This window comes from Vipera berus (genome assembly GCF_964194415.1).
Source record: "Vipera berus genome assembly, chromosome: 4".
Classification (NCBI taxonomy): domain Eukaryota; kingdom Metazoa; phylum Chordata; class Lepidosauria; order Squamata; family Viperidae; genus Vipera; species Vipera berus.
In genome coordinates this window covers 82,304,104-82,365,051 of record NC_138206.1, presented here as the reverse complement: position 1 = coordinate 82,365,051, position 60,948 = coordinate 82,304,104, and the positions used below count along the sequence as shown (strand labels likewise).

Genomic DNA, 60,948 nt, shown 5'->3' with positions numbered 1-60,948 from the left:
GTCTATTCATACGATGCTTCCTCCACCTCCAAGAAAAAAAAAGATTTTGGCAAATTTAGCTTCAGTTTTCCTCTTGGTCTAGAAATCAACTAAGTGACCTGGTTTACACATTTTCCTAAACTGTAGTGTAATTGGTTTAAACGGTATGGTTTTAAATCATGGTTTATAGTTTTATTATGAAAACCCAACAATTGAATCCCAATTGAAGGAACCATTACTTAGCATAATATACTAATCTGATCAGACAATGGAAGCAAATTGCTGGAATAGTTCACTTACTTAAGTGATTTATTTGGTTTCAGCTCAGTGCAGATATTTAAACTTGGTCAATACACAAAAGTAATTTAAGCAAGCAAATTAACTGAAATATGTGAATCCAGTCATACAATCTCAGTTTAATCTGTTCAGTATTATAATTATTGCAAAGCTGCTTTAAAAATTGCAGGATGGTTACTAAATAAAAGGTAAGTAAGCAGCTTACAGATGTTGTCTTGTTTACTAGCCTGAGATTTACCAATCACAGCCAATAGTAGTATGGACACATTTATGCACTTCAAACTACAAGTTGATGAGCCAAGATTTTGCTCTAAATGTCAAAAGAGTTTATAGCCCTTCAGTTTTAACTTGCTCCTGCTTTCTGGGGTTCTGGATCCTTCCTCCCACAAATATAATATATAATTATATAGTATAATATAATTAAAAGGGGAAACTAATTAAGATAATTAAGGAGTATAATTAAGAAGGGGAAAGTAATTTTGTTGTCAAACCGGTATTTTTAATCATGTGCTTGCCTATCAGTTATAACTAGCCTGGAGACTGATGGGCATAGGATCAGCGTCTCATTCTCATGTTGCTTCAAATTCGCTTACTCCCCAAAACTGAGCAGGGACGCTCTTCATATTTCGCACTTCGCTAGTGAAAAAAGGGATAGGGACAGAGATTGCAAACGGCGGGTTCTACTTTCTTCACAGTTTGATGCACTTAGCAGAGTCACTTCTTCCTTGGTGTAAGAATTAATAACTTCCAAAGTTGAAATAGCGGCGCCAGAAATTGGTATTTTTCCCGGGCATCGTTGCAACAAGAATAACTCAACAACGCCTACAAAGGAGAGCAGGTCGGGCCTTTTCCAGTTGCTGTCCTCGGAGATTATCAGGAGTTTCGTCACCGCTGCAGCCCCGTCGCGGGTAAGTCACGGAAGGCCCGGGCAGCACGGAACTAAGGTGGCGCCCACTCTTTGCGCTTCCTCGTAGGCCATCTGTGACGTCGGCCGGGAGAAGAGCAGGCCTTCCTACTTTCCGGGATCCCGGGAAGGAAGGGGCTTCAAGGCTTTCTTTTCACGTATAGATTTAGGCTGGAGATTGATTGGGGATAGGACCGGCGTCCTATCCTCAATGTTACTTAAAATCCTTTTTCTCTCCAAAATTGAGCTGGGAGGATCTTCGTACTTGTATTTGTCGCTAGTGAAAAGAGTGACAGGGATTTGTGTGGCTTCCCACTCACGGAGAATGAAATCTTCAGATTAAAGAAGGCAGCATTTTGCCCCCATCACTTCGGGGAAGTGCTCTTTTTGCAGCGCGAAGAGATTTTTTTTTATCGCGCTCTCGATGCCTGTGCAATCGGCAAGCATCAACACGAGCATTCACCGCAGTGCAGAGAAATAAGTAAATTTATAACACTTCCTAATTCCCTGGAGCGGCTAAAGGGTAGACGTAATCCAATGTACATGTTTATTTGTAATGTTTGGGCTCCACGTTTTCTCTGCAGCCGGAGCGGATTGTCTGGCTACCATCGCTGGGCAAGAAAAGCCCCGTGTTTTAAGTACCTCTTTGCTATTACTGATCGTTCGGACTTCAGCGCGATAGGGTAACCCGAACCGATGGGTTTAATTTTTAGTAGCCATGGAAAACAATCCTGGTTTTTATTTGAACGCTCATATATCCTGTTTCCCATAATTCAAGTAGAATTGGGATTTCCTGTCTCTATATTTTTTTTCTTCCTGTTTTTTAGACTCTGCAAGGACTCATGCAGTTTTATTTTTAGGAGTGGTTTGCTGTTGGCTTCTTCCTAGGACGGAGAGAAAGTGACTGGATCAAGGTCACCCAGCTGGTTTTGTGCCTAATACGGTACTAGAAATCATGGTCTCCTGCTTTTTAGCATGGTGCCTTAATCCCTACACCAGAGTGTCTCTCATGTTTGCATTACATCTAGTCATAGTCATATCTTATTGAGTTCTAGGTTCTGTGACTGCATGACTGTCTGAACCATAACCTGATCCATAGATCAGGATTTCGGGACACACTGAACAACACTGTAATTGGCTAATACGTCGGTAAAGGTAAAGGTTCCCCTGCACATGCGTGCTAGTCGTTTCTGACTCTAGGGGCCGGTGCTCATCTCCATTTCAAAGCCGAAGAGCCAGCGCTTGTCCGAGGACATCTCTGTGGTCATGTGGCTGGCATGACTAGATGCCAAAGGCGCACGGAACGCTGTTACCTTCCCACCATAGTGGTCCCTATTTTTCTACTTGCATTTTTACGTGCTTTCAAACTGCTAGGTTGGCAGAAGCTGGGACAAGTAACAGGCGCTCACTCTGCTACGCGGCACTCGGGATTCGACCTGCCAAACTGCTGACCTTCTGATCGACAAGCTGAGCATCCTAACCCACTGAGCCACCCTATAATAGGTCTGTACAGAGGGCCAAAATAAAGCGCATTTTAGCTGTACTTTCCCTGAGCATCCTTGACTGGCCACAACAATTGATATGACCCCAGTAAAAGACACATTTGGGTTTAGGTCAGTGTTTCTCAACCTTGGGAACTTGGAGTGGTGTGGACTTCAACTCCCAAAATTCCCCATGCTCTCTGGGGAATTCTGCAAAGCTTAACGTTCCCAAGGTTGAGAAACACTGGTTTAGGTGGTCCCTGTAAGACACTACATGTGTACTCCAGTGTACTCAGAATAGTATTTTGCCCTTTGAATCTGCAAAAACCTGGCTCAGTGTTTTTTTTGCCAATAGCTACTTTCACATATGCTTGGCACGGTAAAGTTTTTACCTGCAATTTTTCTATGCCAAAATGTTATTGAGAAAGCACATTGAGCTTAATGAAATCATATAGCTAGTAGTATTATACATTAGCAGTACCAGTGGCCATTTTTTCAGGTGTAACATCTGCTGTCTCTTTCAAGTTATTTTTCATGCATTTGCACAGAACATTTCTACTGAACTAACGTCATAGCAATATACAATACTTTCTTTTTCTCTCTCTTCTCTGTAGCAAGCAAGCATTTTGAAAAGAATGCTGACCAAAGAACTTTTGAAGTTTGACCTACTTAGTATTTGCAGACCCACACATAAGCACAAAAAAACCCATATTCAGCAGGAACTTGGCAATGTTTAACTGTGAAGATAATAGCTGCCATTAAAGATTAGCAATACCAGCTGCTTTAAGTTTGGGGAGATTTTGGAAGTCAGGGTAAAGCAGAGGCAACTGATTGGGTAAACCTTTTGAATTGTACTAAACCATCAGATTAATGATTGAACTGAACAACCAAAGGTCTATAATTAGCTTCTATTGAAGTCTATAAGGATATCCAGTTTTGGCCAATTTCAGGTAACATTTGTGTTTATTCCTTGATTGCTTTTGGAGAAACAAGACACAATGTCATCTGTCAAAGTTGAATGTGTTGTGCCAGTTAACTGCGAGATTGGAGAATCGCCTTTGTGGGAGGAAAAAGACAATTCCCTTCTTTTTGTAGACATAACCAACCAAAAGGTCTATAGGTGGCATTCTCTCACTAAAGAAGTGGAAAGTATTTCTGTGGGTAAGTAAAACAGTTTCATTTTAATAAGCTAAATGTTTCCCTTTATTCTTGAACATCTAATGTTCTAAAGCTTAAGTGATAGAAGCATGTTAATAGTTGAATACCACTAAAAACCAGCATGGTGTCGTGGGTGGTGGATCAGGCTGGCTGTTGTGAAACACTACATGACAACTTTCAAAGGAAAGTTAGCAAAATTGTTAGGTGTACAGTTATTTTTTGTTACTACCATTTCTTCTTTCCTCCTAATCCCTTTAATGTGGTTTCCAGATGCCCCAGTGAGCACTGTATCACTTCGTAAATCTGGTGGCTACATTATTACACGGGGAACCCAGTTTGCAGCTCTGGACTGGGAAAAAAAGTCTGTTACCACCATTACTGGTGTGGAGAAGAATAAACCCAACAACCGATTCAATGATGGGAAAGTGGATCCTGCAGGAAGACTAGTTGCAGGTAACTAGGTCTTAATTCAATCTATAAAAAATTATTAATTTTTTTCTCCTCAAGAAATTGTATCTTTTGTAAGATGGTAGTTTCTAGTTCCATTCAGTAGAACCTTGATCTCTGCTGCTGCTTCCATAGGCAGGGCTGAGTTGCTGAGGAGAAAATGAGGTCCTACATTTACACTTCCATAGCATTAATCATACATATTATTTGAGGAATGGACTTGGCAAATGATGAAGAATGTATGACAATCTCTAAATCAAATGCTGTGGCTTATGTACTTGTATCACAGTATAAGACTCATCATATAATGGTAACATTTTTAGGATAATGTCATTGTGGGACATCCTTTTGGTGTCACTGTGGTTTGCTGCAAATTTCATTAACCATCACACTGATGATCAGGATATGTATCAGTTCTGCCCCTATTATAGTAACTTGCTGTGGTGTGTGCACATGATCCTATCTGCCTACTGAGTTCCAAGTGCTGGATATGTGTACATTTTTCTTTTCTCCATAAAAACCTATTTTTAACTGGGATAGTTTGTATTTTAATTTTGGAATCAATTGTTTTAATTTTAAAATCTTCCCAGTACATTTTTTCTCAAACTTAACCAGGGACTATTTCTATCAACACAGAAAATTTCAACAAGCAATATTTTTTTAGGTATTAAATTGTTAATTTACAAGGTACTTGTAATTTGTTTCACATGTAATCTACTTCTGCATAACAAACCCATCTTCTATTCTCCCCCCCTTACCCTGGTTTAAATCCTATAGTTTATCCAATCCAATCAATCAGAATATAGATGGAAGGGACCTTGGAGGTTTCTGTTCCAACCGTTGGCTCAAGTAGAATACCCTATATCATTTCAGATAGGTGACTGTCCAGTCTTTTCTTAAAAACCTCTAGTGATAAAGCCCCTACAACTTCTGAAGGCATCCGTTTCACTGGTTAATTGTCCTTACTTTTAGGAAGTTTCTCCTTAATTCCATGTTGCTTCTCTCCTTGATTACTTTCCATCCATTGTTTCTTGTCTTGCCTTCTGGTGCTTTGGAAAATAAGTTGACCCCCTCTTCTTTGTGGAAACCCCTCAAATACTGGAATACTGCTATCATGTCACCCCTGGCCAGTGACGGGATTCAGCCGGTTCATACCACTTCGGCAGAACTAGTAGCTAATTATTATTTTAAAACAAGTTTTCTTCATTTTTCAGTTAAAATCTACGTATTTAGAAAGCATCATGATGACTGGGTAATCAGAGATTCAGTAACAGAGTTTTCAGTACATAATTCAGGTTACATTATCAAAACATCCTTCTCAATTTCCCTTAACAATTCATACAACCAGTTTAAACTAATAAATTTCTAGAGATAGCATGGTCAGTTGAAAAATTTGTCAATTCAATTTCTTTGGGATATATCTATGTCCTGTTATTAAAGCTTACCTAATTTTAATTTTAATTATATTATTCAAACTTAGCCTTTAACATCCCAAATAATATTCACAACCCAAATTTCCCTTATTTCATTACAGCAAAAACTATAGCATCTAACTTGTACACAGTGTCTGAGTAGCTATGTTCTACCTAATAAACATTGTCTATTTCACATCCTAATACATCACACGTTACTGACAGGACCACAGCCTATGTTTATCAGTCTACAACTATTTATACACAACCAGATTCTGTTTTAAATTTTAGCTAATTCTTAATTTTTAGATAGAATAATCAAACGTCTTTTAACATCAAACGTGGGATCTATAAACCAAATTTTCATTATGTCAGTGCACAAATTATAATGTCTAAAATAAGCCTAATAGATACATAAACACATTCTAGTTCTATCTCATAAACATTTTCTATTTTAGATCCTGATAGATCACTGATTACTAAAAGGATATCCTTTAATGGTTCTCTAAGAACTCACTTTTTAAATCTAACTCTGGCTTTTTTTTGCCAGTCAGGTTTCCAGACCAAGGCCTTTGAATTGCCAGATAGATCTCCCTTCACTCCAATACATATTATTTGAATCAAAGGAGGCCATCTAGCCATCAGTGGTCCACAAAAACCAAACCATTTCTAATCATTATGTTGTTGCCCTGTTAGTTCTAGTCTCTGTATTTGCTCTAAAAACTTTATCTTCAGTTCGGTCTGGATTCCTCTTCCATCTGGGTTCATCTGCTTTAAGTAAAGAGTCTTATCCAATTTTGTAATTAATGCTTGGCTATCCAGGCTTTCAGGAAAGTGTCTTTGCTGATCTTCCACGTCCTCTATGTTAGCATCACTATCTTGCACATTACGTTGTCCGATAGTATGCTGTTGGTCCTTAAGGTTATTTGCCATAGTGATAGTTTCTTGTACTTTTAAAGTTGTCAGTTCTTTGGATAGTTGTTGCTTATATTCCTCTGTCTCAATAGTAATATCTTCCAATTTTGTTATATTCTGAAGTGTAAATTCTTTAGTTGCAGTCTGGGTTTCAATTTGTGACTTAGGTTTGGCATGTAAATTATTAAATCTGAAAGTAGACATCTCAGTGACTCTGTAGATTGTTTCAAGTATAAGGTTATAGTCAAGCGAGGCTTGTGGCTGATCCTTCTCCATTTTGTAATAATTATAAATAGTCCTTGGTGGAGGCTATTTTTCAAACAAAAATCAGTAATAGTCCACCTCCACAAGTCTAAGCCAAATTCATCTCCTGCTGCTTCAGGTTTTTATCTTAATGCCAAGGTCAGTCCAAAATGTAAGCAAGCTTGTTTGCCAATAGTATTCACTAGATATCCCCAGAGTACTTCAAATCCTTTTCAGACAGTATCTATTTATTTATTTCTTTTTTTGTCCCCTTTTTTAGACTAATAAGTAGAATAGTACATTTCTGTAAATATAGGAACTTTGGGCCAAAAGTAGAAAGGCAGTAAGTCCAATAAATCAGTATAATTTAGTAGAAGGCTTTTTCTTTTCTCTCCCAATGTAGACAAAGGCCGCTCTTAAGGAGGGTGGGAGAAAAGAAATCCTGTCCCTCTCTCCTCGCAGGGAGAAGCAAATTTGAGAAACTTTTGGCAGGGAAAGTAGACAATTAGGAAAACAAGAAGGCAATTCTCACCCAGTTTTCAAGTGCTTTCAAGTGCTTTGTTGTGCTTTTGGCTTCGGCAGGAAACAGCTAAATGATGGGCCATGGGAGTGGCCGATCCTTTCTTCTTCGGTTTGGAGAGTAGCTCCAAGCCGACAGGAGGGCCACTGCCCTTCTACTGCCAACTGGAGAGACCTCTCCCCCGCTCATTGCCCCTCCAGGGTGACTTTCGACTCCTTTACAGGGGGCCCCTGATGAAGAAATCCAGACAGCATGAGGAGTGATTCCCTCACGTGTCTGGGAGCACTGAAAGTCCGGAACCGGAAGCCTGAACTGGTAGCTAATTTTTTGTTGCCTATCCCAGAATGGACTTCCGGAAACAGCATCCACACAGAGTTGTTCACATATTTGAATTCCACCACTGCCCTTGGTCCTTCTTTTCTCTAGACTGGCCATATCCAACTCCTGCAACTGTTCTTCAGATGTTTTTGTCTCCAGGCCTTTAATCATCTTGGTTGCTTTTCTTTGCACTTTTTCCAAAGTCTCAATAACTTTTTTGTAATGTGGTGGCCAAAACTGAATGCAGTATTCCAGGTGTGATCTTACTAAGGCTTTATAAAGCGATACTAATACTTCATGTGACTGTTTCCTTATTATTTATATGTTGAAAGAAACCTTTTTAAAATTATATTTGACTTTTGTAGCAAGACTTTGTTTATTCGGAGCCTTTGCTTTCCTGACTTCATCTTTGCAGATTCTGGCTATCTGCTGATATTCTGCATTAGTTATGTTTCTTTCTTTCCATTTTTTGTACTTATCCTTTTTGTCTTTCAGTTTATCACAGATGTTTGTGCAACCATGCTGATTTCTTCTTAGATTTCTTGTTTTTCAGTAGTATTGTGTTGGACTAGGGTACTAGGCTTTTTTGATAATATTTTTCTGTGTTTTCCATGCTTCTTAAGTTGTTTTCCTTTTTAGGATTTTTATCCATGAAATTTTACTTAGGCTTTCTCTAAGTAAAGACAACCAGTTTAAGACACTGGTTGGATTACCGTATTTTCCGGCGTATAAGACGACTGGGCGTATAAGACGACCCCCAACTTTTGAGATGATTTTCAAGATTTTTCGTCTTATACGCCGGAAAATCAGCAAGTCCGGGAAGGCACGCCCTCCCCTCTCACTGTGGAGGAAGCAGGGCAGGCTGGCATCTGGCGGGAGCCGGCAGGGCAGTCCTGCGCACGCGTGCACTCCCCGGCTTCTAAGGAGTCCTCGGGGAGCCATGGGAGGCGCCTCACACTCTTCTCTCTTGAGGCAGCATCGGCGGAGCCGTCCGGCATCGGGCAGGAGCCGTCCGGCATCAGGCAGGAGCCGGCAGGGCAGTCCTGCGCACGCGCGCGCTCCCCGGCTGTTAAGGAGCACTCCTGCCCTGCTTCCTCCACAGTGAGAGGGGAGGGCGTGCCTTCCCGGGCTCGCTGACTTGCAGCCAAGCCGGAGCCGCTCCCGGGGTCTGGCATTTGCAAGGGGTAGGGGAAGGGGCTGAGAGGCTCTTGGGAAGGGAGAGTCACGTTGGAGGGGGGAATGGACTAAGGAGGCTTGAAGTTGCTTTGCAAGAACGGGGGTGCTCGATTGATTTATGTACTATTTTACGGCGTATAAGACGACGGCGTATAAGACAACCCCCCAACTTTTGAGATGATTTTCATGAGTTAAAAAGTCGTCTTATACGCTGGAAAATACGGTATATTCTATTGCTTGTGTTTGCATTATATTGAATTCCAATATGACGTCGTAACTGTCTCCCAAGGTTTTGGTAACATCAACTCTATCACTTCTTCTCTATTAGTAAGAATTAGGTCCAGTATAGTTTTTCTTCTAGTTCCTCATCTACCTTTTGGATGACACAGATGTCAGCTAAAGTTGGTTAGGAATCTGTTTGATCTCCCACTTGCTGCTGAGTTTGTCTCCCAGTTAATATCAGGATGGTTAAAGTCTCCCATTACTACTGTACTATGTTTCCTACATACATTTATTAATTGGTTAGTGAAGAGTTCATCTATTTCTTCTGCTTGGTTGGGCGGCCTGTAGTATACTCCTATGGTAATGCCATTTCCCCCCCTTTTATATTGACCATATGGATTTTAGGAGGTTTTCATCCTTGGTTCTGTGTATTTCTGTAGAGTTGGAGTGATCTTTTACATATAATGCAACTCCACCACCTCTTTTGTTAGGTCTCTTTCTTTTGAATAGTTTGTATCCTTCCATCAGCACATTCCAGTTGTGAGTTTCATCCCACCAAGTTTCAGTAATGGCAATTATATCATATCTGCCTTCATGTACTAATACTTCACCCTGTTTGTTCCCTAAACTTTGAGCGTTAGTGTATAGGCAAGTGAGTCCTTTATTGGTCTTGGGTATATTTCTTATATCTCCTACTTTGTAACTGGGTTTTACATCCTTTCCATCACTCTCTATTTCATTATGTTTTTCTTTTTTCTCTTTACTCTCTTCCTCTTTATGTGATTGATTATCTAGTCCAGGGCTTTTCACCCTTTTCACCGATTGTACCACTTTTAGGATATGACAATATCCGAGTACCACCAGTCACCTAGCAAGGTGTCAAAAACTTGATGACCAAAAAAAGGAAAAAAGTGATAAAGTACAAGTAGTCGACTTACAACAGTTTGCTTAGTGACTGTTCGAAGTTACAACAGCACTGAAAAAGTGACTTATGACCATTTTTCACACTTATGACCATTTCAGCATCCCCAGGGTCATGTGATTTACATTCAGATGCTTGGCAACTGATTCATATTTATGATGGCTGCAGTGTCTCAAGGTCATGTGATCCCCTTTTGTAACCTTTTGACAAGCAAAGTCAATGGGGAAACTAGATTCACTTAACAACCTTTTATATCAGGGGCGTCAAACTCAATTTTGTTGAGGGCCACATTAGCATTGTGGTTACTGTGGTGGGGGTCCTTCCTTCCTTTTTCCCTCCCTCCCTTCCTTCTTGCCTCCCTCCTTCTCATTCCCATTTCCTTCCTTCCTCCCTCCCCTCCTTTCCCTCCTTCTCTCTTTTTTAAACTTTTTATTAATTTTCCAATAATACAGTTATATCTTGAAAAACAACGTGGTGTCTGGCTTACAATAATTCCATTACATACATATGTGTATTAATACAAATCTCCAATTGTTACAGCCAATATTTCCTCTCTTTTTTCCTTTAATACATACTGTCTCTTCTTATTCCATCCATCAGCTACTTAATAGCTTTCTTACATTTATCAATAATTTTACATGTCTTATTTATTTTGACATTCCATCTTTTGGACCATCAATAACCTTATAAATTTTCCCAGCTTTAGTTTTGCATTAATATTTAAATTAAACATTTAATATTTATCATTTCCAAATTTTTATATGACCCCAGTTCTCTTTATCACAATTCCCCCCAACCTCTAGTGTTCCAGATTCATATCTTGTCTATCTCATTTCCATATCAACAGATTAGTAATACAATGTAATATTTTTATTTTCATTATAATTTCCAAATATTATAGGTTCAATAATCAAGATTTCTCCCATTTCAGCATTTAACACATCCTCTCTCTTCTTCATGTCCACTTTCTCATATTTTAGCTTTTAATTTTATTCTTTTCACTACGTCAAAACATATTAATTACGTTATATCACTCTTAACATATATATGTTTTAATCACCTTTATCTAACCTTTATAAACAACTCAATATCTCAACTATTGACATTCACGCATCTAGATTTTAATTAGCCAACATTTTTCTTTATCTTTATCTTCACATCTTAACAATATCTCATGTTCAAGATACGAGTCTTGTCTACTTAGATATATTCTATTTTAAACCTCCTAGATATCTTCACACTCCATTCCTCTTTAGTCTTATTCTGGCTTTTTTTCTTTGCCAAATCATCTTCCATGTCCTTGCTTCAGGATCGTCAAAGAGTTCTTGTATTATTATGTCATATTGAGATGACCATCCAGTCATCATTTTTGAAAGATTAAGGGGTCTGGCAGGACTACCAGTTATTTTCAATATAGCAGAAATTTGTTTTTGCATTTCTTCCATAGAAAAGGTCTGTTTCTGGTCTTCTGTAGTAATGAGTTGAATTGAAAACTTTTAAAGTTTTTTTCCCCCAGTAAATAAAAAACAGAGCTAAAACTCTCACAGCTGGTGTTCAAGGTCACATGAGTCTTATCTTATTTCCTGAACTGTCTTTAAGAATAGTAAATTGCAATTTCAGGTTTAGCCACAAGATGTCACTCCAGAGTTTAAGGAATTCCTTTCAATCTCAAAGTTATTTCAATCATTTTGGAGTTTTTTTTCTTCTATTTTAAGGGGAAAAACCCAGACTTTCAAATAAAAATAGAAGGTAAAAAGTAGATAATCAAAAATCTTTTAATCCACAAGCTTTAGAAAATAAAGTGCCAATTGAGATGCAATTAACGTTTTCAAAAAAGCTCCCCTGTATGTTCAGTAGCCGCTGTTTCTAGAGGGAGGGCTAAAATCCCCCTTCCCTCTCCACAGGGGGGAAAGTACTTTAGCAGCTTAAATAGGTACAAAAAAGCAGTTAGGATTTAAGAGAGGTAGATCAGTCCTTTCCACACTGCTTTGAAGTTGCCAGATGGTGAGTGTGACTTTGGCTGTCTGCAGCTTAGGGACGAGCCATATTTCTATGGCCGGTCCTTTCGTCCGCCTATTTGGAGGGATCACCAGCTCCAATGGGAGAGTTGCTGCTCTCCCACAATCCAGTGAGAGCCCCTCCTTGCTGGTTGCCTTTTCGGGGTGACTTTTGGCCCTTTTCAGGGCCCCCCAGCGATCCAAAACTGAACGGGGGAGAGAAAGTCTCCCAGCCATCCATGGCGGCTGCATGGCAAACTGCTCTTTCCCTCCTTCTCATTCCCATCTCCTTCCTCCCCTCCTTCCTCCTCTCCTTCTTTGCCTCCTTCTCCTTCTCATCTCCTTCCTTCCTGCCTGCCTGCCTGCCTGCCTGCGCTGATCCTGGCGCTTCTGCTGAGCGCTTCTGCTGACCCCTGATCGGCACTTCTTAAGGGTTGTCAAGGTTCAGCAGAAGTGCCAGGATCAGTGCCAGGATCCAGCTGATCGGCGCTTCTTTGGGGCTCAGCAGAAGTGCAGGATCAGCACCACGATCCAGCTGATCAGTGCTTCTTGGGGGCTCAGCAGAAGCACCAGGATCAGCGCCGAGATCCAGCTGATCAGCGCTTCTGGGGGACTCAGCAGAAGCGCTGATCAGCTGTAGCTGCATGTGCTGCTCCTGGGCTCCTGCCAAGCCCCCATAGCGCTGCAGAAGCACACGCCGATCCTGGGGCTCCTGCCCAACTCACTCATCCTTCCCCCCAAACAGGCGGCTTGCTCACTTGCCTTCCCCCTGAAAATATGCCGCTCACTAAACAGGCTGCTCGCTCATGCATCCTTTCCCCGAAAACATGCGGCTCACTAAACAGGCTGCTCACTTCACCCAAAAACACGCCTCTTGATAACACGCTGCTTGGTCACTCACTCTTTGCCTGAAAACATGCCGCTCGCTAAACAGGCCACTCATTCATTCACCCTTCGCCTGAAAACACGCCGCTCGCTAAACAGGCCACTCGCTCACACAACTTTTCCCCCAAAACATGCCACTCTGTAAACAGGCCGCTTGCTCACTCACCCTTCACCTGAAAACATGCCACTTGCTAAACAGGCTGCTTGCTCACGTGCCATTTGCCTGAAAACACGCCACTCACTAAACAGGCCACTCACTCACTCACCCTTCCTCTGAAAACAGGCTGCTCGCTCTGTCTCTCCTCACTGCTTTGGAAAGAAAAGCCTCTTCTTTTCTCACTCTTTCTCTTCCTCTCCCGCCAAAACCTGCCCCTTTTATACTTCTCTCCGCCCTCCTCCTCCTTTTTTTTTCTGGGTGTGCTGGAAGCTCCAATTACCATGTTGCCACGTGCACTGATCCTAGGGCTTCTGCCAACTCTGCAGCTCTAGTTGATCTCCAGATCTGTGCAGCACCACTTTAGCTGATTTCCTCCCCTGCTACACATGGCTGCGGGTCGCGTACCACCTTGTAAGTGCTAAAGTACCACTGGTGGCACACATACCATCAGTTAAAAAGCCCTGATCTAGTGGTTTTTGCTTGGAATTAGGTTCTAGAGGTGATGAAGATTGCCCCTTCTCCCCCCTCAATTTTAGTTTAAAGCCCTTTTAATAAGATGAGCCAGTTGTTTTCCAAATATATTCTTTCTATTTCTAGTGAGGTACAGTCCATCCCTTGCCAGTAGCACTTCATGTAGGTAATACAGACCATAGTCTAGGAAGCCAAAGTTCTGTTGACAGCAGTTTTTAAACCAGTGGTTCATTTCTAAAATCCTTTGCCCCCTCATTGGATATTGGCCTTTTGTTGGAAGTAAAGATGAAAACATTGCTTGTTCTCTTAATTCTTTAATTTTTTTTTTATTACATTTATATCCCGCCCTTCTCCGAAGACTCAGGGCGGCTTACAAGCTTAGCAGTATTTTCTTCCCTAGCTGTTCGTAATCTCATTATTGTTTTCAGATTCATTGTTGTATCATTGGTCCCCATGTGTAGAAGAATGGGGTTAATTATTTTAGTAAGGTGCTGAGTTATATCTTTGATTTTTGCTTCAGTGAGACAATATATCTCCCTAGATTGACTGCCTGGTCTGCAGACTATGGTTTTTGTTGCCCTAAGAACTGAATCTCCTATCACCAATGTTCACCTTTTTTTCTTAGGGAAGTCGCAAGAATGCTGGGTTGTGCTTCTTTTTTTCAAAAACTATTGATGAATGCTCTTTTCTGTATATTTTCTTCCAGGGGGAAGCTATGAAAGCAGTTGTTCAGTTCCAGAGGGGCTTCATTGGAGTGCGCTAGGGTAGATAATAGGGGTTTTGCTCTTGGTTGGTTTTTTTTCTTTTCTAAAAGTGACATGTTTCCATTAGTATTACCCTTTAGGTACATATGTAAGCTCATTTTTTATGGAAACTGTTTGTTCCCTATTGTGTTCAGTTTGGGTGTATCAATTTTCTTCTTTATGTTCATATATGGGGTCATTTTTTAAGAAGCTGTTTGTGCTCTATTGTGTTTTATTTTGGTGCAGTCTTCTTGTTTAGGTTTGGATTTTGCAATGTCGCGTGGTCGCACAGAGAGACGGACACTAAGCTGGGTAGTAACTTCTTTATTGAGGTCAGGAACGAAGCTGGGGAAAAGGGTTTACCTGGCGTATCTTTATACCTGCCCAGGTGAATACCATCCAATGGATTCAAACCTGGGCTTCCCACCAGTGCAGGTGGCCAATAGATTTAAACCCTGGCTTCCCGCCAGAGCTGACCATGCCCCGGAGCTGTCAGGCTTTCTCCATTCAGGCTTTCCCGCCAAAAACGGTTATAGCCTGGAGCTGTCCAGCCCCCTGCTGTGCTGACATGCTGTGTATGCTTTTAGTCGCATACACTACACCCCTTCCCCCATAGTGAGGGGTTAACCTCTGTTCATTCCATCTCCCATAACTATATACACTATTAACATATATACACAATATTTTTATTTGCTTATTTCTGTAGTTACTCTTCCACCTTCCACCCCCCTTAAGAACGCACATAGTCAGCGAGATAGCTTGGAGCCTTGTGGGGCCTGCTTGACCTCCTTGGGACTGGTTCCCCCGGTGGTGTGGTGCTGTCTCTTGTCTCTCTTGCTTGTTGTGGTTGTTGTGGCGGATTGTGGTGTGTGTGTGTGTGTTGAGGTGCCTGGGGTTTGTGTTATGCTGGATTTTGGTTGAGTGCCTTGATGGTATAGCTGCGTCCTTACTTCACTTGGGTCCGGTGATTGCGTGTTTTCCCTGTCGGTTTCCTGCCTGGAGTAGGGTTGCCTCTGTGACCCTCTGGTAACCCTCCTGGATGCTTGTGTTAGTGTTGCCTCTTCCTTCTCAGCCCCCAGTGTGTCCTCAAAAACCCTTTCAGGAGCCCTTTTCCTTAGCTGGTCCAGGTGCCTTTTCCACAGGAGTCCCCCCTCCACCCTTACCTTGTAGGATAGGGGTCCTGTTTGATCTAGTATCTCACCTGGCACCCATGGGTGACCTGAGCTATAGTTCCTTGCCCAGATAGGGTCCCCAGTATTAAAAACTGTTTTGATATTTGGGGTCCTGGCGTCTGCTGCTACTCTGTCTGGGTGGAGCCTGTCCAGTGTTGTTATCAGGCGTCTGCCCCATCTGAGTTCCGCTGGGCTTTTGCCTGTGGCAGAGCAGGGTGTTGAGTGTTGGTGAAGGAGGAAGGTGGCCAGTCTTTGCTTCCATTCCCCCTGAACTATGCGCTTGAGGGCGTCCTTTGTCGTTCGCACGAATCGTTCTGCCAACCCATTACTGGCCAGGTGGAAAGGGGCTGAGGTGGCGTGTCTAATCCCCAAGGTCCTCAGGAACACCTGGAAATCCGACAAAGTAAATTGCGTTCCATTATCCGACACAATTACATCTGGCAGACCATGTGTTGCAAACAACCCCCTTAATGCCTGAATGGTTCCTGCTGAAGTCGTTACCTACGGGCACCACCTCCAACCACTTAGAGTGGCTGTCTACCGCTACTAAGAATGTGTTTCCCTGGAATGGCCCCGCATAATCTATATGCACCCTGGACCATGGGGTGTGTGTTTCCTCCCACTTGTGTACTGGTGCATGTGGTTGTTCTGGTCGTGAACTTTGGCATGTGTAGCATCCAGCGACTAACCCTTCTATTTCCTTGTCTAACCCTGGCCACCACAGGTAGCTCCTTGCCAGAGCTTTCATCCTTACGACCCCTGGGTGGCCCTCATGCAGTGATTTCAGGACCCTTCCTCTTAGACCCTGTGGAATTATTACTCTACTCCCCCACAACAGGCACCCTTTGTGTGTTGACAGTTCATGCCTCCTGGAGAAATATGCAATGAACTCTTGCCCTGGTGATTTGTCCTGCCACCCACTGCTCACCCACGATTGTACCCTGCTCAGGACTTTGTCCTTGGGGGTCTCTGTGGCTACGTCCTTAGCGTTGAGGGGGCATTCTGGCAGCTCCTGTATTGCCAATATTTGGACAGCAGGAGCAGGGCCTGGCTCCGTGTCCCTTAAAGGAAGTCTGCTGAGGCCATCTGCGTGCCCCATCTCCCTGCCTGGCCTGTGTACCAACTTGCATGTGTATGCTGACAGAAAGATGGACCAGCGTAGCATCCTGGGTGACAGGATTTGTGGTGTCTGCTTCTCCGTTGTAAACAGCCCCAACAATGGCTTATGGTCCGTATATATTAGGAATTCCCTACCATATAGGTAGTCATGAAATTTCTTTACTCCTGCAACCACCGCCAGCGCCTCCTTATCTATCTGTGCGTAATTTCTTTCTGCAGCTGACAGGGTCCTGGAGTAGTATGCGATGGGGGCTTGAGTTCCATCCTCCCTTAAATGGCTGAGGACTGCCCCAATCCCATAAGGGGATGCATCGCACGCAAGGCAGATTGGCTTGTCTTCCCCGAAGTGTGTAACTGTAGTATTGCCTGCTAACAAGTCCTTCAGCGTGTTGAACGAGTTTGTGTGTGTGTCAGACCAGTCCCAGGATGCTTGCTTGTCTAGCAGCCTGTGTAAAGGTTCTGCAATTGTTGCTTTGTGTGGCAGGAATGTGTGATAAAAGTTGAGGAGGCCCAGGAATGCCTGCAACTCAGACTTGTTTTTGGGAATTGGGGCTTCTTTGATCGCCTTGACCTTGGATGCAGATGGGTGGATGCCTTGAGCATCGATCCTGAACCCTAGGAACTCTGTCTCCCTCACCCCAATCTTGCATTTTTCCCTTTTGAGTTTCAGTCCTGCAGCCCTAAACCTCTGTAGCACAGCTTTCAATTGGTCTGCCAAAACGTCCTCAGAGCTACCTGCAATTAGGACATCGTCAAAGTAGGGGCAAACCCCTGGTATCCCCTTGAGGGTTCTTTCCATCACCTCCTGGAAAATTCCAGGAGCCACGCTGACCCCGAACTGCAGCCGGTCTACCCGGAACGCCCCCTTGTGGGTGACTATCGTTTGTGCTTTAGCAGCCTCTGGGTCGACCGGTAGTTGCTGATAAGCTTGGGCAAGATCCAACTTTGCAAACACCGCCCTGCCCTGCAGGGACGCCAGGATGCTGCTGACTGCGGGGACCGGGTAGGAATGGGCGCTCAGAGATCGGTTAATGGTCCCCTTATAGTCGGCGCAAATGCGGACCTCGCCGTTTGCCTTGAGAGGCGTTACGATGGGGGTTTCCCATTCCGCTCCATTATCCAACTCTGCTCTATCTTGTGTTTTAACGTGAACGGGACTCTCCTAGCCTTCATTCTGATGGGCTGAACCTGGGGGTTTAATTTAAATGAAATTGGGGGGGCAGTGTATCTTCCTAACTGCTCATCGAAAACGTCTGCAAAATCTTTGCAGATAGATTCAAGTGAATGGCAGCTCCGCGTCTGGTGAATCCCCGTGATTCCAATGCCCAGCGCTTTGAACCACCCTAACCCCACGAGGCTGGTCTGCTGCCCTTCGACGACCAATACATTCAATTTGCCCGCGAACCCCCTGTATTGTACCATCACCGACGCCTCCCCCCGAACGTTAATTGGTGAATTTTGAAAATCAGAGGGTCAGTCTGGATGGCCTCAAGGGAACCCGTTGGCCGCTCTGCTTGCAAATTTCTTTAAACGTTCTGGCGGAGATGATTGATACGGCTGACCCTGAGTCCAGCTCCATCATGCAGTTTCACCCTTAATTTTATTTTTGGGGTGTGTCGGGTGTCCCCCTGTTGAGCAAACAGCTGCCCGTCCCTCTGTGTGACTGACCCTCAGTCTCTGCAACCGCTCCCCGGTACCTGTAGCAGACTGGAACTCCGCTTCCACTTCGTGCAGGCTGTCCCGTTGCTTGCTCCTGCAGACCGAGGCAATGTGCCCGGTCTTTCCACACGCCCGGCACTTCGCTGATTTGAACCGGCAGGTAGATCGGGGATGCTGTCTTCTGCAACTCGCACAGCGGGTAGATCAGGAGCCGTTCGCACAGCAGCCGGAGCACTGGGTAGACCGGGGATGTCCGCAGCCGCTGTGCTGGGTAGACCGGGGCCGGTCCGCACCGTAACCAGGGAGTTGGGTAGTCCGGGGGGTGTTTCCTCTGCACCTGCACTCCTGGTACTTCAGGTCCGTCGCGGCTGGTCCTGGCTCTCTCGAGTTGCCTCGGGTTGTGGTGAATTGTCGAGGGGTCCGGTGTATGTCGTCTACTTCGCATGCTGACTCTTCTGCCCCACAGCAGCCGCTCAGCTGGTGGATGGTGCCGCCCTCCCTCGCGTCGGACTCCTCAGCCACGTCCCAGGCTAGGAATTCCTCTTGGACGTCTCTCAGGGTTAGCTTTTGCTTCGCGAATATCTTCTGCCGCAGCTTCCAATTCCACAACCCACAGACGATCCGATCCCGTAGCCTGATCTCTAAATTCTCAAAATTGCAGACGGGCTACTTGCCTTAGGGCGGCCATGTATTGTTTGGCAGACTCACCCGGCTGTTGGTCCCATTTCTCGAAACGATACCTCCACGCGATCTCGGACGTTTCTGGCCTGAAGTGCTCGGTCAGCTTCGCCAGCAGCTCGCTGTACCCAATGGTGTTGACATCGTCGGGTGAGCAGAGACCGACCGCCAGCTGGTACGTTTCCATCCCGCAGCTGCAGAGTAGCGCCGCTGCTCTCTGCCGGTCATCTTTAACCCCGTTCGCCCTTAGGTAGCACTTGAGCTGTCCCACGAAGGCTTCCCACTCTTCGGGGCGGTTACTATTAAAAAAGGGGGTACTGACCCAGTTGTGCCATTCCGCTGTCTCAGGTCGTCCTGTGTCCTGATCCGGCGCTACCGATGGGGTTTTGTCCATGGCTAGCGATGTCCAGTGCAGGATCCCATCCTCGTCGCCAGTGCAATGTCGCGTGGTCGCACAGAGAGACGGACACTAAGCTGGGTAGTAACTTCTTTATTGAGGTCAGGAATGAAGCTGGGGAAAAGGGTTTACCTGGCGTATCTTTATACCTGCCCAGGTAATTACCATCCAATGGATTCAAACCTGGGCTTCCCGCCAGTGCAGGTGGCCAATAGATTTAAACCCTAGCTTCCCACCAGAGCTGACCATGCCCCGGAGTTGTCAGGCTTTCTCCATTCAGGCTTTCCCGCCAAAAATGGTTATAGCCTGGAGCTGTCCAGCCCCCTGCTTGCTGACATCCTGTGTATGCTTTTAGTCGCATACACTACAGATTTCTTGCTTTGTTCATTGAGTTTCAGAGTGGCTAGAGTTGCCTCTAAACCCTTTATTTTTTCTTCTAGTAATTCAAAGTTTGGGTCTTCTGTGGGCATAAGCTGAAACATACTGCATACTTTGCAGGTCACTATAGTATCAGTCTCTATCTCCACGACTATTTCTCTTTGTTTGTTTGCTAAAAAATTTAAAATTTCTAAAAATGAAATATTTTACTTTTTGGAAATTGTCAGTTTACAATACAGGTAGTCCTCAAGGTACAAACCTAATGAAGCCTGCTCATTAGGATTGTAAGTCAATTTTATTTTTCCCCCTGTTAATAATAATGCATTTCTAATACCGTGATTTTGAAAATATCTATGAATTTTATTTTTCCCATAACATAAGAAAGCATGTCAACCGAGTTGTAAGTCATGTACCTCCAAATACAACCTTTTATTTCTAAGAGTTATCCATTCTTTTACTCATGTTAATACTGAGGCTTGATAAACCCACTCTGGCAAGCCAAAGCCTCCATTTCCCTTAGCTTCTTGTAACATTTTCAATTTAATTCTAGCTTTCTTTCCTTGCCAAATAAATTTTAAAATTAGAGAAATTAAGTCTTCAAAGAATTTTTCCCCAGTTTTGTAGGTATCATTTGAAATAGAAACAATATTTTTGGTAATATGTTCATTTTTTTCTAACAATTTTTCCTAACATCAACGGTTGCAAATTTTTCCATTTTTCCAAGAAGCTTTATTTGATTCAGTAGTTTTACATAGTTATCTTCCTTTATCGTTAAACATCTTGCTGTCAGGCATATTCCCAAATATTTCACTTCTTTGACTATTTGTAATTCTATCTTTTCTGACACTTGTTTTTTTTTGTTTATCTGTTTAAGATTTTTAACTGTCATTTTAGTTTTTTTCTGTTTATCTTCAGTCCTGCTATCTCTCCAAACTGTTCTATCTTTTCCAATAATTTAGGAATCATCTCTAAAGGTTACTCTAGGATGACTACCAAGTCATCTGTAAATGCTTACAATTTATAAGTTTCACCTTTTATTTCTAGCCCTTTAATTTCTGAGTCTTATCTAATATTTATATTTAGAACTTCGAATGTTAAAATAAATAACAGTGTGGACATTCTTGTCTTGTGCCTTTTCTTGTGTTGAAATTCTTTGTATAATCTCGGGACTTCCGGTGGCTCCGCGGCGACGGAGACAGCCTTCCCGGGCTGCCCGCAGCTCAGCTGAGTGTTTTTTTCGCCCGAAACAGCGCCGATCAGCTGTTCGGGCGAAATTGAAGCCCCCTCCTCGGGAGAAGAGGAGGGGGTGAGGCCCCAGGTAGGGGTAGAGTTCTCCGGGGCCGCCTGAGCTTGGAGCTTGGGCGGCTGAAGGATTGAACTCCCCCGAAGCCTGGGTTGCTCCCAGCTGGCCGGCGTCTCTGCTCCGGATTTCTTGGAGCAGAGCCAGGCGTCTGCGACCACCCCTGCCTGAAGGAAGGACTATGGATTAAAAGGATCAGGCAGAGCGGTACAAGAGGGAAAGGTGAAGAGGATTATTTTATTTTACTCTCGAGCTTGATGGACTTTTTAAACTAAGTGAAAGTGCGTCACAATTGAAAGTAAAAGATGGCGGCTAAACCTCCCCCTAAAACTCTTCGGAGTGGTGGACCTTCTCCGGTGCAACAATCATCATTACAGGCGTTGCACCCTCCTGATGTATTGACACCGAAGGACTTACGAGATGCTTTGGATAAACTTTTGGAATCAATTAATCAATCAATGGGTGATAAATTTGCACAGATGGAGGAGAAATTGGAGAAACTGGAGGAGAGAATAGAAGAGAGGATGGAACAGAAGCTCAGCGTGATGAAGGTAGACATTTTGTCTTCAGTGCATAAAGTGGCGGAATGTGTGGATGATTTGGATGAAAAAGTGGATGATTTGACTCAAAAGAATGCTATATTAGAAGCAAAAGTACGGGAGAATGAAGATTTAAGAGATAAAATGGAAAGGGAATTAAGTCTTGCTCAATATTACCAGATGCAGTTTGCTGTTAGAATCAGAGGCTTAAAAGAGAATATTAAGGAAGATTTAAAGCAGCTGATTTCTGAGGCTCTCGAAGTGGTATTGAATCAGCCAGCATCTGAAATAAGAGGAGCTATGGATAAAGTGTTCCGTGTGAATTCATGGATTGCTAGACAGAGAAAGCTGCCTAGAGATGTGGTGGTCTACTTTGCAAAAAGAGAAATTAGAGATGAAGTTATACAAGCTGCCTATGATGCTAAAGTTGTGATTGCTGATCAAGAAGTCTTGGTTTTAAAAGAAATTCCTCCAAAGATTTTAAGGAAAAGGAAAGACTTCACATTTCTTGTGCAAGAGCTTAAGCAACGAGATATAAGGTTCAGATGGGAGATTCCAGATGGGCTGATGGTGATGTATGAAGGCAAAAGGTACCAGCTGATTACTGTGAAGCAAGCGCGTGATTTCTATAATAACGTTTTAAAAGCAACCTCATTAACACTTCTGGAAGCTGCAAAGGGATCTGGAGAGGGAGAACATCAAGAGGTTGAAGTAGAGGAAAACGGTGCTGGAGGAGATCAAGCTATAGCTTCTTTGGATGATCCTAGAGAGCAAAGGGTAACGCGTGCTGCTTTAAAACGAGCAAAGAAAATAAAAGAACAAGACCAGCAAAAGTCTTCGGAATCTTCACAACGTACTCATAGCCAAGCAGTGGGAGGAGCACGGCCTAAAGAAGATAGTCCTATCAAAGCAGTGCTTCAAGAGCTTTGGGAGGATATGCATGGTAACTAAATTTTTGACTTGGAACGTTAATGGACTAAATTCACCACAGAAGAGAAAGAAAGTTTTTCAATATTTAAAACAATTCAAGATAGATGTTATATGTTTGCAAGAAACGCATATTAGGGCTACGGACCAAAAGCTTTTATTGAACTCAAGACTGGGTACGCACTTTGTTGCCTCTGCAATGAATAAGAAAAATGGAGTGGTTGTTTATATTAAAAGTGCCATAACAGCGGACTTAATTGAAGCAGACAAGCATGGAAGATATGTACTGATAGACTTGTTGCTAGAAGGCAAAAAGACGCTTTTAGTTGGACTGTACGCCCCTAATCAACAACAACAACAGGCTGACTTTTTTAGTTTACTTCATACAAAGCTTACCCAGTTGGATTATAAATCTTTTATTTTTATGGGGGACTGGAATGGTGTTTTGGATGTACAGATGGATAAGGCTGGAGCTTTTAAGCGCATTCCAAGTCATGCTAGACTGCCTAAATCTTTTTTTGAAATGAAGGATGACTTGGAACTGCGAGATATTTGGCGTGAGAGACACTTGCAGGAAAAGGATTATACTTTTTATTCTGATAGACATCAATCTTTTTCGAGGATTGATTTTATTTTGGTGACTAATGACTTTTTTTTGAGGACTAAAAAGGTGAAGATTTGTGCAAGAACTATCTCTGATCATAGTCCAGTTTGGTTAGAGATTGATAAGGAGAAAAGAGACAGGCGCTCGTGGCGCGTAAATGAGAATTTGTTTAGAAATCAGAGAAATGTGGAAGAATGTAAACAGCGGATGAAGGATTTTTTTGAAACTAATATGAACAAAGGTACCTCTATGGATATGGTGTGGGATGCTAGCAAGGCCTACATGAGAGGGGTGTTGATATATATGAATAATAAACATAGACGTGCTGTGGAAGCTAGGAGGAAAGAACTGGAGAATGAAATAAAGGAAAAAGAAAAGGCTTTGATTTTGAACTCAAAGGATGTGAAAACTAAGGAGGCTATTAAATTGTTAAGAGGACAATTTGATAAATTAATGGCTGACCAAGTGGCAACCAATTTGCGGTTTGCCAGGCATAATACTTTTTGCAACGCTAATAAACCAGGAAGATGGTTAGCTTATAGATTGAGGAAAAAACAAAGGGCTTCTAATATAGACAAGATTGAGCATAAAGGAAGGGTTGTGTTTCAACAGGACCTTATTAAGGACGCTTTTGTGGATTTTTATTCTAAATTATATGCTAAGGAGAAAATTAATGAAAAAGACATTGATATATATTTGGAAAATGCTAGCATTCCGGTTCTTACGCAAGTACAAAAAGAAGGGATTAATCAATTGATTACAGAAGAGGAAATTGTTACAGCAATTAAGGAATTGAAGGTGGATAAAGCACCAGGTACGGATGGTTTGACTGCGGCCTATTACAAAAATCTACAAATAGAGATGATAAAACCGTTAAAGGAACTGTTCCAGACAATCCAGAGGGGGGGAAAGGTGCCACCGTCTTGGAGAACAGTTTTTATTTCCTTGATTCCGAAGGAAGACCAAGATGCTACTCAAGTTAAAAATTATAGACCGATATCGCTTTTAAATACAGATTACAAGATATTTGCTAAGGTTTTGGCTAATAGATTGATGAGGGTTCTGCAACAGGTGATTCATGGGGACCAAACGGGGTTTATTAGTGGTAGGCAAATGAAAAATAATGTGAGGCATATAGTTGATGTGTTAGAGTTTTTGGAAAGGAACAACCAGATCTCTGCGGCGCTAATTTTCTTAGATGCTGAAAAAGCTTTTGATCAATTGAATTGGCAATTTTTGTTAAAAGTTTTAGACAAAATGGATTTTGGGGAAAATTTTTTGCAACCGATTAGGGCATTATATCAAAAACAAACTGCCCGAATTATAGTTAATAATAGCTTGACAGAAGCATGTAATATTGAGAAGGGCACAAGGCAAGGCTGTCCGTTATCGCCCTTGTTATTTGTGTTAACATTAGAGATATTATTGGTTAAAATACGGAATTCGGAAAAAATTAAGGGGATACAAATTAGAGGTCAGGATTATAGATTGAGAGCATTCGCAGATGATCTGGTTGTTACAGTGACCCAGCCAGAGAACTCTGTTGTGGACCTGATGGAGATAATAACACAATATGGGAAGGTTTCTGGATTTAAAGTTAATACACAGAAAACCAAAATTTTGGTCAGAAATATGACAGTTTCGCAAAAGGCTCTTTTAGAAGGACTAACTGGATTTGAGATTGTTAAAAGGGTTAAATATTTGGGGGTGTTTTTGTCGCCCTCTAATACAAAGTTATATAAAAATAATTATGAAAAACTATGGGGAAAAATTCAAAAAGAATTGGAGAATTGGGAAAAATTGCAATTGTCTTTGTTGGGACGGATTGCAGCAGTGAAAATGAATGTCCTGCCTAAATTTTTATTTCTATTTCAAATGATACCGATTCTTAAGAAAGATTCTAATTTGGAGGAATGGCAGCGAGGTATCAATAAATTTGTGTGGGCAGGGAAAAAGTCACGAGTTAAACTTAAGATTATGCAGGATACTCGTGAGAGAGGTGGGCTTAAAATGCCCAATCTTAAACTATATTATGAAGCTGCTGCATTAGTAGGAATAAGTGATTGGATTAATTTGACACAGAAGAGATTATTAAATCTTGAGGGCCATGATTTGTTGTTTGGCTGGCATGCATATTTGTTGTATGACAAGAAGGTAGACAATGTGTTTAGAGTGCATATTTTAAGACAGGCATTGCTGAGAGTTTGGAAGAAGTACAGACATAAGCTAGATTGCAAGATACCACTGTGGGCAATTCCAAAACATGCAATAGAAAATATACATGCTGGTTTCAAACATGATGTGACTACGTACAAGGAGATCCTAAGTTTGGAAAGAAATGTATGGTGTTTGAAATCATATAGTCTCTTGCGAGAAGAGAAGGTTGTTCAAAACTGGTTCCAATATACTCAGTTACGGGCCAGGTGGAAAGAAGATCAGAAAAATGGTTTTACAATGACTGATGAAAATTTGATAAAGCAAATTAGAAATCAGGGACCGGCACATATTAAACGGATATATCTTGCATTGATAGAAATTGACTCAGAAACAGAACTTGTTAAAGACTGTATGATAAAATGGGCCCAGAATATCCAAGAAGTTATTACAATGGACATGTGGGAAAAGATTTGGGTGAGGAACGTAAAATTTACACAAGCTCAAAATTTAAGAGAAAACTTTTACAAAATGTTTTATAGATGGCATTTAGATCCCAAAAAGCTCGCAAGTATGTATCCGAATTATCAGCCTAAATGTTGGAGGTGCGGTGATGAAGATGCAACATATTTTCATATATGGTGGACATGTAAAAAGGTTAAGGCCTTTTGGATAAAAGTTTGGTGGAACATGCAGAAGATTTTTAAACAGAGGATAAAGTTTTGTCCGCAACTTTTTTGTTGGGAATAATTACAGATGCTACAGTTGTGGACACTAAGTTGATGTTGAATTTAATTACGGCAGCAAGACTCTTGATAGGTCAGTATTGGAAGAAAGAGGAATTGCCGTCTATAGAAGAGTGGACTTTAAAGGTTTCCGACCTGGCAGAGATGGCGAAGATTTCGGCCTATTTGAAAGATCACTCGCAAGAACGCTATATTATGGAATGGAGAAAATGGATTGAGTTTATCCAGAATAAGTATAGGGTTAAGAAATTTTATGTAGCATTTGAATAAGTCTTCTTTCTTTTTCTTCTTTTTTTTTCTTTTAGTTTTTTTTTATATATATATTTAATATTACTAAGGTTTGTTTTATCCTATATAAGCTAGAGAGTGATGGATTTTAGAGCTTATAGTTGTTAGTATATGATTGTTTATGATTGGTTTTCTTTTATATATACCTTGTATTTAGCTCTGGGAAGTCGGGGGGGAGGGGGGGAGGGGGGAGAGGTAGGGGGGGAGGGTGAAGGGAGGGGGAGGGGGGGTTTTAAAGAAAAATTGTATGTTAAAACTTTTCAATAAAAAAAAGAAATTCTTTGTATAATCTCCATTTACAATCACTTTTGCTATTTGTTTGTGATATATTGTTGTAATCATATTTGTAAAATTTTGTCCAAAGCCCATTATTTTTAGTTGTTGAGTCATAAATTGCCAGGAAATGGTATCAAATGCATTTTGAGCATCTATAAATACTAATGCCAATTGTTTCCCTGGATGCATTTCATAGTATTCCAATATGTCCATTATAACTCTCAAATTATTTTTTCTTTGTCTCTTTGGTAGAAATCCATTTTGATCTGGATGTATAAATTCAATTAGAAATCTTTCCGCTATTATTGAAGTAAAGATTTTATAGTCCACATTTAGTAATGAGATCAGTCTGTAATTTTTTTTATCTGTGTCAGAGACCTTTGGTATCAAAGTAATATTTGCTTCTGACCATGTGTTCGGGAATTTAGCCTCGAAGCTCTGTGGGACGTCAGCCCCACAGAGAAGGAAATATTAAAAGAGCAGACAAATATATTTCCTCAAAGGGTCTTAAACAGGCAAAAAAGCATGCTGTTTTTCTTAATAGCCCCAAGTCTCCCTCCCCCAAGCAGAACCCAGCTGTGTAGAAATGCAGATGTAAATTATTCAAGAAGGTTGGAGGCCCCCAGCTAGAAGCGTAGGAAGACAGAAGACACCTAAAATCTACATACCCCATCCAAACTCTAAGACAGGACATAATAGGATTAACCCACAGATGCCAGAGGGGCACACTCAGACTCAGGTCAAAATACATGACACAAGAAATACAAAGCCTCAAACAGGAACAGGAAATAACCTCAAGAGCCCCAGAGAGTATAAAAACCCACTCCCTACATGTGCTCACTCTCTTTTCTTCCAGAGTCATCTTTCTGTCTAGCTCTCCTCTTCAATAAACTGCAATCTTCTTTCTAAAGCAGTCACCATGTTGTTTATTCCCAGCTTGAACCATGATGAAGACTTTTCCTTCAACAATTTAGCACCCAGGATGGGACTCCAAGATAACCTCTCCAATGGACTGAGACTGGTAAGCCCCATCTTGCCAGCAGCAGACCCCTTATGTCTGTGGATGGGTTTCCCAGGCCCTGCCCATGTGGAGCCAGGGTAGTTGAATTGGCTGAAGGACCACGCAGGATGACAGGTTAACTAACTGGGATTTATTTAGAACAAGGGCAAAGAACAGTACAACTTGTTCGGCTTTTATAGCCGGCTGCTGTCAGGTTAGACCAATCAGGTTCGTGTCTTTTGGTGCCGCATCTTGTAGTCCAATCACCCGTCGTTGCGTTTGACAGCTCTTCTCTCCGCGTGGTAAGCCGGCTTCTGTGTTATGACAGCCGCGAGCTGTCAGATGGCTGCGTCTGCGCTCTGGCGGGGAACCTTGACAGCTGTCAAAGTTCCCGCGTGTTCTTCTGTCAGCGAAGTTACCTCACAGTGTTTAACGGTTATAACTGGTTAATAACATTTATACATACATATTTACATACATTACACCCCTTACCCCTCCCCCGGATTGTTTCTACCCCCTTGTTGTTGGTTGTTGGAGCCGGCCCATTCATAGTCCTGTAAGTATGCGGGTGCTCTTCTGTTCCGGGTAGATCGTCTTGGGGCGGTGCGTTTCCGTGTTCCAGGGGAGGTATGTTTTCTTGTTCCCCTTCCTCCTGTGGTGGTGCAGGTAGTATGTCCACGGGGGGTGGGGGCTGGCTGTTTGACGAAGAAAGGTCTGGGTGGTGTTCCGGTTGCCTTGGTCTGAGCTGGTCTATGTGCCGTCGTAAGTTGCCGTCCGTTGTCGTATGTATTAAATAGGAAATGGGTCCTGTTTGCTGTAAAACTGTCCCTTGAACCCATTTGTTTTTGGACGTGTATGTTCGTGCCCAGACCATTTGCCCAGGTTTAAATGTGCGGGGTGGGGGGGCTGATCTGGTTCTGATGTATAAGTGTCAGGATGCAGTCTGTCGAGACGCGTTATCAGCCTCCTTCCCCACCTTAGCTCCCCTTGTGTTTTGCCGGTTGCCGTGCAAGGTGTGGTGTGTTGTGCCATGAGGAACTGGCTGAGCCGCCGCTGCCAGTTCCCTTTTACAAACTTTTTTAATGCTTCTTTGGTTGAGCGCACCATGATTTCAGCCATCCCGTTCGTCGATGGGTGGAACGGTGCTGAAGTGACCAGCCTAATACAGTTCCTCGTAGCGAACATCTGAAATTCACGAGAAGTGAATTGTGGTCCATTATCTGAGACTATGGTGTCTGGAAGGCCATGGGTGGCGAAGACCTTTCTAAGGGCTTGTATAGTGGCTCCTGAAGTGGTTTTCCTAAGGGGAAGTACTTCTAGCCATTTTGAGTAGCTGTCAACTATTAATAGGAAGCTCTGGCCTTGGATTGGTCCTGCAAAATCTAGGTGTATGCGTGACCATGGGTTTTTTGTTGATTCCCATCTATGTATTGGGGCCTGGGGTGGTTCGCTTCTCGTTGCTTGGCAGGGGTAGCATCCTCCCACATGTCTTTCTATATCCTTATCTATCCCTGGCCACCATACATAACTTCTGGCTAGTGCTTTCATTTTAACTATGCCTGGATGTCCTTCATGGAGGGTGTCCAGGGTTTGTTCTATGTTTTTATCTGGTATTACTACTCTGTTCCCCCACAGAAGGCATCCCAAGTGTGATGACATTTCGTGTTGTCTGTTATAGAACGGCTGAAATTGTGGGTGTGGGCTTTTGGCTGGCCATCCCGTGGTTGTCCACCTGAGAACCCTGCTCAGGACTTTGTCCTTGGCTGAATTTTTTGCTATGATTTTAGCGGACAGGGGGCAGTCTGGCAGTTGGGATATTGCTAGTATGAGTCCTGCAGGAGCTGGGTCTGTATCGTTGGTTTGAATGGGCAGTCTGCTAAGGCAGTCTGCGTGTCCCAATTCTTTACCTGGTTTGTGTATTAATTTGTATGAATACGCTGACAAGAAGGTGGACCAGCGCAATATTCTTGGCGATAGAATTTGGGGGGTTGTTTTGTCCCACGTGAATATTCCTAGCAGGGGTTTGTGATCAGTGAATATGGTAAAGGGTCTCCCATAGAGATAGTCGTGGAATTTTTTTACCCCTGCGACTATTGCTAGTGCTTCTCTGTCAATCTGCGCGTAGTTTCTTTCAGCTTTTGAAAGTGTGCGGGAATAAAAGGCTATGGGTCTTTGGGTGCCATCCCTGTACAGGTGGCTTAGTACAGCCCCGATTCCGTAGGGTGAGGCATTGCAAGCGATGCACACTGGTATGTCTTCTCTAAAGAGTGTGACAGTTGAGCTGTTACAAATAATTTTTTTCAGTGACTGAAAACTATTTTCGTGCGTCCTGGTCCAAGACCAGACGGTGCCCTTGTCCAGAAGCCTGTGGAGAGGTTCTGCTATAGTGGCTTTGTGTGGCAGGAACGCGTGATAGAAGTTTAGCAACCCCAAAAAGGCTTGGAGTTCTTGCTTATTTTTTGGACTGGGGGCTGTTTGAATAGCTTTTAATTTTTCTGTGGTGGGGTGGATGCCATGGGCATCTATTTTATAGCCTAGGAATTCCGTAGAAGTGACTCCGATGGAGCACTTTTCTCGTTTTAATTTGAGACCGGCTTCCCTGAGCTGGTTCAGCACAGCTGACAGTCTGTCAGCTAAGTTTGCCTCGTTTTCTCCGGCGATGAGGACATCGTCGAAATAGGGGCAGACCCCGGGTATTCCCTTTAAGGTTTTCTCCATGATACCTTGGAAGATACCCGGGGCTGCCGAAATGCCAAATTGAAGTCTTTTTACTTTGAAAGCCCTGCGGTGCGTGACAATTGTTTGGGCTTCCGCGGTTTCATTGGTTACAGGCAATTGCAAGTACGCCTGCGTGAGATCAAGTTTTGCGAAGATGGCGCCGGAGCGGATGGAAGCGAGGACGTCTCTCACCGCTGGAACCGGGTAAGCGTGGGGGCTTAGAGCTAGGTTAAGGGTCGCTTTATAGTCAGCACATAGTCTAATTTCCCCGTTAGGCTTTACCGGGGTGACTATTGGGGTCTCCCAGCTTCCCCCTTCGGTAGGTTCCAGTACCCCTAGTTTTACGAGGCGTTCCAGTTCATCCTCAATTTTTTCTTTGAGGGCGAATGGAACCCTCCTAGCCCTTATCTTAATGGGTTGGATGGTTGGATTTAATTTTAGGGAGATGGGTGGGCCGGTGTATTTCCCTAGTGTGCCGTCAAAGACGTCTGCATACTTGTTGCAGACGGCTTCGAGGCTTGCGGCCTGCACTAAGTTTACCCCGGTAATGGCAATGCCCAGGGGGCTGAACCAGTTCAGCCCAATTAGATTGGTGCGGTTCCCTGGAGTCACTAGGACTTCTAGGGGTCCCTTAAATTTTTTGTATTCTACTGTGACCTTAGCCTTTCCTTCCAGTGGAATGGGGTTTTTTTGGATGTCTGCTAGGTGGACCTGGTTTTTTTGAGAGGGATTTCCCTGTTACTCTGTTGGCAGATTTCTTGATACGTTTTAAACGATATCAGGGAGACTGCTGACCCGGAGTCAACCTCCATGTTGCAGGTGACTCCTTGTATTTTTACCCTGATTTTACTTTCGGGCTAAAACTGTGTACCTTGTCTATGGTTTCCACTAGGCCCCCTGGTGTTCCTCCCCTGTTGTCGTGGGTGGTGTTCCTACCTGGGGGGTTGGCCTCCAGTTCGTGCACGTTGTCGCGGGGACGGCTTCGGCATACAGGCTTGATGTGGCCGGTTTTACCGCAATTGTGGCATTTTGCATTTCGGAACCAGCAGCTGCCCCTGGCATGGTTGCCCCCGCAGCTGGCACAGGTGGGCCGTTGATCGTGTCGTGGTGGCAGGGGGTTTCTGGTTTTTTGGCGGTCTGAGGCGTCGTTTCTTCGGTGTTGTCGTCGCTCCATCCTACGTTGTAAGGCGTCCCCGTCGGTGAAGTCTACGGACTCGTCGTCGTCACTAAAGGTTGCGTTTTCTTGGTACACGGTTGCTTGACTTTCCGGTGTAGATGTGGTCGATTTTTTCTTATGATTGTATTCTTAGGCCATTATTTCTCGGGTAAGTTCGGCTAGACTCATATCGGGCTTCGATGTGAGTTTTTTCTGGAGGCGTTCGTCTTTTAAGCCTATTACCACTTGGTCCTGGATGCGGTCTTCCAAATCTGGAAAGCTGCAGTTGCGGGCGGCGTGCCGGACCCCTGCGATAAAGTCGTTCGTGGGCTCATCTGGCCGTTGCTTCTTTTGGGCGAATTGAACTCGCCAATACAGCTCTGAGCGGGCTGGCATGTAATGTTTGTTGAGCTGGTCGACCAGGTCCGCGTAGGAGACTTCGGTGATGGGCACCGGGCTGAACAGCCCGACGGCGTCGTCGTATACCGGGGGCCTGCTGATGTACAGGAGGGCTGCGGCCTTTGCTCGGTCGTCGGTAATTTTACTGACGAGGAGGAAGCCCTCGACCTGCCCCAGGTGTGACTGCCATCGCTCCGGATGGCGGGTGTCGAATTCCCTCACACGCCCGAAGTTGGCCATGTCGTCCGGTCCTAGTCTCGCTCCGTTCGGAAGTTAAAACTTCCAGTGACTGCTCTTTGGCCGGGAATTCCCTTCCTCGGCCGTGACTTCAGCTCCGGAGCGATCCCACCTTCGTCGCCAGTGAATTGGCTGAAGGACCACGCAGGACGACAGGTTAACTAACTGGGATTTATTTAGAACAAGGGCAAAGAACAGTACAACTTGTTCGGCTTTTATAGCCGGCTGCTGTCAGGTTAGACCAATCAGGTTCGTGTCTTTTGGCGCCGCGTCTTGTAGTCCAATCACCCGTCGTTGCGTTTGACAGCTCTTCTCTCCGCGTGGTAAGCCGGCTTCTGTGTTATGACAGCCGCGAGCTGTCAGATGGCTGCGCCTGCACTCTGGCGGGGAACCTTGACAGCTGTCAAAGTTCCCGCGTGTTCTTCTGTCAGCGAAGTTACCTCACAGTGTTTAACGGTTATAACTGGTTAATAACATTTATACATACATATTTACATACATTACAGTAGTAACGGGAGTTTTGGGTTTGAGCTCAAGGGCTGCTTTGCAAAGAAGGTGAAGGTGAGTACCTCTAAAATTTAACTTTAAAGCCCAGGGGAGTGAGAGAAATGTGTATGTCTCTCTGAGAAGACCCATTTTCCCCCAATCACAGGTGGATTTTGCTCCCTCTCGCCTTTCCTAACCGCAGAAAGGATCTGTTCAAGTGGCAGACCCTGGAAAGCATGGGGGTTTGGCCAGAGTGCAGGACCTTTTGTTAGGGAAAAGGGAAAGACTGTGTGCAAATGGAATGAGTGTGAGAGAATCAGATTTTGACAACCAGCTGGTAAGGTCCTGTAAGCAAAGCCCATCTGTAGGAGCAGGTCATACTAAGGCACAAAGCATAGGTTCTCCCAGACTCCTCCTGAGTCTGAAAACTGAAGGCAGTGAGGAAGAAGGAGGTGCCAGTATCTGTCTGAGCCGAGGGCGGCAGGTCCTCCCGAGACCCCTTTTTGGGGCAGAAAAATTGGGCGATAGAGTTCCCTAGGTAGGAGGGGCCAGTACTTCATTAGGGAACTGAAGTCCTCCTGGGCATTTTTTTGTGCCCAAAAACCGACGGCGGGGCAGCAGGGATAGTGTCACTAAGAGTGGCTGGCCAGTGCCGCTGGGACCCAACTAAGCCGATTGAACCCCACATCATAAGGGGAACATGGTTAGCTGTAGTTCGAGGGTCAGAATTAAGACACCCATTGGAGATATGCTCGAGGCGTGGAACAAGAGGTGAGTGCCCATCCTGGATGGTATGAAAAAGGAAGTGAGCAAGAGAAATTTGTGAAGAATGGGCTTTGCTCAGGGCTTTGCTGGGAAACTAATTTGGCTAAATAAAGATACTTAAAAGGAAATTAAGATATAGAAGTAGTGATTCTCTCTCTCTCTCTCTCTCTCTCTCTCTCTCTCTCTCTCTCTCTCTCTCTCTCTCTCTCTCTCTCTCTCTCTCTCTCTCTCTCTACTATGTAGTATGTTTAAGATTTGTGCCTTCCCTAATTTGAGTTAACTGAGATTTATTGTGGGAATGACCAGGATGTGTAAAAACTAAGACTTCTGTTTCCCTTTTCTGTTTTCTTTTACTTGTCTTTGTGTGTATATGTATGTCAAAGTCTTTGTATTTAAGGTAAATGTGACTGTTAATTCTCTCTAATCCAAAGAGAAAAGAATTTTAAAATTCTGCTAGAAATTCTGCTTAAAATAAGCCACCAAAAGGAAAATACCCTCACTTTGTTTGTCTGGCCAACAAACCGAGTAAAGAAAAATGATTTTTTTTCTTTCTCTCTCTGTAGTCTTAAGATCAGCCCAAAGTTAGCAGGAGGGAATGTTTTAAGTTCATCTGCTCTTCACTCTTGCATTTATTGTATGTGTTGTAAATGGGTTTTGTCTGTCTATTCTTTTCCTGAAACATGACCAGCATTTTTCAAGTTGCACGTCCTAAAGTCCTCTCTAACATGTTGCAAATGTTCAATTTCAGAAATGAGACCTTTCATTTTTGTTCTTACCAGAATCCAGCCTCTTTTGTCCTCATCTGTGTTGTCACCATCTTATCTGTTTCTTTAACCACTGCAGTATTGATGCCTTTTCCAAATTATGTCTGCAAGCTACCCCCTCCCCCAATTCTACTTCTTCTTTTCTTATCCTCTGTTCTCCATGCCTTTGTCTGCCTCTCCTAGGAGACTCCATCCAGAAAAGGGGGAGATCTTGTTCTCATATCTTTCAGCCCTACACAGATGACCCCCCACAACCTTTGGAAGCAGAGCATACTGACCCAAATGCTGCCTCCATCCATTTGAGCCATGGAATTGGGTTTTGAATCCAACCATCCACTAAAAGTCACCATGCACCCAGAATGCAACAGATCTTCCCAAGTCTGACTATTCCCCCAGATCCCTGTGAAAGCTGCAGAGGAAGGAAGGAATCCTGGAGCCATTGGTCTCCACATAAAGCCTCAGAAGAAAATTAGGAAGACTATGGGAGAAAGGTGGAAACTCATTGTAAGGGCTTCTTTCTTGCCCCATTTGTATAGTAATAAGCCAGTTGAATGTATTTATGGAGAGATGGCATTGGGAATAGTTGGCACAGCAAGTCCTGAACACCTTGGATTTCTGTCTGGTGGGAGGAAAATTTATCCAGAATGTTTGTATTGCCTGTTTTGTATTAGTAGCTGCCTGCACGCGTGCGCGCGCGCACACACACACACACACACACACCCCTACCTTTCATAATCACACTGAGTCTCTCTTACACTTACCTTCAGTAAGGCTCCAGCCTGATTCTTGCCCTGTCATTAAAATTTTGTAGGAACAACTTCCAGCAAATTTCAACGGGGAGGGAACCAGGCCCCCTCAGGTGATTTGCCCTGACTAGGGAAGTAGCAGAAAAGAGATCTCCAAACCTAAGCCCTGAATATCTTGCACTGGTGGACTCAGATTGGGAGTGCTAGGGCTCACTATGTGCAATTTAAGAAAATTTAATAGCCTGGCTTGCATACTGGCTAATCTCAATTGGACATTACAAACCTGGATGCACTGAACTAAGAGCTAAGGCAGGAAACAACCCTTGAAAATGGGCAGCCAGTGGTTATGTACTGATGAAGACCATGGCTGTGAAGAATTTTGGGAGGATTGTGCAAACCTGACTGGAAACTCAAAGTGACATCCAACATTTGAAAATAATTGGCACAGAATATTGGACATTATAAATTTCTTTTCCATCTAACTGAACTTTTGCCCTGACTTTTAGGCCTTTATGGGTTGGAAGCTACCCTTTTGGGAGCCACTGCAGGGATCATTTTCTGTTGCCCCCATTAGTGTCTTCCATTTTTTTGGCTTAAGAGTTTAAAGCTTGTTTAGCAAGTCTCCCTGACCAGATCAATTTTAATCTTGTGCCAGTAAGTGTCACTCACACACTTATGGCACAAAGGGGGGATTTGTGGGAAGTCAGCCCCCAGAGAAGGAAATATTAAAAGGGCAGAAAAATATATTTCCTCAAAGGATCAGAAAAGCAGGCAGAAAAGCAAGCCCAGTTTTTCTTAATAGCCCCAAGTCTCCCTCCCCCAAGCAGAAGCCAGCTGTGTAGAAATGCAGATGTAAACCATTCAGGAAGGTTGGAGGCCCCCAGCTAGAAGTTTAGGAAGACAAAAGACACCTAAAATCTACATACCCCATCCAAACTCTAAGACAGGACATAATAGGATTAACCTACAGATGCCAGAGGGGCATACTCAGACCTGGTACATGATACAGGGAATGCAAAGCCTCAAACAGGAACAGGAAATAACCTCAAGAGCTCCAGCGGGTATAAAAACCCACTCCCTACATGTGCTCACTCTCTTTTCTTCCAGAGCCATCTTTCTGTCTGGTTCTCCTCTTCAATAAACTGCAACCTTCTTCCTAAAGCAATCGCCATGTTGTTTATTCCCGGCTTGGACTGAACCATGATGAAGACTTTTCCTTCAACAGTTCATTACACACATCTTTCAATGTACCTTGTAGACATTTGTACAACTCTGCCAGGAGTCCATCTGGTCCTGGTGTTTTGTTTTTTTGTCTTCTTATAGCCTCTGTCAGTTCCATCATTGTTATTTTCTCATTTAACATAGTTTTAAAGTTTTCTGAAATTTTTGTTAATTATTTTTTTCCATATATTGAATCATTTTCTCCCATGAAATTTCTTCTATATCACACAGTTTCTCATAATATTCTTTAATTATCTTATTTTAAATTTTAAACAGCCTTTTTCATCTACTAAGGTACTTATCAATTTTTTCTCCTTCTGTTTTTTAAGTTTGTAAGCAAACCATCTTCCTGGTTTATTTGCATTTTCAAAAAAGTTTTGTTTTGCTCTTAATTTGCTATGCCAGTTTTTCTGATTCTATTAAATTAAATTTATCTTTTATTATTTCCATTTGTCTTTTCAGTATTTTCTTTTGTGGATTTATTTGTAATTCTAATTTTAGTTTTTTAAATTCTTCCCTTAATAGTATATATTGTTTTTTATTTGTTCTTTTTTCACCATGTGTTATAGCTAAAAGGAGACAAAAGGAGAATATTACAGGAAGAAGAGAGGATGAAGAAATATATTATGAACATATTGATTAATTGCAGAAATAATCATTGATTGTTTTAAATATATGAACCCAGACAACACACTGTTCATGAAGCACTAAAGATTATTATTGTAAAAAGTTAAGAAACTATATTTAATAATAATAATGATAATAATAATAATAATAATAATAATAATAATAATAATAATAATAATAATAATAATAATAATAATAATAATAATGATCAGCTTCCATGAGTCTTGAAAGTGCACCTCAGCATTTTGTGGACATGAAAATATGTGATTTGCCCACTCCCCTTACTTTTCCATTCTGTCTTAGGAAAGGTGACATCCAACTCCATCTTTTCTCCTGCTATTTCTGTGATGCTCTGTGATCTTTTCTTGTTAACTCTCTGATTCCCATAGGTACGATGTCTCAGGAGATTCGTCCTGCAGTGGTTGAACGGCACCAGGGCTCACTCTACACTCTCTTTCCTGACCATTCCGTAGTGAAACATTTTGACAAGGTGGACATCTCCAATGGTTTGGATTGGTCTCTGGATCACAGAACCTTCTTCTACATTGACAGCCTTTCGTACCGTGTTGATGCCTTTGATTATGACCTGCAAACCGGGAAGCTTTGTATGCCTACTTTCCATGGTTTGAAATGTGTAACAAAGTTGTTTTTTGAACACCATTTTAAAATTGTTGCTTTTTCTCTCTCTTCCACTCTTGGTATAGTGGTTAAGGGATCAGGTTAGAAACTGGAAGACTATGAGTTCTAATCCTAGGCATATAGCCACTGGGTGACTTTGGGCCAGACACTCATTTCTAGAAAGAAGGTGGCAGTGGCAAGGCACTTCTGAAATCTTGCCAATAAAACTGTAGGGGCTAATCCAGGCTATTGCCAGGAATCAACATTGATTTGAAAGGGTGTGGGTGCACACACACATAACACACACATTCTACTATAGTAGAATCTCTAGAGTCACAAGTCATTTTAGGTAAAAATCATTTTGTGATATAACTCTTTAAGATGCTTGGTGCAGCCCTTATAAAACTTGTGCTCTTTAATAAAGAAAACAATAAGCACTAATATCACTGCTCTATTTTCTTTCTTTTCAGAGATAATGGTGTCATGTCTGCTCTATCTCTTCTCCCTCTTTGATTACTGCTAAAGTCTGCTTTTGCCATCTGTATCTTGTGATTGCTTTTGCCATCTGTATCTTGTGATTGCTTACAATAACAACATTGTATTATTCTGTAGTATAAAAGTAAAAACTACAGTTAATCAAAATAAATCAAACTATGAAGAAAAAAAATCCATCCTCTTTTAGGTGAATGGGTTGGGACTGTACTATGTGAGTCAGGTATCATGGCTGTAAGCCACCCAGAGTCACCTTGTAAGGAAGATGGGCGGCATCATAATTAAATAAATAATAGCAACGAGAAAACATTCAACTAGGTTTCCCCATCTCAAGAACATAGCCCTATGCTCAGATCAATGGATCCACAGCACATCTAAGCTAAAGTGAACTTGATACCCCAAAACATGTTTCTTATCCATATTTGTTTTCCCAACTATGTAGTTCAGTTAATCTTACTCATTTAAGATAACTCTATACATGCTGGAAGATAATGTCGATAATTTGGAGAAGTCGACCTCTAGCCATCCTTTTGCTTAATATTATATTACAGATAAAAGCCTGCTTCTCTAAGACTCCAATTTACAGTTTAGAATATTCTCCGGCATGATCCCAAGTACTCCTTCCAAGATAAAATAAATTTATGATGTTCTCCTTTGCATCTCTTCTTGTAAAAATATTATTTGGGAAATGTATGTCTTAACTTGTAATAGGTTTCAATGTGTTTTTTCAGGCAACCGCAGGAATATGTACGAATTGGAAAAGGAAGAGGCCATTCCTGATGGGATGTGTATTGATACAGAGGGGAAGCTTTGGGTGGCCTGTTATGGTGGAGGACGGGTAATCCGTATAGATCCTGAAACAGGTTAGCAGTTGTAGGGAATGGGCTGGGGAAGTCTGCATCTCTTTCCTGAGATCAAGCTGTATGGTGTAGGGGATTTAAAGCAAACACAATATGTGTTCCAGAACATTCCTTTGCTTATGCAGAGATGTTGCTTTTGAAAAGCAGCCTCCTGGTCTCCATGTATATTGTATAAAAAGGCCCTATCTTATCTGAAATGCAGTGCAGCTCATGCTTTAGTTTACTTGTTAATGCAAATGGAAAACCTTTGGTGATTGGTGAAACCTCTGTGATAATGTCATCCCATAAATGCCAAGACCTGGAGCTTCCTGCATGTGATCCAGAAGGTAGATTTAAGTGCAAAAAGCCCAGGGCTCAATCAGTATTTTCCCTTTGAAAAATGTCAAAGACCATGAAGCTCTTTTTTCCAGCTTTAGGTCCTACCTTTTGTTTCTTTAGGATGGAGTGTGTAACCTGCAGATTTAAATGTAGATTCCAGTACGCCATTTGCAGCCTTCACTCCCTGATTTTTTGGTGCATGGGTGTTTACTTTTTCCCAAATTTAAGGAGGGAAATGTACTAGTTCCGCTCTGCTGGTCTGCTGCCCTTTGTTAAGGAAATGTCCTGATTTATTTTAACAGGAAAAAGAATTCAGACAGTGAAGCTGCCTATAGACAATACAACTTCCTGTTCTTTTGGTGGATATGATTATTTAGAACTGTATGTCACTTCAGCGTCTGCTGGACTGGATGAGTCATCTCTCATACGACAACCCCAGGCTGGTGGCATTTTCAAGGTAATCAGAGTGCTGCAGTGTATTTGAAATCATGATATGCATGCTACAGTAGGTGGGGGGCAGCATTTGAGTATTTTAACTGAGGGGCATCTGGGGGTCAATAAAGTCAAGATGGCAGCTATTCCAATAATCGTTAAACCCACTCCAGCATTTTTGTTTTAAGGTGAGATCCTTGGTGCTCTCTGAGTTTGGTTGTTTTCTTGCAGACATTTCATTATGCAACTAGGTATCATCAGTATACTGATGCAGAAGGCAGAGCACTGATGTTACTAATTGGGTAGGGAAATGTCTGCAAGAAAACAACCAAGCTCAGAGTCAAGGACCTCACAGTTCAACCCTGACTTACGAATATTCCCTTCTATTGATCTCTGTTTTAACAGACTGATTTAAGAGCTAAATTTTCACTAATATCTTTCTTTTTTTAAAAAAACAGTATTCATTTAAAAAAACATACTTTAACAAAAGTAAAGTTCTAATATGACTTTTAAAAATGTACCGTATGTAAAAAAGAAGCAGCTTGGATATTGTGAAGAATCAAATTAAGCATCTCAGATTAATGCTATGTCTTTAAATACCGTATATACTTGAGTATAAGCCGACTCGAGTATAAGCCGAGACCCCCAATTTCACCCCCAAAAACTGGAAAAAGTTATTGACTCGAGTATAAGCCGATCCGCCGTTCTGCAAGCCTCTGCCGCCAGCAGAGGCTCGATCCGCCATTTTGCAAGCCTGAATACACAGGAATACCCTGTGTGGCCGCGGCTCGTCGGCAGGTCTCCGTTCCTCCTGCCGACCTTTGGGGAGGTTTGGGCGCCTCCCCAAACCTCCCCAAACCTCGGCAGGTCTCCGTTCCTCCTGCCGACCTTTGGGGAGGTTTGGGCGCCTCCCCAAACCTCCCCAAACCTCGGCAGGTCTCCGTTCCTGTTTGGGGAGGTTTGGGCGCCTCCCCAAACCTCCCCAAACCTCGGCAGGTCTCCGTTCCTCCTGCCGACCTTTGGGGAGGTTTGGGCGCCTCCCCAAACCTCCCCAAACCTCGGCAGGTCTCCGTTCCTCCTGCCGACCTTTGGGGAGGTTTGGGCGCCTCCCCAAACCTCGGCAGGTCTCCGTTCTTCCTGCCGACCTTTGGGGAGGTTTGGGCGCCTCCCCAAACCTCGGCAGGTCTCCGTTCCTCCGCGCAGACCTGCCGACCTTTGGGGAGGTTTGGGCGCCTCCCCAAACCTCGGCAGGTCTCCGTTCCTGTTTGGGGAGGTTTGGGCGCCTCCCCAAACCTCCCCAAACCTCGGCAGGTCTCCGTTCCTCCGCGCAGACCTGCCGACGTTTGGGGAGGTTTGGGGAGGCGCCCAAACCTCCCCAAAGGTCGGCAGGAAGAACGGAGACCTGCCGAGGTTTGGGGAGGTTTGGGGAGGCGCCCAAACCTCCCCAAACAGGAACGGAGACCTGCCGAGGTTTGGGGAGGTTTGGGGAGGCGCCCAAACCTCCCCAAAGGTCGGCAGGTCTGCGCGGAGGAACGGAGACCTGCCGAGGTTTGGGGAGGTTTGGGGAGGCGCCCAAACCTCCCCAAACAGGAACGGAGACCTGCCGAGGTTTGGGGACGTTTGGGGAGGCGCCCAAACCTCCCCAAAGGTCGGCAGGTCTGCGCGGAGGAACGGAGACCTGCCGAGGTTTGGGGAGGCGCCCAAACCTCCCCAAACAGGAACGGAGACCTGCCGAGGTTTGGGGACGTTTGGGGAGGCGCCCAAACCTCCCCAAAGGTCGGCAGGTCTGCGCGGAGGAACGGAGACCTGCCGAGGTTTGGGGAGGTTTGGGGAGGCGCCCAAACCTCCCCAAACAGGAACGGAGACCTGCCGAGGTTTGGGGACGTTTGGGGAGGCGCCCAAACCTCCCCAAAGGTCGGCAGGTCTGCGCGGAGGAACGGAGACCTGCCGAGGTTTGGGGAGGTTTGGGGAGGCGCCCAAACCTCCCCAAACAGGAACGGAGACCTGCCGAGGTTTGGGGAGGTTTGGGGAGGCGCCCAAACCTCCCCAAACGTCGGCAGGTCTGCGCGGAGGAACGGAGACCTGCCGAGGTTTGGGGAGGTTTGGGGAGACGCCCAAACCTCCCCAAACAGGAACGGAGACCTGCCGAGGTTTGGGGACGTTTGGGGAGGCGCCCAAACCTCCCCAAAGGTCGGCAGGTCTGCGCGGAGGAACGGAGACCTGCCGAGGTTTGGGGAGGCGCCCAAACCTCCCCAAAGGTCGGCAGGAGGAACGGAGACCTGCCGAGGTTTGGGGAGGTTTGGGGAGGCGCCCAAACCTCCCCAAAGGTCGGCAGGAGGAACGGAGACCTGCCGAGGTTTGGGGAGGTTTGGGGAGGCGCCCAAACCTCCCCAAAGGTCGGCAGGAGGAACGGAGACCTGCCGAGGTTTGGGGAGGCGCCCAAACCTCCCCAAAGGTCGGCAGGAGGAACGGAGACCTGCCGAGGTTTGGGGAGGTTTGGGGAGGCGCCCAAACCTCCCCAAAGGTCGGCAGGAGGAACGGAGACCTGCCGAGGTTTGGGGAGGCGCCCAAACCTCCCCAAAGGTCGGCAGGAGGAACGGAGACCTGCCGAGGTTTGGGGAGGTTTGGGGAGGCGCCCAAACCTCCCCAAAGGTCGGCAGGAGGAACGGAGACCTGCCGAGGTTTGGGGAGGTTTGGGGAGGCGCCCAAACCTCCCCAAACGTCGGCAGGTCTGCGCGGAGGAACGGAGACCTGCCGAGGTTTGGGGAGGCGCCCAAACCTCCCCAAACGTCGGCAAGTCTCCGTTCCTCCGCGCCCTGCCTGCCTGCTTCTTTCCGCTGCGGAAAGAAGCAGGCAGGCAAGGCGCGGAGTTTGGGGAGGTGCGCGCGCACCTCCCCAAACCTCCCCAAACTTCGGCAGGTCTCGGACGGCGGTGGCTTGGGAGAGGTGCGGGCGATCCCGGAAGCACCAAAGCCTCGGCCGCGCACAAGTCCTCGGTAAGTTTTTTTTGTTGACTGGAGTATAAGCCGAAGTGGAATTTTTCAGCCCAAAAAGTGGGCTGAAAAATTCGGCTTATACTCAAGTATATACGGTACCTATCTTTGCTTTCAGGTCTAGGATTAGAATGACTATTGAGCCCCTGATGATTATTTTGTTGAAGTTTGGGGGGGGGGTGTTGTTTGGTTCTTTTTTGTTTTGTTTTCTTTTTACTATTTTATTGTCTCTTGTCCTTGGATTTAAGCCATACAACATCATCTAATTAAACAAATGAACATATGTAGGCAAAAATTTGCTTTTGAAATAAATGCTTTGAGTTTATTAGGAAAGATGTTACAATTTATCCTGTTCATATCCTCATTTTTTAAAACTAGATTACTGGCCTTGGGGTGAAAGGAATCCCACCATATTCATATGCAGGTTAAAGATGCAAATATCAAAACAAGGATGGAAGATGCAAATATCAAAACAAAGGATGGAAGGAAATGACAGCATTGCATCACTGCACATTTTATGTTTCTTTTTTAGAAGTTATAGGATGGTAGACCAACAAGTACAGTAAGAAACTCCCAAGCCATGAATTCAGCCACAAATTGTGCCCAGTTTGCTTTTTTATTACAGCTGATTAAAAATGTTTTTTCTTTCTGTTAAATCAATATTTTAATAAAGTTTCAAATATATCAATAGTGTATATGTGTGATTTTATCAATTTGTTGATTGAAAGGCTAATTAATATTTAGCTAATTAATATTTAGCCATTTTTCCCAACTCTGCTCCTTTCTTTTCTATTTCATCCACAAGTCTTTCTCTGCCCTCGCAGAACGCCCTGCTCTCACTGCCCCGACCCCACCCTTGCACAGAGTGCCCTGCTGTCATCGCCCCAACCCAACCTTCGTAGAGCAACCTGCTATCGTCGCCCCAACCCAACCCTCGCAGAGTACCCTGGTCTCGTTGCCCTGACCCAACCTTTGAGAGTGCTCTGCTCCCACCACCCCGATCCAACCATTGCAGAGTGCCCTACTTTCATTGCCTGGACCCGACCCTAGCAGAAAACCCTGCTCTCACCGCCCCAAACCAACCATCGCACAGAGGTCCCTGCTCTTGTCACCCCGACTGAAACCTCACTCAGAGCATCCTGTTCTCATCTCCCAGACCCAACCCTCGCAGAGCGCCCTACTCTCACCACCCCACCCCAACCCTCCCGCAGAGCACCCTGCTCTTGTGCCGACACAACACTTGTAGAGCACCCTGCTCTCGTTGCCCCTACTCAATCCTTGTAGAGCACCCTGGTCTCATCGTCCTGGCCCAACCCTCGCAGAGCGCCCTGGTCACGTCGCCCTGACCCAACCCTCGCAGAGTGCCCTGCTCTTGTGACACAGACCCAAACTTTGCAGAGCGCCCTGCTCTTGTCACCCCAACCCAAACTTGCAGAGTGCCTTGTTCTTGCTGCAGTGACTCAACCCTCGCAGAGCGCCCTGCTCCGGCCGCTCTGACCCAACCCTTGCACAGAGTGCCCTGCTCTTGCCCCAACCCAAACCTCACAGAGCATGCTGGTCTCATCTGCGGCCGGCATCAACTTCCCTCCGCCCAGTACGCTCCCACAGAGAGGACCTCCTCAGGGTGCCACTGGTCAAAGAATGCCGACTGGTGGCCCCCAGGGGGAGGGCATTCTCTGTGGGCACGCCGGATTTATGGAACCGTCTTCCGGTTGAGCTCCGGATGGTGCCCAACCTGCGCTCCTTCCGGCGCGATCTAAAGACTTATGTCTTCGAACAAGCTGGCCTGGCCTGATGGGATGGGGTCGGGTTTTATTATTTTTAATGTGTTTTAACTTATTGTAAGAGCTGTGGGCATTTTGTTTAATCTCTTTTAATTTTTGTATTTTGTCCTTTAATATGTACTGCCCTGTTCACCGCCCTGAGTCCTTCGGGAGAAGGGCGGTATACAAATAAAATTAATCATCATCATCATCATCATCATCATCATCATCATCATCATCATCATCCTGGCCCAACCCTTGCAGCCAGCCCTAGTCACATCGCCTCGACCCAACCCTCGTGCAGAGTGCCCTGCTCTTGTCACCCCAACCCAAACCTCACAGAGCGCCCTGGTCTCATCGTCCTGGCCCAACCCTCTCAAAGCGTCCTGGTCACATTGCCCCGACCCAACCCCTTGCACAGAGCACCCTGCTCTCGACACCCTGACCCAACCCTCGCACAGAGGGCCCTGCTCTTGTGGCCCCAACTGAAACGTCCCTTAGACCGCTCTGCTCTCGTCTCCCAAACCCAACCCTTGGAGAGCGCCCTGCTCTCGTCACCCCGACCCAAGCCTCGTAGAGCGCCCTGCTCTTGCTGCCCTGACCTAACACTCGCAGAGCGCTCTGCTCTTGTTGCCCCGACCCAACCTTCTCAGAGCACCCTGCTCTTGTTGCCCCAACCCAACTCTTGCAGAGTGCCCTGCTTTCACCATCCAGACTCAAACCTTGCAGAGCGCCTTGCTCCTGCTGCCCTGATTCAACCCTCGTAGAGTAACCTCCTATTGCTGCCCTGACCAAACCCTCGCAGAGCGGCGTCACCCTGATCCAAACCTCGCTCAGAGCACCCTGCTCTCGTCTCCCAGAGCCAACCCTCCTGCAGAGCACCCTGTTCTCACTGCCCCAACCCACACCTCGCAGAGTGCCCTGCTCCCACCGCTTACCCCCACTCCCACGCGGCACATTCTTTCCAGCTCCGACGCAGTCCCCCGTCACTTCCTCCGCCACTGTGTGGGAGTAAAAATAAAGTTCAATCAATCAATTCCAACTTTGCAAGATCTTTTTTTCCCGTGAAAAGTTGAAATTGATTGGTTGAAGTGTGGGTTTTTTTGCACATGGTGGCGGAGGCCTAAATTGAAAAGGTTTTATAAAACCCAGCTGAAAAAGCCACTTGCCTGGGGAGATTTTGAGCAGGTTGCTCATGGATGGGACTGAAGGCCTAGGATTGGGCTGACAGCACATGTGCCCACAGAGAGGGCTCTGTGTGCCGCCTATGGCACACATGCCATAGGTTCGTCACCACGGGTATAGGGTTCCCTGCCTGAACAGGGGGTTGGACTAGATAACCTCCAAGGTCCCTTCAAACTTTATTATTATTATTATTATTATTATTATTATTATTATTATTATTATTATTATTATTATTATTATTATTATTACTATTACTATTATTATTATTATTATTATTATTATTATTATTATTATTATTACTACTACTACTTCTACTTCTACTACTATTATTATCAACTGCTGCGTCAGAAAGCTTTTTCCAGTAATTATTTTTTAAAAGAAAGAGGAATTTATTTACACTAAAATAAACAGGATAGTGACCAATTTAGGATTCAAACTGCTATTTAAACTACACATTGGAAACAAGTTTGTAAATATTTTTTGTTGTAGAATTTAATATTTTACTGTAGGGTCTACAACATTTTAATGCTTATATTACTTTCTATATTATATAAAAGCCTAGAAAGTTAATGTACAGATCATTGTTGAGAAATAAAAGAATCATTTTTATTAAGGAAAGTTTTATTTAACTGCTTAGTTAGTCTACCAAGATCAGCATTTATATCTGAGATAGGTGATCTGAAAGATGTATTACTTGAAGTTTGTAAAAAATATTAGAGTTGTTCATTAAAGTGATAAGACAACTGCAACCATTTTAGTTGGAGCTTTCAGACCCCAAATTTCAGATATGTTGGGCTACAGCACCAATTATCCCCATTCAGCTGTGCAAGAAGACCTGGACTAGAGCTGAAAAGTTGGATTAGGTGAAACTTTTAGCATTTTGCCCTGGTGCAATTATTGTTTTTTAAAGACCTTCATTGCAGAATTGTTTGTTTCTCTTGCCTTTCCCTTAGGCATCAGGGCTGAAGGAACAACATCAGGTATGAGAGTCAAGCACCAAGATGCTCTTTATACTGTTTTGCAATGAAGCAAGTAGAACAAGTAAACATCTCCACTGGATAATGGAACTTTCTGCTACATGTATAGCTTGGCCTATGTTATGCATGCTTTCAGTCATGATGTACATGCTGGGAAAATTTGTGAGAAGTTTTATATCCAAATATATTTTATTCTTTATACTGTTTCCATCTTCCCTTAAAACATTAACAGAATCCACAATGGTCTGAGAATCAGTGTCTCCACTAGATAATTGACAGTCAAGCTGAAACTAAATTAATCAAGTAAAAATAGCAAATGAGGGGAAATCCTTTATTCAAATGTCCTCAAACCTTCCAATAAGTTACCCAGACCTAATCCACATACCAAAGGATACAGTCTGCAGATACAAATAGAATTAATTAAATTAGGTCTATCAGTGGAACTGCATGTTCACAAGAATACATACTTACACACACACACACACACACACACACCCCTCAAGTGTCACCCTAGAATCAGCATGTAGACACTTCCATACCCTGGACAAACTCCCCCTGTAATAATTTGCTGCTGTACCCCATTTCTGTTTTGCTTTTAGGAATAAATATTTCTTCTTTTCTCACAGTTGTCTGGATCTTATTTTTATTTATTCTTGCACAGCCCCAGCTTGAGTTGGAACCTCAAATATTCTTCTGACAAATTGTTACATATTCTTTCTGCCAACGTTCAGTAATTAAAGTAACTTTCAGAAATTTTTCTTGTTATGGTTTGTAATAGTGCAATAACTATCATTTATATTTTGAACCAGGCAAATTAAAAGATGGACTAGAGTCAATTTGTTTTGATTAAGATGATATAGATTACAACTACTTATTAACCAGATGTCAAGCTCTGTGGGCTTGCCATTTGAGGGAGGGGGGAGGGAGACTGCCATGAGGCCCTGTGGCTTGGTGCCAGGCTGATGATGACACCAAAAACCCAGGGAATCCGTTGCTTGACCAACGAACAGCTGGGAGGTTCCTCGGTGCGGCGCTAGGCTGGCAACAATGCCAAATGCCCAGGAAGTTCCTGGTTTGACTGAAGTAGCCAGTCGGCGCTGGAGCCTCAACAGCAAGAACAACACCTGGGGAAAGAGAAGGGGCAGTCCTATCTGCACCGCTATGCCGCTGAACAAACAGCTGATTGGCACGGAAATGGATGCAGGGGACTGCATAGCAAGCCAGAGGAAAGATCCAGGGCCCCGTGTTGCCACTTTTGAAGATGCTAGCTGGATGCTGGCTAGCTGGATGTGGGGTGGAGCTGAGGGGACTGACTGTATGTAAAGTGCTGGGAGAAGATCAGTCCCAGTGCTGACTTAGTTTGCCATTCAAAGCCTGACACAGGAAATAATTCCAAACAAAATGATCCAGAGGGTATAAAAACCTACTCCCTACAGAGGAGTGGACGCTTAAAGTGTCAAATTTAGCAGAAATGGCTAAGATTTCTGCTTACTTGAAGGATCATTCACAAGAAACATACATTTCGGTTTGGAGAAGATGGATAGATTATATTCAGAAAAAATATGGGACTAAAAAGTTCCATTTAGCTTATGAGTAAATTTTAGATTGTTATAATTTAAATAACTTTTTTTTATTTTTTTTTATAAGTTGGATATTTTTAGAGTGTTTGTAATCATGTTATAGGCGGGTTAAAGTGTATTATGTATTTGCTTATTTATATAGTCGCTTAATGTTAATTAGATTATGATTACTATATATTTGTAACCCTGTAATCAGCTTTGGGAAGTGGGGGAGGGGGAGGGGGGTTTAGGGGGGGTTGGGATGGGATAACATTGTAATTTTTATAAAACTTTTCAATAAAAAAACCCTACTCCCTACATGTGCTCAATCCTTTTTCTGCTAGAACCATCTTTCTGTCTGGCTCTCCTCTGCAATAAACTATAAACTTCTTTCTAAAGCAGTTGCCATGTTGTTTATCCCCGGCTTGGAATGAATCGTGATGAAGACATTTTTGCTTCAACAATTTGGTACCCAGGATGGGACTCCAAGCTAACCTCTCCAATGGACTGAGACTGGTAAGTCCCATCTTGCCGGCAGCAGACCCCTTGTGTCTGTGGATGGGTTTTCCAGGTCCTGCCCATGTTGAGCCAGGGTAGTAAAGGGAGTTTTGGGTTTGAGCTCAAGGGCTGCTTTGGAAAGAAGGTGAAGGTGAGTACCTCTAAATTTTAACTTTAAAGCCCATGGAAGTGAAAGAAATGTGTGTATGTCTCTGTATGTGAGTGAGAATTTATTTTTATTTATTTATTTATTAAATTTTTATACCGCCCTTCTCCCTAAGGACTCAGGGCGGTGTACAGGGCAATAAATATCAAAATATAAATACAAAAGTTAAAAGAAGTTAAAAGAATTAAATAATCATGCCCAATATAATACAATGCTTAAAACTATGTTAAAATTAGATCCAACCCTAAACCCATCAAACCAGGCCAGATTGTTCAAATAAATAAGTTTTTAAATCGCGCCGGAAGGAGCGGAGGTCGGGGGCCATCCGGAGCTCAACCGGCAAGTGGTTCCATAGGTCTGGCGCGCCCACAGAGAACGCCCTCCCCCTGGGGGCCACCAATCGACATTCTCTGATCGGAGGCACCCTGAGGATGCCCACTCTGTGGGAGCGCACTGGACGGAGGAAAGTTGATGCCGGCAGCAGGTGCAGCCATAGGTAATCCGGACCCATGCCATGTAGGGCTTTATAGGTCATTACCAGCACCTTGAATCTCACCCGGAGGGTAACTGGCAGCCAATGCAGCTTGCGGAGCAGAGGGGTAACATGGGAGTATCGGGAGACCCCCAACACCACTCGCGCGGCTGCATTCTGCACCAGTTGAAGCCTCCGAGTGGTCCTCAAGGGCAGCCCCATGTAGAGAGCGTTGCAGTAGTCCAAACGAGAGGTCACGAGCACATGAGTGACTGTACGCAAGGCATCCCAGTCTAGATAGGGCCGCAACTGGCGCACCAGGCGAACCTGGGCGAAGGCCCCCTAGTCACAGCTCCTATATGATCTAAGGAGAGCTGTGAATCTAGAAGGACCCCCAAGTTGCGAGCCCGATCTACGGGGGGTAATAGCTCACCCCCCATATTAAGAGATGGAATATTCTGCGTTTCCCGAGATGCCAACATGCACAGCCACTCAGTCTTGTCAGGGTTGAGCTGAAGTCTGTTCCTCCCCATCCAGACCCGGACCGCCTCCAGGCAACGGGACATCACGTCGAGGGCATCACTGGGGTGGTTTGGGGTTGAAATAAAAAGCTGGGTATCATCAGCGTACTGATGATAACCAACTCCAAAACCATGAATGATCTCACCCAGAGGCTTCATGTAGATGTTGAACAGGAGAGGCGAGAGGACCGACCCCTGAGGAACTCCACAAACAAGGGGCCTCAAGGTGGACCTCTGCCCTCCTGCCAACACCGACTGCGAACGCCCCAGAAGGTAGGAGGAGAACCACTGAAGAACTGTGCCTCCCACTCCCAAGCCCCTGAGGCGCCGCAGCAGGATACCATGGTCGATGGTATCGAAAGCCACTGAGAGGTCTAATAGGACTAGGACAGAGGACTAACCCCTGTCCCGAGCCCGCCAGAGATCATTCACCAGTGCGACCAATGCCATCTCCGTGCTGTACCCCGGCCTGAAGCCCGATTGGTACGGGTCTAGATAATCAGCTTCCTCCAAGAACAAAGGGAGCTGATGCGCCACCACGCTCTCAACAACCTTCGCAAGAAAGCGAAGGTTGGAGACCGGACAAAAGTTATTTAATACAGCTGGGTCCAGGGCAGGCTTCTTGAGGAGGGGTCTCACCACCACCTCCTTCAAGGCGGCGGGAAAACTACCCTCCCTCAAAGAAGCAGTTATCACTGCCTGGAGCCAGCCTCGTGTCCCATCCCGGGCTGCATAAACCAGCCAGGAGGGGCACGGGTCCAACAAACACATGATGGAGCTCAGCTTCCCCATGATCCTGTCCACATCTTCGGGAGTCACAGGATCAAACTCCTCCCAGATAATATCGACAAGACTGTCCTCGTCCTCATCATCAGACTCTGCCCAGTCGGAGTCCAAACCGGTCCGAATCCGAGCGATTTTGTCCGACAGATGTTGACTAAACTCCTCGGCACGACCCTGCAAGGGCTCCTCCCTCACCTCCTGATTAAGGAGGGAGCGAGTTACCCTGAACAGGGCGGCCGGGAGATTATCTGCGGACGCGATGAGGGCGGCAAAGTGATTAGACCTTGCCGTCCTCATCACTGCGAGGTAAGATCTCGTGAAAGACCTTAGTCGCAACCGGTCGGATTCAGATCGGCTGGATCTCCAACAGCTCTCTAGGCCCCGTCTCCGACGCTTCATCTCCCAGAGCTCCATGGAGAACCATGGTGCCCATTGGGATCTGCACTGGGTCAAGGGCCGCATGGGTACAATTTGGTCGAGTGCCTCCATGGCCGCCTTTTCCCAGGCTTCCACTAGGACATCAGCCGAGCTGTGAGCAAAGGAGGCAGGTGGGGACCCAAGCGCCGCCTGGAACCGCTCAGGGTCCATTAAGCACCTAGGATGGAACCATCTCGTTGGTTCAACCACCCCATGACGGGGAGTGGCAAAATGGAAGACCAACCGCAGGTGGTGATGATCGGTCCATGACAGGGGCATAACAATTGGAGAACCCCCACCTAGATCATCTAACCACCGTCCAGATAGGAAAACCAAATCGAGCGTGTGCGCCCCCATGAGTTGGACCCTGAATAACTTGCGTCAGGTCCATGGCTGTCATGGAAGCCATGAACTCCTGAGCTAACTCAGATGATCCCCCCAGGGATGGTAGATTAAAGTCACCCAAAACCATAAGTTTGGGGAACTCAATCACCAACCCTGAGAGGATATCGAGAAGCTCAGGCAGGGCTGCTGCTGCGCGACTAGGCGAAAAGTACACCAGCAGCAGACCCAACCGAGCTCTAGGGCCACATCTCAGGAGGAGGGACTCACACTTGTCTATCTGGACAATGGTGGCCTCCCGCGGACATAAGGTCTCCCTCAGAACTACCGCCACTCCACCACCCCTACCCTGAGCTTGAGGCTGGTGCAGCACCCAGAAACCCAATGGACAAAGATCAACCAGAGGGACACTGCCCTCTGGGCCCAACCAGGTCTCCGTGATGCAAGCCAGGTCCGCATGCTCCTCCTCGATCAAATCACGTATAAGAGGAGCCTTGTTGGCTATGGACCTGGCATTAAAATACACGAGCCTGAGCTCAGGTGGCTGCTCATCCTCGCTCCCGGAACCATAGGCTGAAATCAGGGGGTCGGAGCACATCACCGCACGGAGACAGCGGGGACGCACTCCTGGATATTGATACGGCCCCCTGTTCATACGCCTGCTGCCGTTCCCTACCCCCGTGGGAATAGACAAACCCACACTCCGCTCTGGGGCCCCGGAGGCACCCAACCCAAGCCTCGTCACGGCGCAATCAATCCCAGGCCTGGTCTGAAAAATGGTTGGTGGAACCCCCCCGTCTCCAACCAAACCTTTTTAGAACCCTCCCCCCTCCCTAACCCCACAAAAAATTGAGCTAAAAAGTGCACCAGGGGCCTCTTATTAAATTTGTGATGGAGGCTCCTGTCCTTGCCCAACCATCTCTCAGGGTCCCAATAATTGGGCCCATCATCAAGAGGATAGATTGAAATAAAGGCGGGTCGCACCCAGGAAGGGGGGGTACCCCTGAGCGCAAATAAGTCCGTGCTTGAATAGGATAAAACCATTTTTCGGATAGATCCAGCGAGGCAGTCCCATAGTCACTCGAAGAGATGTAAGATAGATCGACAATGTCCAGTCCACCAGCTCCCTGCCACTTGAGCTGGCCAGGTAACTCCTGAGACAGATCGGGCACCTCCCTCTCACAGAGGGCCCAAACCTATCCAGAAGCAGACAGAATACCAACCCAAATAAAGCATACCTCCCTAGATCTCTCACCTCTAGGGAGATAGCAGATGGTATAGGGTGGTGCAATTGATGGTATAGCTGAACCACCCTCTCACAGCGGCTCAGCTCCAAGACCTTCTGAGTCCGATGGGTTCGGTGGGTTCGTGAGGGGAAGAGAGGAATTAGAGCAGCAATTAACCGACATAACCTGAAGATGTCAAAAGTTCCAGTCACAAAGATCTTCTCAAAAGCGAGGAAAGCGAAGAAAGGCTGAAACAGCAGATGGATCCAAGCCAGGTAGCTCAAGTCCAAATGGCCACAGGACACGAGCACCACGAGCTGACCTGTGCCGCCTGACCAACAGCGTGCAGCGCCAGAAAACCAATGCCCAGCCGGAGGTCCCCTTCGCCAGAAACAGGCACGAAACAGACTCCCAGTAGCCAACAAACAGCAAAAAGCAAGAGCGAAAAGCAGCCATAATACTCCCTCTCGACTCCCTGGTCGCCGCTCCAGAGCCAGTTCTTCGACCATTTCGCATACTCTCAGCTTTCAGCGTTCCGCGTTCTGGAGGGCGCTCTAGGCCGCAGCTCTATGGCTCCGAGAAACAGCTGCTCAGAGCCCTCCAAGCCGCTGCAGCTCACCACTCCACAGAGGGCCTCCGAAAAAGAAAACGCTGGAGCGCACAGTTCAGAACAGTTCAGAACGGGTCTGCATCGTCGACGAAGACCCTTTTTCCCCCCAATCACAGTTGGATTTTGCTCCTTTTGGTCTTTCCTAGCCACAGAAAGGATCTGTTCAAGTGGCAGACCCTGGAAAGCATGGGGGTTTGGCCAGAACGCAGGACCTTTCGTTAGGGAAAAGGGAGAGGCTATGTGAAAATGGAACGGAATGAATGAATGAATTGGATTTGGGCAACTAGCTGGTTAGGCCCTGTAAGCAAAGTAAAACAAAGTTAGGAAATTAAGCCCCGGGCAAGGAGCGTCCCTTACCTCTGGAAAGCAAGCAGAAGTGCTCCCAGACATTTGAAGTCTGCAAACAGTGGTGGTGAAAAGTGAAGGTAAAGCCAGTAAGAGAGCATCTATGTACCTTCTGCAGGGAAACAGAAGAGTCCTCAACAGACCTCTTTTTGGTCTGAAACCGTGGTGGTTGATCCCTAAAGAAGCATCCCAGTTCTCTGTGAGGGATCCAGAGTGCTCTGTGGTGGTAGGTGGAAGTCTCACGTAGGAGGCTTCAGTGCGCCGGACCCCATAGAACCAAAATGAACCCCTGAATCATGGGATGTTCTAGTTCAAGGGTCAAGATAGGCTCCCCAGCAAAGCTTGCTTGAGGCCTGGGACATGAATCAGCTACCTATTCAAGCAGGTATGAAAAAGAGATAGGTAGAGAAACTATATACAAAAAATGGACTTTGCTAGGGCTTTGCTGGGAAATCAATTTGGCTAAATAAAGGTACTCAAAGGGAAATTAAAGAATAAGAAATAGTGATTCTCTTTCTATGCAACCAGGTGGTATGTTTAAGATATGTGCCTTCACTAATTTGAGTTAGCTGAGATTTATGGTGGGAATGACTAGGATGTGTAAAACTAAGACTTCTGTTTCCTTTTCTGTTCTCTTGTCTTTGTGTATACATATGTGTGTCAGTCTTTGTGTGTGAGGTAAATGTGACTGTTAACTGTCTCTAATCGAAAGAGAAAAGAATTTTAAAATTGTGCTAGAAATTCTGCTTAAAATAAGCCATAAAAAGAAAATACCCTCACTCTGTCTGGCCAACAAACAGATTGAAGAAAAATGTGTTTGTTTGTTTTTCTTTTTCCCTTTCTCTCTCTGTACTCTTAAGAACAGCCCAAAGGGAATGTTTTAAGTTCATCTGCTGGAAAAGTTTCACTCTTGCATTTAATAATAATAATAAAATTGGAAGGTACCTTGGAGGTCATTTAGTCCAATCCCCTGCTCAGGCAGGAAACCCTATACCAACTTTATCAAATGCCTTACTGAAGTCCAAGTAAATTATATCCACAGCATTCCTCTGGTCCACTAATTTTGTCACTTGGTCAAAGAATGCAATAAGATTTGTCTAGCATGATCTGTTTTTGGCAAACCCATGTTGGGTTTTAGTAATGACTTTGTTTGCCTCTAGGTGTTCGCTGATTTGTTGTTTGATTATCTTTTCCAGAATCTTCCCAGGTATTGAGGTCAGGCTGATAGGTCTGTAGTTTCCTGGATCCATTTTTTTTTCTTTTTTGAAGATGGGAACTACATCAGCTCTTTTCCAGTCCTCTGGTAGTTCCCCATTGCTCCAGGATCTTTGAAAAATATAGTTCAGTGGTTCTGAGATCACATCTGCCAGTTCCTTGAGAACCTTGGGGTGTAATCCATCTGGTCCTGATGATTTGAATTCATCTAGGCTGGATAGGTGCTCACTTACCATTTTATTCCTTATTTTAACTTGTGTTTCTAATCTATTTTTTATGATACTGTTTTTGATAGGTTGAACTATTTTTTTCTCTCCCTTTGTGTAAAGACAGATGCAAAAAGAAAAAAATGAGTTAAATATTTCTGCTTTCTCCCTGTTGCTTGTCACCTTCTTGCCACTTTCCCCCACTAATGGACCAATCATTTCCTTGACTTTTTCCTTGTTTTTTACATGTTGAAAGAAGGTGTTGTTGTTTTTTTGTTATTCTGACTTTGGTCACAAGCCTTAGTTCATTTTGAGCCTTAGCTTTCCTCACTTCATCTTTGCAGGCTTGGTCTATTTGCTGATATTCTGCTTTAGTTATGTGCCCCTTTCTACTTTTTATACTTGTCCTTTTTATCTTTCAATTTATCAGAGTTCTTTATGCAGCCATGCTGGTTTCTTTTGAGAGCTGTTATTTTTCTTCTTTGTTGGTATTGTGCTAGACTGTTTTTTAAAAACAATTCCCAAGGTTTTTGAGTTGTTTCCCCATTGATTCTCATCCATGGAATCCTTCCCAAGCCCTCTCTAAATTTATTGAAATTAGCTCTCTTAAAGTCCAAGATTCTAGTTTGACTGTGTTCTATTGCTTGTGCTTCCATAATTGAATTCCAATATTGCATGATCACTCCCCACCTCAAGGTTCCTGTGGCTTCAACACCTTCTATCATTTCATCTCTGTTAGTGAGGATTAGATCCAGTATGGCTAATCCCCTAGTTCCCTTCTCTACTTTTGGGAGACAAAGTTGTCTGCTAGGTTTGTCAGGAATCTGTTTGATCTTCCACTTGGTGCAGTTTGTCTCCCAATTGATGCCAAGGTAATTAAAGTCCCCCATTACTATTGTGATGTGCTTCCTACATACCTTAAGTTAGCTTAGCAAAACGTTCATCTATTTCCTCTGTTTGGTTGGGTGGCCTATAGTATACACCTATGGCAATGTCATTTACCCCCCTCTTTATATCGACCCAAATGCATCCAAGACAGTTTTCATCATTGTTGTGCTCTGTTTCTGTAGAGATGTAGTTATTTCTTATAGAGAGAGAAACTCCACCTCCTCTTTTATTTGGTCTGTTTCCTTTAAATAATTTAAATCCCTCTAGCTGAGTGTTCCATTTGTGGGTTTCATCCCACCATGTTTCCATAATGGCAACAATATCATATCTGCCCTCATTTACCTGAATTTCTAGTTCACCCTGCTTACTGTTCATACTCTGGGTATTGGTGTATAGACATTTGAGTCCTTTATGACTGACCCTGTGTTTACGTTCTATATAACCTGTGTGTGGTGCCTGAGTTCCCCTATTTTCTTACCACCTGTTCAGTTAGTGCACTTTGTGTGGCACTTGCTATTAAAAGCTTGATTTTGCTTGATAGCAAGGTTGATATTCTTGTCCACACACACATCTATGTTACACGCACTGCTAATCCTGTAATTTTTTTATTGCCAGGGACAGGGATGTTCTGTATCAATTAACTCACTGTCCCCATTGTTTAGTTTAAATATTCCTCCAGAAAATCTGTGAGTTTATTGCCAAGTAACTCAATCCCTTTCTTTGATGGATGCAAACCATCTCTTTTTGTTACATTGTTTTATTGGACCAGCTACAGATATTGCGACTAATATAACCTTAAGTCCTAACATGTTATAAATGTTCAGTTCAGAAATGAGACCTCATTTTGTCTGCCTATCTGTTTTTTAACAACTGCAGTATTAATGCTTTTTCAAACTATGTCTGCAAGCTACAACACCCACCCCCCATTCTACTTCTCCTTTCTTATCCTCTGTTCTTTGTCTGCCTTTCCTGGGAGAGTCCACCCAGAAAGGGGGGAGTAGTTCTTGTTCTCATGTCTTTCAGCCCTGCACAGATGACCCCCCCCAACTTTAGAAGCAGAGCACGTTGACCCAGATTCTGCCTCCATCCATTTGAGCCATGGAATTGAGTTTTGAATCCAGTTATGCACTAAAAAAGTCACCATGCAACCTGAGTGGAACAGATCTTCTCATGTCCTACCAGTCGCCCAGATGCCTGTGAAAAGCTGAAGAAGGAAGAAGTCCTGGAGCCATGTGAAGCCTTAGAAGAAAATTAGGAAGACTATTGGGGGAGGGTGGAAACTCATTGTAGAGTTTTCTTTCTTGCCCCATGTTGTGTAGTGGGTTCTGGAGAGCAGGAAGGACGCCAGGCCGGTGAGTACAACATAACAGCTCTTTATTTGGTGGAAGTGACTGTACTGGGGAACAGGGGCTAACTGCACTCTTATATATACCTGGACAGTACCTGGCCAGGTACTCAACCAACCAATCGGATTGAACCTCTGTTTCCCGCCGAAAATGCTTCCTGCCAGTTACAGTTCAACGCCTCCTGGTGGTGACTCTTATACAAAGCTTTAGGTGTTCCAATAAAGCCTAATACATAACACCCCTTCTCCCTTAAGGATGAAACAATATACACATACAATGAACTTACATTCATGACAACCAACTTCCCGATGGACCTAGTCCCCGGCTTCCCTTATTTGCGCACATAGTCTGTGAGGTATGCAGGTGGCCTATGGGGCCAAGATGAACATCTTAGGGTTTCTTCCCCCTTGTGGGCTGGTGCCTTACTCGGCATATCCTGGACGTCCAAGTTCTCCTGAACTGGAGAGTCCACAGGTAAGCTCTGGCTGCCCATTTTTGGTGGACCCACCCCATAGTCAGACCCTGTGGCAGGGTTAGCCCCGTGGTCCTGGGAGGGTTGCTGTCCAGGTTGATCGGGGTTCTCCTGGTCCTCCTCGGGCTCGGCCGCGGTTGTTTGTTGGTGGTGCTGGTAGGGGGAATGTGAGCTAGCTTGTGTGCCAGCTTGGAAACTCAATGAGGGGTAATTTACCCCGTGGTCGCTTGTTGACCGTTCTGGAACTCTTTTCCTTACTTGGTCTATGTGCCGTCTGACCTGACGACCCCCCTCCACCCCTACTACGTAAGATAAGGGCCACCACCCCCAAAATCCACAAGTGTCCCGGACCGTAGTTCCTGGCCCAAACCAAGTCACCTGGGTGTAGTTCTCTTGGGGTTTTGGGTTGTGCGGCCTCAGAAGCCACTGCAGACTCTCCAGTTCAGGAGAACCTGGACATCCAGGATGCGCCGAGTAAGGCGCCAGCCCACAAGGGGGAAGAAACCCTAAGACGTTCATCTCGGCCCCATAGGCCACCCACATACCTCACAGACTATGCGCACAAATAAGGAAAGCCGGGGGCTAGGTCCATCGGGAAGTTGGTTGTCATGAATTGTATGTGTATATTGTTTCATCCTTAAGAGGGAAGGGGTGTTATGTATTAGGCTTTATTGGAACACCTAAAGCTTTGTATAAGAGTCACCACCAGGAGGTGTTGAACTGTAACTGTTTGGCAGGAAGCATTTCCGGTGGGAAACAGAGGTTCAATCCGATTGGTTGGGTGAGTACCTGGCCAGGTACTGGCAAGGTATATATAGAAGTGCAGTTAGCCCCTGTTCCCCAGTACAGTCACTTCCACCAAATAAAGAGCTGTTATGTTGTACTCACTGGCCTGGCGTCCTTCGTAATGTACTGCTTCCTCTGGGCTGCTGGGCAGAGAAGTCTGTACCGCTTGCACCGCGCCTCCGCCTCGTTGGCCAAGATCTGATCTTGAGCATCTTGGAGAGTTATATCGGGCCTTGCGAAAAGCCTCTGTTGCAGTCACTTATCTCTTAGGCAGCACACAAGCCTGTCCCAAAGTCTCTCGTCCAGGTTGGAGAAATTGCAGAGGCGGGCGGCCTGTTGCAAGGCCGCGATGAACTCTGACGCAGATTCACCCGGCTGTTGTACCCTCTGGTCAAACCGGAACCGCCAGGCCAGCTCGGACATTCGGGGCTTGAAATGCCCATTCAGCTTTTGCGTGAGGTCTCTGTATGAGACAGTTTCGATCGCCGTTGGTGCGAATAGGCTTTCGGCCAAGTCGAATGTGGCAGGCCTGCTTATGCAAAGCAAGGTCGCAGCTTTTAGGCCGTCCTCGGTGATTTGGTTCGCCCGGAGATAGTTCTCAACTTGTCCCAGGTGTGATGGCCATCGTTCGGGATGGCAGATGTCGAATTCTCTGAACTGGCCGACCTTTGGCATTTCCTCTTGTTCTCGGATCCTGCTCCGCCAACTCAGACGGTTGGTTCTGAGTATGTGAGGCCGCTAGCGTGGTGACTAGCTGGCTGTAGAAGGGGGGGAAAAGATGCCTCTTTCCTCCAGCACGCGAAGCCGTTTCCTTGTGAATTCAGCTCTTTAATGCGAAGCAGAATCCCATCCTTGTCGCCACTGTTGTGTAGTGGGTTCTGGAGAGCAGGAAGGATGCCAGGCCGATGAGTACAACATAGCAGCTCTTTATTTGGTGGAAGTGACTGTACTGGGGAACAGGGGCTAATTGCACTCTTATATATACCTGGCCAGGTACTCAACCAACCAATCGGATTAAACCTCTGTTTCCCGCCGAAAATGCTTCCTGCCAAACAGTTACAGTTCAACGCCTCCTGGTGGTGACTCTTATACAAAGCTTTAGGTGTTCCAATAAAGCCTAATACATAACACCCCATTTGTATTGTAATAAGCCAGTTGAATGTATTTATGGAGAGATTGCATTTGGGAATAGTTGGCACAGCAAGCCCTGAACACTTTGGGACTTCTGTCTCGTGGGAGGGAAAATTTATCCAGAATGTTTGTATTGCCTGTTTGTATTAGTAGCCGCACACACACACACACACACACACCATTCAGAATCACATTGAGTCTATCCCCTCCACTTACCTTCAGTAAAGCTCCAGCCTGATTCTTGCCCTGTGTCATTAAAAACTTTGTAGGAACAACCTCCAAAAAAATTCCAAGGGGGAGGGAACCTGGCCCCCTCAGGTAATTTTAAATTCATATGCCCTGACTGAGAAGTAGCAGGAAAGAGATCTCCAAACCTAAGCCCTGAATATTTTGTACTGGTGGAATCAGTATGTGCAATTTTTTTAAAAAACTTAATAGCCTGGCTTGCATACTGGCTAACCTCAATTGGACATTACAAACCTGGATGCACTGAACTAAGAGCTAAGGCAGGAAATAACTCTTGAAAATGAGCAGCCAGTGGTTATGTACTGAGGCAAACCATGGCTGTGAAGAATTTTGGGAGGAATGTGCAAACCTGACTGGAAGCTCAAAGTGACATCCAACATTTGAAAATGATTGGCACAGAATATTGGACACTATAAATTTCTTTTCCACCTAAAAAAATTTTTGCCCTGATTTTTAGAAATTTATGGGTTGGAAGCTCCCCTTTTGGGAGGCACTGCAGGGATCTTTTTTCCTGCTGCCTCCATTAGTGTTTTTCTTCTTTTTGCATTAACAGTTTAAAGCTTGTTTACCAAGTATCCCTGATCAGACCAATTTTAATCTTGTGCCAGTAAAAGTGTGTCACCCACACTATTATGGCACAAAGGGGGGGATTGTGGGAAGTCAGCTCCCCATAGAAGGAAATATTAAAAGGGCAGAAAAATATATTTCTTAAAAAGATATTAAAGAACCAGGAAAGCATGCCCAGTTTTCTTAATAGTCCCAGGTCTCCTTCCCCTAAGCAGAAAACCAGTTCTATAGACATGCAAATGTAACCATCAGGAAGTTTGGAGCTAGAAGCTTAGGAAGACAAAGACCTAAAATCTACATACCCCAGCCCCAGGAAAGCAGGATATGACCTTTGGACATAATAGGATTGACCCACAACCATCAAGAATAACAGAAAGGCACACCCAGACTCAGGTCAGAATACGTGACACAGGAAATATAAAGCCTGACACAGGAAATAACTCCAAACAAAAGGCTTCAGAGGGTATAAAAACCTACTCCCTACATGCACTCAGTGCTTTTTCTGCTAGAACCATCTTTCTGTCTGTCTCTCCTCTGCAATAAACTGTAACCTTCTTTCTAAAGCAGTCGCCATATTGTTTATCCCTGGCTTGGATGAATCGCAATGAAGACTTTTCCTTCAACACTAGAGTTTGGCATATTATAGCACAATTAATCTATTTTTATGGTATAGACTCACTGTTGGATAATAAGCTACTTCTTAAATGAGAAGAAAAGTGTTTTTATTGATAAAGTGTTACCCCTTCACAGTGCTTATTTCTAAAAAAACTGAGCATGCTTTCCTGGTTCTTCAATATCTTTTTAGGAAATAAATTTTTCTGCTCTTTTAATATTTCCTTCTTTGGGGAGCTGACTTCCCACAATACATTAATCAATAGAAGAACCCCAATGCAAGTCTGACTCAAGCTAAG

General features: G+C 44.6%; 1 protein-coding gene across 1 annotated transcript; it reads left to right on the top strand.

The window, feature by feature from the left end:
* Nucleotides 1–929: 929 nt before the first annotated feature.
* Nucleotides 930–42,996, top strand: RGN (regucalcin). Its single transcript, XM_081328100.1, has 7 exons — nt 930–1,184; nt 3,648–3,822; nt 4,090–4,272; nt 36,993–37,208; nt 38,445–38,576; nt 39,194–39,348; nt 42,695–42,996. Exons 2-7 carry the CDS (start codon nt 3,660–3,662, stop codon nt 42,743–42,745), a joined length of 900 nt encoding a protein of 299 aa, XP_081184226.1. The 5' UTR covers nt 930–1,184; nt 3,648–3,659; the 3' UTR covers nt 42,746–42,996.
* Nucleotides 42,997–60,948: the final 17,952 nt, after the last annotated feature.

Bases quoted from the DNA above. Each gene is read 5' to 3' on its own strand.
- RGN (XM_081328100.1), top strand. From the start codon at position 3,660: ATGTCATCTGTCAAAGTTGAATGTGTTGTGCCAGTTAACTGCGAGATT. The intron at 4,273-36,992 runs GTAACTAGGTCT...TGATTCCCATAG, and splicing joins TGCAGGAAGACTAGTTGCAG to GTACGATGTCTCAGGAGATT. The intron at 39,349-42,694 runs GTAATCAGAGTG...TTTTAAAACTAG, and splicing joins AGGCTGGTGGCATTTTCAAG to ATTACTGGCCTTGGGGTGAA.